This window comes from Ixodes scapularis, unplaced genomic scaffold, assembly GCF_016920785.2.
Source record: "Ixodes scapularis isolate PalLabHiFi unplaced genomic scaffold, ASM1692078v2 PGA_scaffold12__126_contigs__length_90152505, whole genome shotgun sequence".
Lineage (NCBI taxonomy): Eukaryota > Metazoa > Arthropoda > Arachnida > Ixodida > Ixodidae > Ixodes > Ixodes scapularis.
The window spans coordinates 45,543,138-45,615,226 of record NW_024609838.1 but is presented as its reverse complement, the minus strand read 5'-3'; the positions used below and the strand labels follow the sequence as shown (position 1 = coordinate 45,615,226).

The window sequence follows — 72,089 nt, the reverse complement described above, 5'->3', positions numbered from 1 at the left end:
TTAACTGTTAATAGTGTATTAACAGAGGCGGTTGCCAAACCAAAAACAAAAGGAGCTTATTAAGTGGGTGGTGCAGTTTGCTCTCCAAATATTTGTTTCCCCTTTTTCCAGCGAATGTGTATCACGGCTCCCTACAAAAATATTTGTCCACTTTGTACAAAATTTCGATAGAAGATAGTGTATAGAGGCTAAAAATATTTGAAAGAAAATGTATCCACTTTTGTATCCACTGTCCATAGTTTTTTAGCCGCTTTTTTCTGAAGACATATTTCTTTTCTGAACAATTTCGGGGAATGTTTAGGGACGTTGAATCTTGTCATATTTCGAATAGAGTTCTCATTGTTTGGTATTGGCTCGCCCGCAGTGAGTTTTAGACTATGCAAATTGGTGTTTTTTTTATATTTGCCGGAAATCGGGAATTTGTACTATCCGGCGTGTGCTTCGCACTGTTATTATACTCGTATGACTGGTAATGATAGCGACGTCTTATTTATTTTTTCACTTACTTCCCGTACCCGAGTCGGCGTGAAAGTGAATGTATGTTCTCCGTGAAAAGGTTTTGTTAACTTGGTTCCGCTAAGAATCTATTACGAAGTGTGCGATATGACGATGTCCTTCATATTCATTTATTTTTGTGAGAATCGATCTATTTCGTAGAAACATACAGAGCTCCTGAAGTAAATCCTGTATACATGAATGTGGTCCAATAAAATGTGTTCGAACCCCTTACTGTTGTTGACCCTAAAATGCTCCACCAGCGAGGAGTCAATGCGGCGATTGTGTAACTTCAATGCTTTACAATAGAAAAAGAACAAGAAATCTATATACTTCTGCTTTGTGAAGTAAGTTGAAATATTGTTTGACACATCTTGCACGGACTCTATCGTAAAAAATAAAGCAAAAGTGCGTCAGTATTAAAAAAAAAAGAACAAAAAAAAAACAGCGGCTTTGGAGCTCTCGGCTCTCGGGAGCTCCCGAGAGCCGAGAGAGGCGGGGACGAAAGAGAGAGAGAGAAGGGTACCGGAAAAAACCGGAGCAGAAACGCCCAAACCGAAACCGAAACTAACTTGACCGGAAACGGAATCAGATTATACTTAATACCGCCCGTTAGGAGCGCTACCTGTCACTGGTCTATCTGGGCCGCTGGGGCCTATGGCAGTGTCCGCTCGTTACCTTGTGTATATTACTCTATGCTATCCACTCTTCCGTCACTTGAACCACGTGGCTCTGATGCAGCAGATGAAGGCTCTCTGGAATTCAGGCTCTCTAACGCGCAGTTCCCACAGTAGCGCCACGGCCATGGCGGGAAGTCGGCGAGTTTAGTTGGTGTATAGATAGGGCCCTTCGTTTTCTGGTAAAATACCGAGATTTCGCTATATTTACACCCGAGCATCTTTTCCTTTTCAATCGAGTTAAGTCCGATTTTTACCCGCTATCTAAACATAAAGTCCACCATTTTCACGTTTTTTGTTTTCTTTCTTTTTTCGTTGTAAAAAAAGTAAAGCTCATAGAAAAAAAAGGCATTACATGACATATGCAATGCGAGATATATTCGAGTGACACATTCTGGGGAACAAAGTTTTATTTTCGCGAAGGGAATTTTGATTGGAGACTACAAAATGCCACGCTGCCGTTGCTGCGCGTTGCAAATTGAAGCTTTTATGTTGAGAAAGCATTCTCTCAGTCAAGCTACGTTGAATACTGTAGAGGTTTACTATCCGAACAGGAATGCCGGTCGTGCAAATAATTATAAAGTCAACAAAAATTTGTTGAAACTGGAAATGACAAACTGCGCTTGTACATAGTACCAGACTTTAATCCGATTATTCGCGCATTAAAGACTCGTTTGTGTAAAGAAAGCACTCAATGTCCTAAGCCCGCTCAATGCATTTTATTGTAAAATAGTGTTATTAAATTTGAGGTATAACCCAAAAATCTCCAATTCCGTAATAGTATCTAGAAAACACCCAATTCCCCCCCCCCCCCCCTCCCCATCACGAACTTAAAAAATACCTAGCGATACTTGAAAAAAAAAAAGAACGTAAAATTCAAAAACAAAGATTTTTATGTATAAAACAACACGCGACTCTGATTTCATGCTGCTCTCCGGATGTGCGGTCACTTCACGCTAGTTGCGTCTCTGAACTTGCGCGGTGCCCCTCACCCAACAAAGCAAAACGCGGGCTTTTTTTTTTTTTTTTTTTTTTTTTTTTTTGGTGAGCAGTGTGTTTGTGTATAACGCGCGGAATGCAGAAACTACGGCTGGGTTTCAACATTTACTCGATCCGAATTCGGAGTAAAAGTTCCATAACTTGACGTTTCAAAACTTACTCGCGCTTGCCATAGAGTTATTATAATGTACGCTAGAGGTTCAACTGGCGCTAGTGTGCTGCTGCAAATTGAAGCAGACAGCAACCAGTCCGAAATTGACTTCCGGTAATGCATTTCTACGGAAAAAAGCGAGTGCATTTCCACTCTGCACTCGATTATAAGAGCAAATATCACGAATAATTCGTACGTGCGAGGTAGCTTGGAACATTTGTCAGTCACGCAGACGGAATAATTGGTCAGCTACGGCGTTTTTAATTTAAATTCGTGGCATGAAAAGCGGTGCTAAAACCGCTTCGTACGTGTATTCATGTGCACTGTCGGACACTGTTAGCGCGAACACGGCGTCGGCGATTTCTAGCATGGAAGATATACGTGCCAAACGAACGAAAGACATGTGGGACAATATGAGAGACGGTAAGAACCACGCAGTAGCACTGGATAAGTGACTCCTTGTGCATGCAGACGATCGAAATAAATTTAAATAAGTACTGCTAGCTTTATTGTTTCTGCTCATGAATATATATGTACGAAGATGCTTGTTCTGGGTTCAAATCATCACCCGCACGCTCGGAATCTTTGCAGAAGAAGGAAGAAGCCAGAAAACAGGCGCCCGATAAAAACTGCCCGACATAGAAAACAACAAAAATACACACCTTTTGTAGCCCACGTACTTTATTTTTTACGTTCGAATGTTTTTTTTAACCGATCGTAAAGATGCGCACAACAAAGTCATTTTCATATATTGACAGGACGGGCATATTAGCAATATATGAGCGCCACCGGAATGCTAGCTAACCTTGAACACATTCAACATTCCTTTCGAACATTACTTTGCTAAGAATCGCCGCTCGTATTTACATACCTGCCATGGTACAGAGTTTTCGGCCTGAAATACACCGATTTTTGACATCATTCAGTGGTAAAGGAAAATGCTGTAACTAAAGCAATTACACTTTCATAAGGTTAAAAAAGGTACACACTATACGGTACAACCGAAATAACACAAATTATTTATGTTATTTTCGGGCGAAAAGACAAAATGTGCGCGTGTTCCCCCATAGGAATGCACAGGAGCACTGCAAAAGTAGACTGGTTGCTGTCTGCTTCAATCTGCCTCCCGGAAGTCGCATAGACACTAGCGCCAGTTGAACCTCTCGCGTACATTATAATAACTCTAAGGCGCTTGCTAGATGACGTCAGAACTCGCGTTCCAGAAGCGGGTTGTTTACTCGGGAGTAATTACCCACGCTACCCTCCTCGATCGGGAGGTAAAGCCGGATCATATCGAGTAAACCAGTCACGTGATCTGTTCGTCGTCTGCTTCCTGCGCCGACAGCCGTCAAAGCTGGTTTGCTCCGTTGGCTTTGGTGGCAGACGTTCGAAATAACAAAGAGTGAGGTGCAGCCATTTATGTGTGGTTATTGCAATTTGCTATTTTCAACTGAGGTGTTGATTGTACCACATCTAGACCCTGTACCTTCCCTTAGGAAGGTATACTTGTTGTTATTATCAGAATGCGAGCGTAAACAGGAGCGTCTCCGCATCCTCGTCCTCGGCGTTGGAGAGAACTCCTTATTCTTACGCTACAAGATGAAAATGTTTGAATGCAGTAGCTTGTGCTTTGGGGATTTTTTTCTCCCCTGAGTGTATGATATGACGCTTGTAACGCAGTGAATGCATCGACGATTTTACGTATATGATCAGCCAACAACCCCACCACACCTCCCCTCCCCTAAGAAATTGCCTATAGCTGTTTCGAAGTGCTCTCTGCGGTTTTATAATCCCACTCGCGCCAAAGCGAACGTAAGTTACATGTCACTGTTGAGAAAGCCCCATGCGCTCTACCTCGACACCGTGTGGAAGCAATATCCGGAAAGCGTAATCGGTGCTAATTACGATGAGTTAAGGCTGTTAATGGCACTGGACTGGACTTACAGCGATCGCGCGCAGATTAATCAAAACAGAAATGTCGATGTCTAACTGAAGGGAATAGGTAATTTTGATCTCAATATACAGCCCAAAAGGAAGGTCGGCAAAAGAAGCTGGTGGAACTATCTGAGAAAACACCGCGTGGTCACTGTCAGCGAAAAACTTCGAAGCGGTTAACATTATTGTCTCTACGTGGTTTCTCCATGATCAAAAGAGATCGTCTGCTATTTCCCGCTATCGCTGCCATGTTTTCGTTTTGTCGTAGTCCAAGACGAAGCCAATCCGTGTAGTAACCAGATGGCTATCCCGGCCGTTCCAAAATCGAGTCGTGAATCGCTTACTCGCGATGTCACGTGGTATTACCCGCTGACGTAGGAGATAGGTTACTCGGCTAAGATTTGGAACATAGCCGTAAGGTGCGATCTTTTCAATTTGATGCGAACGCAGAAAACAGACGTCTGGGAGTGACGTTCTGTGTTCTTACATATCCCCCCAGGACATATATTTTTTTCTGTCTTCGCCCACTCGCCACCGTGCCACTTGATGCGAATTTGTTGAAAACGCGTATGAAGGAAGTGTGGGCAGGAACGAAGCGATCTGGGTGCGGAGCGGCATAAAGTTACGCAGCATGACAAGTATTCTTTTGCATAGTTACATATGCGATCACCATGTCTGTTTTTTGTTCAAACGAAAGCTTGTCGCAATGAGCGACGCCATTCAGATGTGTTTCCTGCCACAGTCAGAGAAAGAAAGGCACTGTGGATCGCATAGTGCCTGTTCGATTTGTAGCCTTCGTCCTTCCAAAACTATGGGTGCAAACTTGTGTTTTTTACAACAGAGGAGCAAGTGACGCAGCGTTCGTCGCTTTGTAGCACCATTGGCAGAAGTCTTCAGAGCAGCTTCTATCATATTAACGAAAGGAAAGGGTAGCGTCACGATGCCCGCTGGGACAGCGTGATTTACACCTGCCGCGGTAAGCAACACACTAAGGAGAGAGCAATGTATTGCAATAGCGCTGACGGCAGTACTGCATCACAGGTGACGTGACTGCTGTGATGCCAAGCGAGGGCGAAGATATCGACGCCATTGACGCTCATGTTCTGGTCAGTTTCGGTTTGAAAGAGCATGCGGGATTGAAATAATTCAGCCAGAAAGGGGCGCAGAAATTTTTTGTGCCTTTATTTCGCTGTGGGGTTGGAGCATATTAAGGTTGGGCTCCAATTTCGTAAATGCAATAGGCAATCTAAAAATAATAATTAAAAAGTTAATGAAGAGATATCCATTAATTAGCCGCCTAGTTGCCAAATATGCTTTGTTCATAGTGGGCGCCCGGTCAGGCATGGTAATGGCATAACTAAAAGTGACCTAACGCAGCTCTTTTTTTTAAATTTGGTGCAGCTAAAAAAAAACACCCTGCGTATATATATATATATATATATATATATATATATATATATATATCATTTATATTATGTGCGCAAGAGTCCGAGGTATATATATGTACTATCGTGGACACTGTTAGCTATAACACGGCAGCGGCGGCCGTCCCGTACCCCCAGCGCCCCATAGCAGGCGCCGTCCGAAACTCCGCGCATGCGCCGTGTGGCGGACTCGCTCTTCCCCCCTGCGAGCACATCCACGCTTTGTCGTCTGCTAGGCACAGAGCAGACGACGCCACAGCGCTCGCCAATTTTCGCTGAACACGGTTCAGCGAACCACCGCGTAAGAGGTGCCCACGGTTGATTCCCTGACTCCGCAGGCTAAGGATAATCATCGCCACTAAATCTAACATCACGGTGGAATAATTTTTTTTTATAGGACAAACTTGCAGTTATACTCTGTTTCACTTTAGGTCTAAGCGCAGCGGACACTAAGAGACGATAGGACCAACCAAGAAGCGACAAAAGCACACCATTTGCACCTTATTGGGTCCCCTGGTGATGCACTCCGTGATGTTGCACCTTTGCCGCTATTTGATTGGCTCTGTCGTTTTGTAGCGTACGCTGCGGTCAGACTTAAGGTGAAATGGAGTATAACAGTCTATTTCTGTATCACACTTGCTGCGCTCATACTGGTTTGCGAACGCATATTGGTAAAAACGCATTGCGAACGCCTGTTTCTAAAAAAGAGAGAAAAAAAAAACTTAAACAGGTGTAGTGTTCTAATGACTCTTCAATCTGTCCCAATAAAAATCGCCGGTTGAAAATAAGTTTGCGACCAGTTCGCTATGGCGAGGGGACCAGACCAGCAGCACTGTGGCGTCGCCTGCTCTGCGTATAGCAGACGACAAAGCGAGGGTGTGCTCGCAAACGGGAAGAGCCAGTCCACCACACGGCGTATGCGCGGAGTTTCGAACGGCGCCTGCTATGGGGCGCTGGGGGTACGGGACGGCCGCCGCTGCCGTGTTATAGCTAACAGTGTCCACGATAGTACATACATATAGGTATTTCTGCCTCAAATTTTTTAACACGGTATATCGCGATATGCATATACCTCCCGAGCTCTGCTCCAATTTCGCATTACAAAGATTTGTTAACGTCTTTTACTCCCCCCCCCCCTAAATTTAGCAGGATCACTGAATTTATATGTAGCTCATGTGACGTCAAGCCTTGTGACGTCGTTTTTCCATCTAAATCTAGATTGGCAATTGGCTGCCGGTCACGTGTAAAGGGTTTAGCTAAATTTAGCAAGAAAATTTAATTTGTTCGTAGGTCACGTGACGTCGAGTCATGTTACGTCTTTTCCTCGCTTAACTTACCGAAAAAGCTTGCGGCCGGTCACGTATCAATTTTGCCTCAATATTTAGCCCGAAAACTAAATTCGTTTGTAGCCCACGCGACATCATACCGCGTGGCGTTATTTTCCCGCAACATTTAGCGGGGAAATGTGATTTCAGTTCATCGGATAATCGAGCGTATAAACGTTTCAGGCTAAAAATTGCCGTTAAATTAGATAAATTTGAGAGTTCATTTCTGGTGTCGGTACAGTCCCCGTTGTCTTTCAATACATTTCGTAACTTCTCCCGTAAAACCACAGTTCAAAACCCTAACTCTTAATCACGGCACTGCAAGTGGTGCACAGCTTCCGTGATTTTTTGGTTCATGTTTTTAGAGCGCAGCTCTTAGGGGCCCGTTTCCGGCTTGAGCGGCGTCGGCGTTGGCGTCGCCGTCGCCGTCGGCGTAACCGCGAGGTCACGTGACGCCTCCCCGAGGTCACGTGACCCCCTTGAGGTCACGTGACCCGCTCAGGTCACGTGACCCCCCTCAGGTCACATGTCCCCCTCAGGTCACGTGACCCGCCTCAAATCACGTTACCCCTGCCACGTGACCCCCGAGGCCGCGTGACCCCACTGAGGCCATGTGACCCCCTCGGGGACACGTGACCCCCCGAGTTCACGTGACCCCCCTGAAGTCACGCAACTCCCAAGGTCACGTGACCCCCCTGACGTCACGCGAGCCCCCTTAGGTCAAGTGACCTCAAGGAGTCACCTATCCCTCAGTACGCTTCCATCCTCCTCCTCAAGAGCTGCGCTCTAACCGGCGTTACAGGGGATTGTAAACGGCTTTCATTTTTTTTTTCATACTTTGCAGTGACGGGCAAACTGCAACTCTTATAGTCACTACACTGATCATTATGCACAACAACAGGAATTGTGCCAGCATCAATAATGGCTCTCACATTGTGCTTACTTGGCACCACCAGCCAAAGTTCGTTGTATATTAGAACTGTTGCTACAGTCAACTGACGAAACAGACACCTTGACAGACCGTAAATATAGCAGTTTACTGTTTGCAACAACCCCATATTTTCCAGTGCCCACCAAAGAGAAGCCAACATAATGTGTGGAGTGTGACGACAATAAATTTCTATATTTCTACAGAACATATTATACAACAGTCCCTGCGCACGTGCTGACATACAACTTATATTATGCAGATATTGTGAGATTTATTTAGCCGCTGTCATTCGACATTGCATGTTTGCTTATCTTTTTTGGCACAGGAGTCTATAACGGCTATTGCGCACAGTGAACGAATATTATCATGAAGTTCATAGAGGCGCCCGTTTGGTGATTTTGGCAGTTTTTGCCAAATGTGCCTAGCAGAGAGGAAAGGGGGCTTCTGCATTGTGGGATTTAAAAATTTCAAAGTGCAGAAAAGATGCAGTATTCAAGGAAAATGTTTAGTCATACCTTTAATGCGCCAATAAATTAAACGATCTTTGAAATGATGATTGCCAACATTTAAGAAACCCAGAAAACATAGAATAAAACTTAAAAAGTGACACATTTAGACTGCAAACCTGAAACAAATGAAAGATAGGCCATAAATGAATTACTATCATAAAATTTTAAAAATAACATCAGGTATATAAATACGTGCATATCCAAGGATTTACAAAGCTGATAATCACTTTATCGGAAACATATGCGACGACGATCACAACTAAATAGATGACAAAAAGTAAGCAAGTGACAAACAATTTGCCATGTTTCTTTTGTTGCAAGCTAGCCATGCACCTTAGTAACAAGAAAAACATTTAGAACTGCCTTAAAGGATTGAAACGAACTTGTTTCACAATGTCTTGCAAAATGTCAGTAGCAGCGCAGGTCTTTCTGTCAGGTTTTTAGTCAGGGAAAGAGAACGAGGGAGAAAGTGTTTGGCAGCCTTTTGCAAGCCTGCAGTGGGACTCGAGTAATAAACTGCAGGGACGAAGTGGAGTTCGGACGAAGTGGCACTCTTTTGTTATAAAATTAGTTACCTTCAAGGAAAAAGGCTTTGAAAAGGTAACCATAATCCCCTCTTTGAGGCGAAAAAAATAGTCCAAATTTCACCTATATTTCAACAATTATCTTCAAAGAGCTTGTAAGGTGTGTGGTGAAATTCTGCTTATTTGTTTTGCATCAGAGAAAGAAGCAGGCTTTCCTTTTTAATGCATTTTGCCTTGAGTGTAAATATTATAGCGAATTAGTGCAATAGGATCTCCTGGATCTATGGCAATTACTGTCTGTAAGAAAACAAAAAAATTAGTTGTCTATTACGAAGAATTATTTGCTCCAATAGTACAGATGTACTCAGGCTGTCTCAAGCCAGTGTGACCAGTACGACTGGTTTTATCATATGCTCAGTAAATCCAGTTTCACCACACTGAAAACACAGGCCATAAACTGTCACAACAATTGTATTTGCATTGAAAGTTTAAACAATCCTTTAGTGGTTTTGTATAGGGTCATTCTATGCCAAAAACTTGACGATTTCGGTAATATTTTGGATGTGCCTGAAAACTTTAACACGAGTAACTAGCATATTAAGGATTGGTAAATCCAGAGCTCAATAACTTTGTTTTGTTGAAGTCATGCTCTGAAGTGTAGAAAGTTTAATAAAAACAAGTTTATTTTGATCATTTTACCTCGCACGTGCATACCTTGATTTACTTTGTCCTAAAAGGCAAACAGCAAAAAACGCAATTTAGAGTCTGCGAATATTGATTACAAACCTTAATTTACCAATACTTTGATATGCCGTATTCATATTAAAATTGTAGGGCATGTTCAAAATATGTCTGCAATACTATAACACTAAAAATAGTCTGACTGGGCAAGAACTATGAGAAACATTGCGTGGTGCCCTCAAAATATACCTGAGACACTAAACAAGATAAAAAAAGCCTGACTAGACAATAAAAACATTTAGTGTGTGGCGCAACATAAAACCCTGAAGATAACTCATTGTTTCACCTTTCGTCCAAACGCAGCGGGGGCTACAGTCACCTCAGCCAATTCAGCGCCGGGAGGGTGTCACGTTACATTCTTGTTGGGCGGAGCTCAAGGAAACGTGACGCTCTCTCAACGGTGGATTGGCTGGGATGAACAACAGTAACATTCATGGTGCGGTGCAACGCCTTTTGGTCAGATATGCCCGAGGCACCACACTGTAAAGGCTAAAAAAGTCTGACTAGACAAGAACAAACTTGAAGTGTGGGGCACAACATCAAACCTTAAAGGTAAAAAAAATTCCTTTAAAAGCGAATAACAGAAGAAAAACAAACATTCACTATTTGGTGCAGTCCAGATCCGAAAGGAAGTTTTTCATGGTGGTTGTTCATTTGCCGCACAAGAACAGCGTGGTCCTCTTGCAGGTAGGCAGCCTCGGGGTTTGAATGCTGGTGGACATAGTAGCTCAAGGCATCTAAAGAAAATTGAATCAGTAGTTACTAGCTAGAAGTCTATATTCTATATATATATATATATATATATATATATATATATATATACATATATTGCTCACTGCTTAGCATTACATGAAATGTTGGATTGAATTCTGGTAATCTTAAAAATTATATATATATTAGAAGTGGGCATAGATTACACCTTTTAACATGTTTGATCACCACCCTTTAATTATTATTTATTCAATTAGTTGCCTTGATTTTTAGAGATAATAGTTTAAGAAAGCAAAAGAAAATGGCCAAGTATTGGTCATGCTGACAAAGCTGAAGTCCACAGTGTCTGCGCACTGAGATCGCATTGCGGCTAGATTTCAGATGCAAGCCAGTTTAATATTACAGTGCAAACCACTTACAATGATACCACATATAACAATGTACCGCTTACAACTACCAGTTTCTAGAGTTTCACGACTGGAAATGATCAGTTTCTAGTCCAGGTACGACAATCGGTTCTGACGACTGAAATTTTGGGTGTTCTCATTATCGTCTAAGTGGGTTGCACTTTATTATGTAAGCCAGTTTACGACACGAAAGTCCCTGGTAAAGGGGGAGGAGGAGGGTTCTGGGCGACGGCACGAACGATTCTGGGAAGAGAGAGAGAGATACCGCATTACAGTCGATGGTTTAACGATCCAGCATTGCAAGGAAACGTTGCAAGAACCTATTGCAGATTTTTCGCATGACCTAGCCCTATGACACATCCTGTGTAAATACGCATTTTGACTTTGCTGATAGTGCTTTCGAATAAATCCTATAAAATACGAAAACTTCGCGACAGTAACAATTTTGCGGACTCTAATTGATCTGGAAAACCCTGAATATTGGAACTGTCAGTTGGACGAATCCGGCCGGTGTTTGTATTTTCCTGGAATTTTTCGGCAAGTTGTGTTTTTCTCTTCTATTCCGATTCCATCTTTTACTTGTAAAGGACACAAAAAGTGTATTTCGCCAATTATTAGAAAAACAAGGTAGCCTCATCATCATACAAGTTCTTGATGTTGGCAGCAGATTAAAAACAGAACAACAAAGTTTGTTCAGGCATTACAGAATGCACATGACAAACACCATTCGAAAGAGAACGACAACACTGACGGCGAAAGCTGAATGCACCGCACTTCTTGTAAGAGCGAGCAGTTCAAGTGCCGTCAGATTGCACTTGAAGCGTCGAGCAGTACCTATGATGGTCACTGCAAGGCATTTCCTCAACAGACGCACAATGTACCCAAGCCCCAGCAGTGGCACGAAAGCAACGATGCCATCAATGTTGCCATTGTGCTAGAGCCGATGGATTTAGTTGTGCCGCAAGTTCTGAAACTGAACTTTGAAACCAGATACCTACAAAACTGTACACCTCCCCCCCCCCCCCCAAAGAAAAAAAAAAGAGACTGCAGGACAAAACGTGGTGATGCACTGATCATTTCACTCTGCCACAACGCCTTCTATTCAAGAAAGCCGAGTGGCGGTTGGCAACTATCTTTATCTAACTCCTATTGTTGCCGGACTAAGCACTTTTTATGTTGGTTATTACAGAAAAAGAGTTTGCCTATTTCGATCCCCTTCGCCCATGGGCAAAGCACGAGTGGCAGGGATCGGTGACACAGCGTCACGCGACACACAAAACGAGGACAATATAAAAGAAAAAAAAAGTAAACCGGTGACTTACATTCCTTTGCCTGACTTCATGGAGAGGTGGCAGTGCACCTTGGACTGCTGCATTCGGCTGGTGTGCTGTTCATGAAATATAAAAGTGTGAGCATTGGCGAGATGGAATTCACAGCTTTATTTCGGGCAGAATTTACAGAAACTCACTAAGCATTCACAAGTACTTGACATAAAGCAAAATTATAGCCCGTTCAAGGCGAAGTCCATTCAACTTAAAATGTTTGGATTACGACCAACTCCACGCTGGAAAGGGCTATATACTTTATGCGGGGACAACATATCTGCAGCTATGAATTTAGAGGGGCACTAAAGGAGGTTTCTGAAAGTGCTTTTGGGGATAAGTCCTTTTATAGTCTAGGAATCCGATAAATTCCGAAAGTATAATATGTGCAACCTGGCCAAAGGACAGGCGGTGCTCGACAGCTGATCGCAAGTGCTGGCTTCCCGCGTGGGTTGGTGACGTGCATGCTGTTTCTTGGCTGCTTTTGGGTGAAGTGGTACTTAAGACTGTTCTGGAGATGCTTGTTTTTGTTTTTATATAAGGGAGTAAATGCTAGTTATATGTTAGAAGTTTCAGATGAAAAAGCCACTTATTAAGCCCATCACAATAGAAATACACGCAATCTATGTTTTCTTTCTATGCACAGAGCGTAACACTGTTAGCGCCAACAAGCGATCGTCATTTTTTCCAGTTTCTCTCTTTGAAACATAGCGATGTCATCCAAGTTATTGTTATGACGAAAAGAGCTCATTTACTTCTATACTGTAAGCGATAAAATTTCGTGCTCACAAATACATTTTATAAGTAAAATGTGAAAATGCGCCCATGTCATGTTCGCGCCAACAGTGTGGGGATGTGTACACTGCACAATACTGTTACTGCGAACACAACATTAGCGCTTTTTAGTTTTACTTTAAAATGACACCAGTTGGTGGCCATATTTTAACGTGTATGCTAGTGTCCCAAATTAGCATTTCCCACGACACAAGAAGTTTGGATGACAGCCTTCCGACTCTAAGAGAAAAACAGCAAAAACCTGCCATCGCTTGTTCGCACTAAGAAAATCGTGCTCTCTACCTAACTGCTTTCTATGAGAAAACAAACCCTGATATCAATTCAATTCATCAGTCTTTGATGGCTCGGTTTACCGAAATTTCCAGGGCCGGTAGGGCCGCTGGTGGAGCGGGGTGTTGGTCCAGAGGAGGTGCTGCTGCAAGGGTGGGAGCAGGGCGATCCAGAAGGGGGACAGCTTCTGGGCAGGAACAAGCACTTGATCCGGAGGGGGGGGGGGGGGGGGGGCTGATGCGGGGACGGGGACGTTGTGTGATTAAGGGGGAGGACAGTTGCGGGGGCGGGAGCAAGGTGCCGAGGCAGAGGGGGTGCCGCTGCGGGGGTCGGGGAAGCAAGGAATGGAGCTGCCACTGAGACGAGACCAAGGGACAGGGCTGATGCTAGAGCACAGAAAAAAGGTGGAGACGTATTAATTAATTTCTATTATTCAAACCAGGTTCCTGGCTGTGCAGAACCTAAAATATCCTTATAATGCCTGAAAACTTTCTAGCTGAAAGTTTCCCCTCCCCGAATCTTCCATTTTGCTGGGGCCTCCTCTCCCCCATCCCGCTCATACGGCATTTTGTCATGGGTGCCAGCAAATCAAGATCCTTGCTGCGTGCCTGGCTTGAACCCTTGTTTTTTTGTTTGTCCATTAGTGTAGGACTCAACTGTAAGCAAAGTAATAATGCAGAGTAAAAAAATAGCAGCATGCATTTGTTGGCTAGTGGTGATAATTGGACCAGCTGGTAGACAAATATTAAAAGGAAATTTCCCTCAATTCCAAAGATTTTGGGATAACGAGTGATTTCGAATTAAAAAGCCCTAGTAAAACACACTACGTCGTTTGCTTCGCGAAAAGTGGGATTTATATTTTTGAATGTAACTTTAATCACGAGCAGATATCGAAACCGAAACTTCACGCCGTCCGGCAACATTGGCCTCCAGCCACCAAGAACATGGCCATCACGTGGTACGAGATGTCACATGATCCTCGGCCCAACGACGGGCGGGATTGGGGCGGGCGCGTGGCAAGCGCGAGTGTCGTCTGCACCGCACTCTTCGCCAGGTTTTGGTGTCTACGACATTCGACGACGTCTGCACAACTGCGGCATAAGTCTGCGTCTTATGTTGTCCGTTGTGTGGACGATACTCCGAGAGGCAGTAATCACAAACGGTAACGGTGAGACGACGACGGTGGTTGCGACACGGAAGACGGCGGTAACGGCGGGACCACGGCGGGCGGCCGGACGGGTCCCAAGTAGCGCGCTGCGCAGGCGCGTTACGCCAATCACGTGGACACCGCTGAGCGCCAAGAGGTAACGTTGATGACGTCATGCCCTACGCTTTCCCGAGGAAGTAAAACAAGCAAAAGGGGGCCATGGTGAGGACGTTTAGCTCAATGTTGGCTACGCCCATGCCGTAGCCTTGACTGCGCTGTTGGCTGCGCCTGAATTCGCCCACTTGAGTCAGTCAATTTTGGCAACTTGGCGAGTTGCGAAGATAGCCGCTCTGTTTAAGAAACATATAGACAGAACTGCGTCGTAATATTTGACGTGTGGACTCCCTAGGCGATACTGAAGAGGACTGCGTTGTTTTTTGTTTGTTTTTTCAAAACCAAAAATGAAGCGAAGTTTCCCTTTAAGAATAAATTGTGAAGAATATGGAAACAGATGATGCAAACACAACACAGCGCTGTGTTCATCTCCTTCTTTTCCGTGTGATTCACATTCTTTGTTTCTAATAATACTGTTTTTAATGAATTCTTTGTTTGGTATCATTTGTATAGGCGTTCAATGGAACGACCCGCCTGCCATTGCATTCAATTTGGAGGCTGCCCCCCTTTTTCTTTCGGTGTCATCGTTGAGGAAGTGCGGGGTGGGCATCACTATCACTCTTTTCGTGCGCTTGCCCAGGTTCCCATGGGCTGCAAGCTGCCAGCCAAACTGAGTCAGGCCTGCCAGCCCTGCGGGAAATGTCAATTCCACTCTTCTAGACGCAGACACCCACGTTTTGCGTGTACCTGAAAAAAGCTCTAACAAAGGCAAAACACAATAATTGCCTCTTTTTAAATACATATTTTTCTTTTGCTGAGAACATACACAAAAGTCACACGCTATTGCACATTCATTGATGGGGCTTAATTTATGATGAGCATTTTTTTATACAACTTCGATCATTTTGGGGAAAATGTACAATATAATGGGTTGGACATAAAGTGTTGCTATGAGCTATTCTATACATTTGCACTTTGACTGATATCATAAAAGCAATCGAGCTTTACAAATTTGCAACCAATTTAAAGTCGGCATTGTGGTGTAGCCGGCCATGCCTTCATCGCTGCCAACATCTCCAATTCTTTTTTTTTTGTCATTTAATAAATAAAGAAAGAAAGAACAGTTGGCATGTATTTCTGTTATTACAATTGACTATTATTCTTTGACAGAAAGAATAGCTGGACGAGTCGGTACGTTGTTAGTCTTTCAACTCCATCAAATATTCAGGTTCTTTTCGAATTTTTTTATGTTTCTGCCTTTTCTAGTGGCTTTCGCCGCCAGTAAGAAACGTGGCATCCAAACTCACTTTATTTACATCACACAATCGTAAACTTCGAAAGCGTTGTCGCTTCGACATACGCGAAGAGACTACGCGTCTCTACGGCACAGGCATAAGCATTGGCAAGAAATTATGCTGCTCGCACTTGTAACGTTTTTCTCGCTCCCGCTTTACGAAACAAATCGGTGGCGAGCGGCTGTTGGGACCACCCGTCAGAACTAGCATGACCTGTGATTGCTTGAACTGCCATCAGACTGCACTTGAACGCTCGGCAAAAGCGTCGTCAGACGAACGTCGTCGGACGGCGCCCAGAACAGGCTCTCGGCTCTGCCGCACGCGAATCTGTCTCGCTCTGCGGAGCGAGCCATAGGTTTTGAAGAAGGTACTACGCTCTTTTCAAATAACGAAATAACACCGGCCAGAAGCATAGCTTGACAAGCACATTGTACACGACAAAGCTTGACACCGGCGGCGCACTTCGCAGAAACAAAACAAACTTACTCACCGGCGCTTGAAGCAGTGTCCGGAACTCACGGGCGTTAGTAAGACGCAGTGTCGCCCAGCTCTCAGTCATTGCTTGACATACTTGAACATGGTATTCGTAAGGAAGATACCTAAAATGTTTGCTTAAAGGGCTAAAACGTAAAAAAGAAACAGATTTTCGAAGCCTGTGGAGCCTCAACGGCAGCCTGCGGCAACCTGGATGGATGGACGGTAATGGCTACACCCTTCGTAACGGGCGGTAGCTTGCGCCACCTAACCTAAGTCTAGAAAAGACGAAAATGTGACTCCTCCCGCCTTTTTCAGACAAATTTCTCCCCCTAACTATCACCAGGAAGTGTGTAATATCACCAGGATGACCTTGAAAGGATCAGGCAAAAAAAAAAGAAAAAAACTAAAACCATCACCCTTCTGCCTTTTCCCCCCGGCGAAAGAGTCGGCAATTTTCCTCTGGTCAAACCTTGTCGGCGTTACCCCAGCACCGGACCCACTGGGAGACAGGCCTGAGCCATTGACACTTTTGGCCTGAGCCACGCGGGAGAGAGTCCCAATTTTCCTCTGTCCCGCCTGTCCCCAGCTGTGCCAGTTAGTTGTTCATGGTTTAATTTTCCCTAGATAATTTCCACCAATCTTCCAACCGTCTTCTTGTCACTGTAATAAAGCCAATCTTTCAACTGTATCTTTTTCACCATAGAGAATAGAAGGGTAGGAGAGGGCATGACGTCAGCCTCCACAAGCCATGCTCCCTTGACGCCTTGCCTCTTTCTCATTTTCCTCCTTACTCTTCTCCCTTACCAGCCCAACATGACCACATCACGTGACCGCAGCTAGCCTTCGTCTAGCCTTCGATCTGATGAAACCTACCGGATGGAGCGCGCGCAAACCTGCAAGGAATAGTCCTAGAATCAACCATTCATCTCGCACGTGACAAGTCACGCGCACCAATCGCCAGAGGGATCTGCGGTCACGCTGGGCACAAAATCGTTTAAACTTTTTATGACTAGGCTCCACCAATATTGCAACGTGCCCCCTCCTAGTACTTATAACCTCCTTGCTTCTCACTGAGGCTGATCTCTATTGTAGTAGGCTAGATCGCGGACCGCGGCCTCGGCTACTGGGGCTGACTGTCGCCACCGGCGGCCATTGATTGACAACCGCCAATGCATGGGACTCTATGGGAAGAATGATAAAAAGTGCCGTTTCCCCCGTTTCTAAGTTGTTATCGGCACTGAAACGTTTTGGACGCTTTTTGATAAGCCCGTCAAACAGCTTGCGTACAAACATTAAAACTGACAGCCCTCGCAGTTCTTATAAACAAATATTTTGTGGTCGAGAGTGACTCCGCGCTGTAGTGCAGCTCAATGAGGCGAGAGTTACCTAGAGTTACCGCGGAGTCGGTGGCGGTTTCGTTGAGATGGGTTTAGCAAACGACAAGCTCGAAGGTTTTGCTACGCGGAATTCGCTCACTCCCGAAAAGCTGATGTCGATATGGAACTTGTTTGTCATTCATCAACTTCTAGGCTTCACCGAGGACGGTCTCATTGACAGCAAGTTCCTTTGTTTACTCCACTAGGAGAACAAGCTTGCCAGCTCAGCCGTAGGTGCTCCCGTATGTTTGATTGTTTTAATCGGCGTTCGAACGTTTGACAAATACCGATTTGATCTCCAAACACCCGACATAAGGATCGCAGCACACCTTAAAGTACTCGCCTCCGAGCACAGCGTGCATGCTTCAATATTCTTACTTTTGTGCGTTTCTCCCATAGACTTACGTGTATACGCCTCGCAAGTGGGCTTATTTTCGTCTTCTGCGCTTGAGAAAGGAAGTAGCGTTGACGTCAGAACGCCGAGCCCTGATTGGCTGATCGCGACCCCTATCTGAGCGTCGTCTGCTCCTTTGCAACGTCGTCTGCTCGCAACGTCGTCTGCGTCTGTCTTACCTTTCCTGCGACTTTCGGAAGTGCGTCTTTACGAGCGAGCTCGACTTCGCTTTTCAGACAGAGCAGACGAAATAACTCGAGCGGTACTTTGTTTTTGTCTAACAACTAGCAGACGCGCATCAAGGAGGGAAGTCAAAGGACTCACCGGCGTGGTGTCCCGAGGCGCCGAGGTTTGATTGCTAAAAACCGAGAGTGAGGGTGGTTAGTGTCCGCAAGTTCCCTCCCAAATACTTTTTCCCTCCTTTCGTGTGCGGCGAGACTCCTCACTCTTTAACGGCGTCGGAGGGTTGGCGCAGATAACGTTGTCTGCTTTACGTCTGCTAGTCAAAGCGATGGCTGCTTTACCTTTCCTGCGTCTGTCGGAGATTCCCCGGTTTTTTACCGGCGAGAGTCACCGTTGCCTCGGAAAACAAGGAGATGACAAGAGGAAGAGATTGACCTCTTAATCTAAAACTGAGGTCAGCAATCAAAGTATAAGAGGGGAAGGGTTCACAAGGGTCGCGCGGGCATATTCCATTCAGCACACCAGCCGGTCGTGGGCAGACGACGGTCGCCGAGTCGGAGTGCCTGCTAGGTATATCTGCCGTGCTCGCTTGGCCGTTGTTGGTGGAACGCGGACGTTGGAGCTTTTCCCGGGTGTTTGTGGATCCAGCGTTCTTGTTCGTCGTGGTCTGTTTCAAGTACTTTTTACTTTTTTCTTGCTGCTTGAAGTCGGGACGCGCGAAAAGCGCACGTAGAAAAATAAACGTGTGTTGGTCGTCGCGACCGCGACGCTGTCGGCCATGCTGATTTGATCGTGAGAAGTGCGTAAGACAGCTTCGGAGCTGTCATAGGATTTCATCGTAACCTGCGCGAAAACTTACGAAAATTTCGTTTCGTGAATACGAATTTGTTCTCAAGTATTGTCTTAAGCGCGAGACACATGGACGACAGAATCGTCCGATCCGACGTCCGATCCGACAGTCCGAACGCCGCTCCGAATTGCCGCACGCGACAGTTTGAGACACACGCTTCCGACCTTGCATGCGACACGACAATCCGTTCGGCTCCGCCCAGGAGATCCAAGTACTCCAGCGGAGGTCCGCGTTCATAGATCTCTGGTCTTAGATTGACGGTTTAGCTTGCACAAGCTTGTTCTCGCTAGCGCGTGCGTTCTTTGCCGGGGTCATCTTTCTCGAATGGGTCGGCGGGATCCACGCGTCCGGCTTCCCCTCGCCCGTCCCGTTATCGCGTTCGCTTCGTCCCCGCCAGACCCAGTGCGTCATCATGACGTTCGCGCTAGCTGTGCTGTCATTGGCTGGACGCATCCGACAATCCGTCCGCCGTGCGAAAGTATCTGGCGCGTTGGACGCACGTCGGATCGCCGATCCGACGTCTGATGCGACCAAATTTTTCGGATCAGGCAGTCGTACTGCCGGATCGGACGTCGGATCGGATGGGTTTTTCGCGCATGTGTCTCGCGCTTTACGCATATTTTTGGCGTAAGGTCGTTTTGTGAACCTGGCCTCTCGCCTCTGCACTTCCGAAAGTCGCAGGAAAGGTAAGAGAGACGCAGACGACGTTGTGAGCAGACGACGTTGCAGAGGAGCAGACGACGCTCAGATAGGGGGTCGCGATCAGCCAATCAGGGCTCGGCGTTCTGACGTCACCGCTACCCCCTGCGCAAGAAGCAGACGAACTTGCCCTCCGCATTGCCTGGTGTCAAGCAATGGCCGCCGGTGGCGACACCGCCGGGCTCCCGATCCACGATCCAGCCTACTACAATCGAGATCAGTGGTCACTGTCAGAGCCGTATATGGTCACTGAAATTATGGTGCCTGGAGCGCGTCTCCGACTGGTGTGTTTACCGCGGCCAAAAAAGTGGTCCCTCGATTTCCGCCTGATGACGTCATAGAAGTGTCATGCTGTCGCCCGTCGCGACCCTGGCGGCGTCCCACCAGCTGTGGTGTATGTAGCAGATGCCTGTTCTGCTGCAGGTCGCTTTCCACTGTGACAGTTCACAGAAGCTAAAGCAGCGGGAGTTGGGACGCCTAAAGGGACGCCGTGAAGACAGCGACACTCGCGTTCGCTCGAGATTTTCGCCAGCATTTCTACGGCCAACCGCCAGGATCGCGACAGGCAACAGCATGACACTCGCGTCATTTGTTGCCACATCGGGACCACTTTTCATGTATGGGTGGGATAGGACGCTAAACACACCAGTCAAAGACCCGATCCAGGCACCATACTGAAATAAAGCCAAGCCAAACGGAAGCTGATTGCGATAGCGATGGCTTTGCGCAATCTTCAAAAGTTTTTTTTTTAACGAAACCAAGCAAAATATTATTATATTAATAATAATAATGTCACTATAATAATGTTGTAATAAATTACCGAGGATTTAGTTTATCTTACGTTTTATCTAAATTTCAGGTTTTCTTTTGAAGTGTCGAAACCGAAACCGAGACTATCTCAAACAAATGTTCCATCCGTCGTATTCGTTTCCGTCCGTATGTGTGCGTGCGTGCGCCCAGGTTCGTGTGAGCGTGTGGATGCGTCCGCATGCTTGTGTGTGCGTGCTTCTGTGCTTGTGCGTGCGTGCCTGTTCCCGTGTGCATGCGTGTGTGCGCTCGTGTATGTGTGTGTTGGCGCGCGCGCAAGAATTTTTTTTTTGCTTTCTATTGAACTACGCCATCAAAACGACTTATTATTATTATTATTATTATTATTATTATTATTATTATTGAAATATGTCAGCGCGAAGTCCAGTGGTCCTTCATTAACTCTGCAGTAAACACCAGTTTATTCATTAATTAAGTTTTTTTTTGCTGTTGTGATTTGAGACAGATGCCAATGGGCCAGTTCCGCAAATAGGGCGAACATTTGTTGCTCTTCGAAATATCGCGCTTCGAACGTACCTCGAGAAGTCCGACGCCTTGATTGTTTCCATTTCAGCCGTTTGATTACCAATATGATCCGTTCAATTACGGTATGTACAGTTCAAATTCTGCTACAACCATATGAAATAATATATATATATTTTTTTTTAATACGGTATGACGACGATTTGCGCCCGTATAGCAGGCGACATAAAACGTATGTAATTTTCAATAGGAAACTTTTGCATTTTAAGTGGAAAGCTCAAGATTACTGTATTAGACAGAGGAGGGAGTCACACATGAGTGCAAGTCTAACAAAGTGGTAAATTTTGAAAAATGAACGCTCCCTTCCTTTCAGGTGTGTTTCTCCGCAATTCACCACATGAGTGAAACAAAGTCGCATATTAATTAACAAAAAAAAGAAAAGACTGCGAAGAGTTTTAGTGGAACAAGTTTTTAGTAACTGCAACAAATTTAGGCGGTACAAGTGATCAGCCAGCTCTAAATGCACGTGTTTAATCTAAAAAAAAATCAATTATAGAAAGAAAAAAACAAGCGTTCCACTTAAAACCGTTTTATTCGCTAAAACGTTGCCAGGACTTAAACAAAATTTTGGAACGCCAGCCTTATCCGGAACTAAACTGCAACCTTAGTGGAACCAAACTAAGAGTGTATAGATGCCGCACGCTTCGAAGGTGCGTTGAAGATGCTTCCGTATTTTCCGGGAGTGCGCTAGTTCTATAATCCTAAATAATACTAATGGCGCGCTTAAATTATACTTGAAGTGTCAGCGGTTGCTTAGAAAGTACTTGGTGTACGCTAGTAGTTAAATGATCTAAACATACTTGGCAAGTATACTTGGATCATGGAATGGCGTCCACGTGCCATATACTACTACTCTACTTTTTGTAATATTCTATTACACTCCCTGCCTTACAGTATACAGAAGTATGTCGAGTATAATTTTATTATGCTCGTTTTCGCTAAGGGGTAGCTTGCGTTACCTGAGCTTAAAAAATATATTTAAAACAAATGGTTGTCTTTTTTTCGCGTCATTCTTTCCCATACTTAAAATTCTCCTCCCCTTCTCCCCCTTCAACTATCAGCGGGCAGGTAGAGTACTTTCCAAGAAGACCTTTGGGTGATCGAGGAAAAAAAGAAAAAGACAAACACCGCCGCCGCCTCCTCTCCCGGGCGAGGGAGTCGCCGATTTTCCTTTGGTGAACCTCGTCGGTGTTCCTCTTTGAACCAGACCCACTAAGGACAGGTGTGAGACTTGGTTACGGTTAGATATCTATCATGCTGACACAGGACGCTGTTAAAAAATAAAATTCTAAGTGAAATTAAAGGGGCGATGCAACATTTCTTGTACTTTGCGCAAATACCGCTTAGAACGGATCCCTGACGTTAATGACCTATGAAACACGCGTTCGTTTTTCACCCCGCGCAATAGAAGTCCCAGAAAAAAATGAAAGAAAAACGAGCAGCGTTCACCCCCTCAACTCAAAGCCAGAACAAGCGGCCACGTAATCTGGAGCCGATTAATTGCCGCCAATGTTGATCATAGCCACGCGCTGGGGTCGGCAAAGCGCAGGACACGCGCTAACTTTCAGACATAGTTATGGCTCGGCTATTTTCGCTGTTGCAACGGTTGGACACGGGGCCACTACCCGAATGCTTCCCGAGCTAGCAATTATCACGAGCCGAAATCGAGTGCCCACGCAATGCTCGGGTCCAATCTATGAACCGCATTCAAATGTCGTCGTTGGGTTGTACTGCGATCCTCACGTTACATCATCAATTTTTGCAAAGGAGAAATTGAATGAAAATGACCGCCTTTGTCCTTGAAATTACACCGCAACGAAGGAGTTTCTTAGCCAGTGGCGTTGCGTGCGAGTATCCTTGAGTCCCACTAGTGCCAGTAAGCTCGAGTAAAGTGAAGAGCATACCAGTTGAATATCGTTGCACCGCTCCTTTAAAGTCCAGATTATAATTTTCGTTTATAAATAACATGTCACTTTTTACACGCATCATAATCAGCTCTTCGCGAGCTTGTCATAATAAATCAACGAAAGTTTAGATGAAACCCAAAGATACAAACTGTAATATATACCTAGTCAATCCAAGTCTCATTCACGATGGTTTCGATTATCGTTTCGACGGGTGGCGCCGAGTTCTTTGCCTGTTACTGAAGTTTCAGCTGCAGTGGAGAGCTCCCCGGATGTCAAGCTACTAGCATGCTGCATGAGTAGTTACAACATGTGAAATTGCCTTTAGAAATACTTCATGATTTCGTCATGCTGCAGCTCAGCTCTGTAGAGTTAACGGCAGGACAAAAAATGCAGGTCATTTACCTGATCGCCCTGCCGCCTTGTGGTTTAAAAGTGCCAAAGCTCCGTCTGAGTGTCAACTATGGGGAGATGGCGAGCCGACGGTGTCGGCCCTGTCGTTTATTGTTCGCTGCTACCTGACGGCAATCGGCGCGGAATCGTCGGGTAGCAATGCCGGCGAGCTGCACTGCGGTCAATGCGTCTTTAACGTTATAGCGCAACCTAATGTGGTTAAAATGTTTTGAGCCTTCTTTCATGTCGCACAGTTGTCGAAAGACAAGCTGCGTGCTCTACGATTATGGCGCAAAACGGTTTTTGTTTTTCGATGAACGGGTGTCTATGCGGCCTGCTCCGCAGCGCCCACGCGAGGGTGCCGCAAGCGGGCGTTCAGGCGCGGATAATCCGCCGAATCACGCAAACGTGAATAACGAGCTCAGTTTTGTTGGTAGTAATTGAATAGTGAGGGTTCTTAGTTGCGTATTAAACCACTTGGGACTGAGCAATACGAATCTTTCCGCCAAATGTGTAGATAAATCAAAGTGCGCGGTGACATCCGCGTCTTCGTACGGTGCAACTGCATAAAGTGCCGATCGCTGCGAACTCAACGTATACGAATAAATCGCTTAATTGGGGTTTCAAAAAAAAAAAAAAAGAAAGAATAACGTATTATTGTACGAAGTTGCTTCGATCGTAGACGTATACACTGCTCAACGGTCGGCGTGGATATAGTAATTTTGCATTGACACGGCGTGTATACTAAGATACACTTATTGCTAGTGATACAAACACTGACAATGCTAAACAGTGTCGTTTCTAAATCAATTAATTGAATTCTACTTGCAATTTGGTATTCTATCATATAGCTTAAAACCAGCAAAACAAACGTCCAAAAGACAACACTTGACAATTGCATTTCAGAGGAAACAAAACACTCAGCTGTTATGTAAAAGTTATTCATGTCGGGTAGCTCAAAGAAAAATAATTGTGAAATTGCATTGATTTCTAAAAGTAATCTAAATTGCAATGAGTTACTTTTTCTCCAGTTGTAGTTTTAATTGTAATTACCTTATTTCGGACACAGGTAGTTTTTTTGTTTGTTTGCATGTTTCTTTATGTAGACGACAGGTCTGGCAGGCTGGAGCAAAAGGCGCCAATAGTAGTTATAATTAAATTATATTTACAAAGTAATTGACCAAAGTATGCTGCTAGGCAGATTACTTACCTTTCTTCGGTATATATACACTATTTTGAACAGCTCAACTGCCTGTTAAGGAGTTCAATTACCAATTTGACCAGTTCGACCACAAGTCTGAGCAGTTAGCTACCAGTTTGAACAGTTCGACAACAATTTGAAGCTCTGCTATAAGTTTGAAGAACAGTTTGGTTATCAGTGTAACCAGTTCAGTTACCATTTTCAACAGTTCAATTACCAGTAGGACCAGTTCTGCTACCACTTTCACCTGTCTAGCGCTCAGTTTAGCCTGTTTGGCAAGTTCAGCTGTCTGTTTCCCAAGTTTGGCTGCCTGTTTGGCAAGTTTTGCTGCCTATTTCGCAAGTTCGGCTGCCTGTTTCGCAAGTTTTGTTTCCTGTTTGGCCAGTTCGGCAGCCTGTTTGACAAGTTTTGCTGCAAGTCTGACAGGTTTTGTTGCCTGTTTGGCAAGTGCGGCCGCCTGTTTGACAAGTTTGCCTGCCTGTTTGGCAAGTTCGGCTGCCTGCAGGTTTAGGTGCCAGTTTGGCTCGTTAATGTTCCTATTCGGCCAGTTTGTTTTCCTATATCGCCAGTTTAGTCAGTTCGATTTCCATTTTGTCCAGTTCAAATTTGGGTATGCCGGGTTCAAAATCATACTGTTATTTTCAAAAGGGATAAACTCGAGAAGTATGTACATAATAGTATGTAAATGAAAAAGTAAATTATATCGCAGTTTAACATCCAGTCATGTCGGTATTAAAGTATGTTTCATTGGAATATAAACTCAAGTTGCTTATGCTTTCGTGTATTAGCTAACAAAATGTGATAATATTAAATGGTTCATTAAAGGACACCAAGACGTTATGCTCATTCACTTTTTCCGCAAAATTGATTGCAAATGTTGGAGGTGAAATGTTGGCTCCGTAGCTGTGGCCCACCATTGTGTGTGACCACAATTTGTAACTAAATATGACAAACTCCAGTTAGGTAACTAACTAAATTTGGCAAGAGTCTGAGTATATAGGCACTACCCTATTGAAAAAACCCATATAAATGTTATACAGGAAGTGTTACAGGAAGGTGATTCCTGTATACTTTCGTATGGGAAGTGTTACAGGAAGCCCTTTCCTGTATACTTTTGTATGGGAAGTGTTACAGGAAGCCAACTCCTATATGGGTTCTTTGTATAGGAAACCAGTTCCTGTATGGGGAAGGTTACAGGAAGCCCTTTCCTGTAGACTTTAGAATGGGAAGTGTTACAGGAAGCCACTTCCTGTTTATTCCCATATCGGTACTTTGTATAGGAAACCAGTTCCTGTATAGTCTGTGAGGAAACAAATCGACTCCTGTATACACTCAAACAGGAAGTCCTAAAAGATGACTTACATAAAGCCACAACCGGTATAGCCTTATATGGGATGCCAAACTCCATTAGGGCCATTACAAGAAGTAAGATTTTACTCTTTAAAACATGTCTTATACACCATTTCTGTTTTTGTGCTCTAGAACTAAATGTGCCGGTTCTGAAAAAGGCATCTGTGCATGTGCCCAAAGCTGGTCGTAGCCTGCTAAGTTTAGTGGCAGCATGATTCCGCTAAATTTTGTGGATTCTGTGACCACCTCCATCATAGGTCCCTAAGCTACAATATCACGGTACACGAGGAGGGTCACGTGACTTAGAGACCACACAACCCCTCTCCCTTTTTCTGTCCCTTCACCCTCCCTGCACGTGTCCGAAGCCGCACTCCCCCAGACCCCTACCTGCAGCCCCCTCCTCCCTGCCCGCGCCCCCTCGCCCCAGTTCCCTTCACCCTCCCTATGTGTGTCCGAAGCTATCCCCCCAGTTCCTTTGCCCTCCATTCACCCCCCCCCCCCCCCTTCACCCTCTGTTTGTGTCCGTCTCTAGGTTATGTGACCTATGATATCACATGATCATAACTATGATCAAATGATCAAAATTAAACAAAAGCCAGTGCTAGTGCACTTATGTCGCATTCAGTCAAACAACGTATCGCCTAATTTTTTTATGTTTGTAGTGCTTCCAGAGATGCAGAGTTTTAATGGTTTTATCAAGATAGTCGATCCACATGGTTAAAATTTCTCTTCATGCAACTGGAATTTAATAAATGAAGCATTATTAACGACAAGTGTAAAAATCAAAAATAGAATTATAACTTGGAGACAAAAAACTCCACATGTAGTGCTACTCAATAACTATAAAGTTCCCTGAAGGCAAATCATATAACTTGATCATTAGATTGGCAGTGAAAAAAGCTGCAGATCTTCGAAAGTAATTTTGGCATTTTCATTGTCTTTCATAGCTTACAACATAATAGTGTGAAATATGAAAAGATTTGTTATGCTGTTCCTATAGTTTATATTTGCCTCTTATGGCTGTCCAGCTTGCCTTGCCTAGCTACACAGAAGGTTAATAGGCTCAAATTATTCTACCAGTAAGTCAACAACTAGTATGGTCTGTCTATCAGTGACATCGTTTCAGTGAACTCCAACCGACTATATAGTAAGCAATATGACAAAACAACATGCAAGTTTTTCTTTTGCAAGGATGCCTTTTTGTAGATTTTTTTAAGCACCGTTACAGAGTGGAACAGGCTTCCTTCGTAGATGGTAAACCTTGACTGCATTGATAAACTATCATCCAGCTTTCAACCGCTAATTGACAACACAAATTAGTAGATAGGCCCAAGCAACTCACCTGTACCATTCACTTTATGAACATTCTTGTGTCCTTTCTCACCATTGTGTGAATTTTAACCTTGCTTTGGCAATTAAGCGCTTGTGTATTCTGCAATCATTGTTACTGGCCTTTCAGATGGAAAATATTAAGGATATAGGCACTGACTTTTCTGTTTCTGTGCCCACATCCATTGACTATTTCATTTTTGTTTCTTTATCCCCTGCTGTACTATCATTAATTGTGTTTTTGTGCAATGCCTTGGCCTCTTCACAGCCAGGCAGCAAGTACCCCGAATAAATAAATAAACAACTTTGCTAAAACAACACTTTTGTAAAAAAAAAATTTAAAACTAGGCTGGTAAAGTTCCATGCCATTTAATTTATAGCTACTACAAGTCGCAAAGCAACAAACAACTTCGTAAGCATGAGCTACAAAGAACAAAATTCAGGTCATTCACAAAACCGAGCTGACCAAGTCACATATATTTTATTACAGGTGGCAAAACAAACAGAAAATAAATGGGTGAGCCTGAGCTGCAAAAGAACAAAATATCTCACATCATGTTCAAAACAAGTTTAGTTAGACATTGAAACTATGCCTGTCATAAGTGACGAAAAAAAAAGTAACTAACTAATTCAGGTTATTTACAAAACAAATCTCATGAAATTACATACAGCAAGCATATCTGTGATAAGTGACAAAACATCTTGGTGAGCCTGGACCATGAGCAAATATGGTCACTTACTAAACAAAATAAAATAAACACATAAGAAAAATAACATAGCTAACTAAGGAGACCACCAATTTCTCAACTTGTTTTTCAGGCATATTCAGCACTAAGGCCCTGTTATCTATAGTCAGCGACAGATTAAAGACCGATATACGCTTTGTATATTCCATTTTTTTTTTGCACTTTCTATTCTCCCAAGTATCTCTCCCCTTTTCACCTTCATACAGCATGGATCCCCTCACAGTTTGGGAGAGGAGGAAGCCAAGAAGATTATCTTCCCTGTAGAAGATTGAGGTTGTACATCGGCCTTTAAGAGTAAAGTGGAAGCTGTGCCTCCAACGCAAGGTAGCCTTGATAGCACAAGCGTGCCCGTGCAGCCCAAGCATGGCAAAAAGTAACGAGCGTGTGCTGGACGCGGAGTTTCCACTTTACTTTTAACGTGTCGCTGACTATAGCAGGTGTTGGCAGCACCCAGAGAAAACTCTACTGGCCTTTAATCATTCACTCAAATGGAAAGGGTACAACTATTGAAGAGTGTAAAGGTATAGTCCAGATGAACACGTGACTCCGTATTCCAGTGCGCGCATCCAAGTTTTGACAGACGGGACTGCCATCTTCCAGCCGCACCCAGTCGTTTTCAATTTAACTTTTCTTAGGAGAATTGTGAAATATCCTTTGAAAACTGCCTATAATAAAGGCCGCTAGACTTCAGCCACATTGCCAGAGGTGTATAGTCATTTTACGCAGCCGGATGCGACTCAATGACATCATTCCTGTGCACTAAAAACACATGCGCATGACACTCCTCGTTTGAGCAGAAAACATGAACTCATGTCATCTCAATCCCTTTCAATTCTGTTTGGGAGTTTACAAACAAAAGCCTTGTTACCAATATCTACAAACACACACACAGAGGATATCAGAGATAGAGGAAGTGCTTGAACGATGTTGCTTGGAGAGATAAAACACTCTTGCATGTGAGCTGGATAATCACCGTCAACGGTCACTATTTCTTTACAAAGGAGAAGGCATGGCTTCGATGGAGCAGAAAGCTGTACGATTCTATTAATTACATAAAACAGAGTCTGACCCCATAATTACAGTACTGTTACTCTTTTTCTCACGGGTGTACTGCCTGCTTGTGATGATGTTGCCCTCAAAAACAAACCGGAAGTACTCTCCTACTGAGACTGTCTGAGGGTACCCAGCTCAAAGGAGAGCTTCTTGTTCACTGGCTGAAAGGTTGGTAACATTTCTTGCCTGACCCAGCAGAGTTGCACCGTCCACCTCACATGCCGTCTGGACAAGCCGATGCTTAAGCATCTTGTCGCATACAGCTTTCACAGGCGATGAAATGTTTAATGTTATGGGCAACAACTCTACTTCTTGTGCCATTCACACACGCTCCAAAATCTGCAGGGGTACGCCCTTTGCGGCTGTCACACATTTCACAAGCTTTCCGTTTCCCGTCTCAAAAACAAACGCAGAGTGTGCCCACAGCGATCCCAGGTCACGCACTGACTTTGCCAGATGCAGGAGCTGATGCATGTTGAATGTCATCATCTTCGCGTTATACAGTCGTAGCACCTGGTCCACGAACCTCTTGAGGAGTGATTCTAAAATAGAAAGAATTCAATTAAGAATTTGTGGTAGAATGGCACAAAAGCTAGCGCAGATCTTCAAAAAACATTATTTGATGGGTACCAAATTCAAACATTCCAACTGAAAAGGCACGAAATTATTATAAAACTGAAAGTGCTGCTGCTACTATACTCCGTTCAAGGCTAAGCGGACAGGACGGAAGAAGCGAGTTACTTTTTGGGCCCAGTCAACGGTTGGTCTCGCACAGGGGCGGATTTAGAGGCAAGGTCCGGATGTCCTGACCCCCCTCTTGATTTCTGCACTTGTAACTTTTAGGGCGTGAAGCGAGGGAGAGGGTTCCTAAACAAACGGTACGCTGACCAACACCTGACCCCCCCTCAGGAAATTCCTGCACCCACCCCTGGTCTCGCACCACATGGTCATGCTCTCCATGTGCACTCATCCACACACAGCGGGGTCAGGTGATGAAAGGCAGGCGACTGATTGGATCGGCAAGCATGTAGCTTCCGTCCTGCCATGTCAGCTTAGTGGTGCATGCAGTAATGTGGCAAAACTATGCGGAGGGCAAGTTCGTCTGCTTCTTGCGCAGGGGATAGCGGTGACGTCAGAACGCCGAGCCCTGATTGGCTGATCGCGACCACCCTATCTCAGCGTCGTCTGCTCGCAACGTCGTCTGCGTCTGTCCTACCTTTCCTGCGACTTTCGGAAGTGCAGAGGCCAGATTCACGAAACGATCTTACGCCAAAAATGTGCGTAAGACATAACTTAAGAACAAATTCGTATTCACGAAACGAAATTTTCGTAAGTTTTGCGCAGGTTACGACGAAATCCTACGACAGCTCCGAAGGTGTCTTACGCACTCCTTACGATCAAATCAGCATGGCCAACAGCGTCGCGGTCGCGACGACCCACGGACGTTTATTTTTCTACGTGCGCTTCTCACGCGTCCTGACTTCAAGCAGCAAGAAAAAAGTAAAAAGTACTTGAAACAGACCACGACGAATAAGAACGCTGGATCCACAAACACCCGGGAAAAGCTCCAACGGCCACGATTCCACCAAACGCGACCAAGCGAGCACGGCAGTTAGGCCTAGAAGGCACTCCCCGACTCGGCGACCGTCTGCCCACGACCGGCTGGTGTGCTGAATGGAATATGCCCGCGTGACCCTTGTGAACCCTTCCCGTATTATACTTTGATCGCTGACCTCAGTTTTAGATTAAGAGGTCAATTTCTTCCTCTTGTTATCTCCTTGTTTCCCGAGGCAACGGTGACTCTCGCCGGTGAAAAAGCGGTGAATCTCCGACAGACGCAGGAACGGTAAAGCAGCCATCGCTTTGAATAAGCAGACGTAAAGTAGACGACGTTAACTGCGCCAACCCGCCGACGCCGTTAAAGAATGAGGGGTCTTGCCCCGCACGAAAGGAGGGAAGAAGTATTTGGGAGGGAACTTGCGGACACTAACACGCTCACTCTCGATTCTTAGCAAAGAAACCTCGGCGCCTCGGGACACCTCGCCAGTGACTCCTTTGACTTCCCTCCTTGATGCGCGTCTGCTAGTTGTTAGACAGAAACAACGTACCGCTCGAGTTATTTCGTCTGCCCTCTCTGAAAGGCGAAGTCGAGCTCGCTCGTTAAGACCTGCACTTCCGAAAGCCGCAGGAAAGGTAAGACAGACACAGACGACGTTGCGAGCAGACGACGTTGCAAAGGAGCAGACGACGCTGAGATAGGGGGTCACGATCAGCCAATCAGGGCTCGGCGTTCTGACGTCACCGCTACTTCCTTTCCCATGCGCAGAAGACGAAAATGAGCCCACTTGCGAGGCGTATTAGGACATAAAAAACCACGGTCATAAATGTGGTTTATAAGGCCCACGCTCATAACTCCCCAGTCAAATTTTAAAGCATGTTTCTAGATTTAGTTAAAAACCACTTTGGCTGTATTGGCCAGGGTGCTACCGCCCTGAACTTAAATGGCAAGCACATATTCAGTTTTCTGAAACATACCTAACTATAGTTGGTGACAAGTAAAAAGTACAGTGACGTACGCCCCTCCAACAGACTCACACCACTCCCTCAGCCAATTACAGTTTCAGCTCATTAATTCAAACTCGTGTGAGACCAAAGCTTTGTTTAATAATGCGGAGTTCGAACTAAAAGAAGTATTTTTTAATGAAGTGTGAACGCTTCACTTGAAGCGTAGGAGTGCACGTTAACAGAGAAACACTCCCGGATTGCAAAAATTGCATGGCTAATAAAGTATACCCCTTAACCATGAAACGCAAGGAGAAAGCAGCGCCGCATTGCTATGCACTTTCTAAGATGCGAAAAGTAAGCAACGTGCGTGACACCACCGATTCAGAGAAGCTGGAAATTTCGCTGCTTCGGTCGCCACGCGTCACATACTTTCAGGCTTTCCGGTCAGATGGCTGTATATGCAAACATTAGTGCTGTACCAAAGCAAGGTCTACAAGAGAACAAATATTACTTGGTACGGGGAAAAACTGTTCTACCGGCATGGCTGATCATTTCTTGCGATATCCTTGTCGACAGCAGCATCCATATCGCCTCCGCAAGCAGGCACCAATGCTTCCAGTAGCGGTGAGGTAGCAGGTTCTCCAGACAAGGCACACTGTAGTAGAGCAGCCAGTTCCGCCACTCATTGGCTTTCCAATAGCTCCGCTCACAGAGAGAGCGTGGCAGGCGAGTGATGCAGTGAGGTGGCCGGATGGACATCAGGAGCTTGTTTGCAGATTCCAGAGACTGGGGACTTCCTGGAATTAATACAAACAAAAGAGATGTGCCATTAGCACTTAATATGCTTAAGCAATAGCAATGTGACTACTTTTTCATCATTTAAACAGGAGACGATGGAAATAAGGGGGACAGGACATGCGTCTCAGTTGAGACGCGTGTCCTGTCCCCCTTTTTCCATCGTCTCCGGTTTTAAGAATGTGCAACCTAAACCAGCTCGCCTGATTACTAAAGTTATCAGCTACAGTCGAATCTCGTTAATTCAAACTCAAGGGGGACCGAAAATTTGTTTGAATAAAGCAAAGTTTGAATTACCAGGAGTTTCCTCCCATAGAGACGCATAGGATGGGACCTGCATGTTAGTTTGAATTATCCGCAAGTTTGAATTAAGAGAGTTTGAATTAATGAGAGTCGACTGTATTACTTTAGATTTTCATTTACAAGCTACAAGTGATTTGTCAAAGGAGAGATGAACATATGTTTCCCTTGACAAATTAAATTAACGGCAGGTTTTTTAAAGCATTGTGATTAACTGAAGGGATACGCAACAAAGTGAGGTGCTGCACTATTGTATATTTGCCTCATTTATAACATACTTGCCCTCAAAGGTATTGCAAAGTTTGACTTCACTGTCTTTTTTCAAAAATGTGGCCATGAGTATTTGGCATATCGGGCCTCACCAATTATGTGAGTAGTATGGCACTGCAAACTAAACCAGTGACCCATTAACCCACAACTTGTTCTTGAAGGAAACCAAACCAAGCCTTATTAAAAACAACTATAAAGATCAGCCAAACTCGTATGACAGGTTCAAGCTGTAAAGCCTCATGAAAGCTTTAGAGGCGGCACGCTATTCATTTTTCGGAGTAATGCAAAAACAATCAAGACTTTTATTGAAGACAGTTCGAGCGCCGTTTTAATATCCAGCATCGATACAAGTGTGTTACAAGTTTTCGGCTATGGGGACTGTGCAACGCCTAAATGGAGTACCCATGGATGGATGGGGGGATGAATCCGGCTGAGCCCTTTGGATCGGGCGGTAGCTTACGCCACCTAGCCACTTTGTTTTACCATTTAAGCTTAGAATGTTTAAATGGGAAATCTATATTCATTCTGCACTGCAAAGAAAGTGAGGCTATAAAACCCCCTGCCATCCGTTAATAAGACAATACCTAGTTTTCTCTTGCTTTCTGCCACCATTCACTTAATCTTTGCTTGGTAATCACAGATGCTCATTAATTCCTGCAACTCGGTCCTGTTAGCCATTAGCATGAAATCATCCGCATACATCAATCCCGGTAAGGATTGCTGAATTTTTTGGCCTAACTTACTGTACGAAAGGTCGAACCCAGTTCTGCTGTGGCAGCGCCACCAATGGCCACATCGATGTTACAAGGTGTTGTGACGCACCTCCCACTCCCTGCGCTTTCGTATGCATCCGTGACCGTGTCACCGTGTTCCCAAATTTGCTCAATCTCACTCAAGAGTAAAGGTGTCATCCCTTAGCATTCGAAAACCTACACATGTCCAGCGCTGCTCTTCATATGCTTTAAAGGGCAACTTCGCTTCATTTTCGCTACAGAGAAAACACTGGGGACCTTTTAGTATCATCTCAGAAGACCACACATAAAGTATTACGATACAATTCCGTCTAAATCTATTGAAAAAAGGCCAGGAAACTTTGATACGAGCCCTATCACCAAAATCTGCTAACTCTAGCGGATGACGGAGGTGCAATTAACAGCACAGTCAATACGATAGAGTTGGCACACCCAACATTGAGTCACTACCTCAGGGTCATGACCATGTGATGCACATAACATCAGTCATGTCCATGTTTTGTTTGTTTTTACTTCTCCGGGCAAACCGAGCTAGTGACGTCAGCAGCGTCTCCGCCCAATGTTGGCTCAGCGGCGTCCACGCGACCAGCGCCAATCCGGATGCCCGACGCCCCCGAAGCTTCTCAGCATCATCTGCTTCACCTTTGTTGCGATACCGACATTTTGTTTGTGCTATGTAGGCATACTTTGCAACTTATTTGTGTGATATTTAACAGAATTAACCATCTGCTAATGATTACGGGATATCCTTTTGGGAATACTTGGCTATGCTTCCAATTAAGCGTAGTCCGCGCAGCTGACTCCTCCCCTTGTAGAGTATCAGGTGATTGTTTGCACCATGCGATTTGTCAACGTTGCCTGTCGGAGTCGATGTTTCCCTTTCAATTTTGGTCGATATCGACACATGTTAAAAGCAAAATTGCATTAAAAAAATTCAGATTTAACCATAGCAAATGGCCGTTTATTAGTGCTTTCAAGGGTGGGATCAGACATAATCCCAATTTTTCTGCAATTGAGCGGAGTTGCCCTTTAAAGGGACACTTCAACGAAAGTTGAAATATACCCGTCGTGTTCAAAAATAGGTTGAATATGGTCCACAATATCTGTAAATGACAATCGCACATTTTTAGTTTGAACCTGGTGCCTGTATTTTTCGTTATAAATGGCAAATTTGGCATGCGCTTGAAGAGCAGCCAGCGGAGAGCACGTGACATCCCCCGCAATTGTGACGTAGTTCGTCTCCGGACGAGCAAAGCTGCGACGAGGCTGACGTCGAAAGGATGGCCTAGTCGTTCCAGCCACCGAAGCGGCTGCTTTTGTATGAATTTCGAGTGACAGGTTAATCTTCTATAATCTCGTAAAGGGACAATAGCGACTTCTGGGACTCACAAAAGAGGTTCTCGGGGGGACAGGGGAGTTCCTCCTCCTCCTCTACTCTCATGGTGACCGGGGGCGAGACAGTTAACGTCATTACCTGTCAAGGTCCTTAGACTGGCATTACAAACGAGGCGTTAGAGACATCCACCAGGTGCTCTTTGCTAATCGTTTAATTTGTTTCAAAATTCCTTTTCGTGTCTTTTTTTAACAAGATATTGGTGTGTCCAATGAGATACTGGTTTTTTGAACGCATATAGACCAAAAAATAAGCGCCAAAATTTCGTTGCAGTATACCTTTAACGTGATTTGGCTCGCCGGGAGGGAATATGCTGACATGTTAACTCTTTACTCCCATTTGTTTGCGGTGAGAGACATTACTGGAATAGAATTCGACAAATTGCTCGCTGCTCGCCTCAAGAGGGTGAGTATGTCTATGCTGGAGTCTGAAGACATGGGCTGTGTTGGGAGCCACCATTACAGACATGGTGAACACATGGTTCAGACAATAAACACAGCTCGTTTTGGGTTTAGCTTTTTGTGCCTCGTGACAACAATGCCAGTTCAATTTAGAGGGAGTGTGGATATGTACGCTATTCCTGAACAATTCTCAACTTTTCCTTACTGAATACGCACCTCACACCGGCCATCGGTGATTATCGTGAACGCCAGATACTCCCGCTATGAATCCTACTACAGTGGCACTGTCTTGTTGCATGCTTCCTACTGCATGTCCGTGCAGGTTGACCACCCAACATTTGCACAGCAAACTAACATCAATGCACTCATATTCAGGTTTATCAATCTGGCTTCCCTGTATATTTTGGTATAAAAAGGGGAAAGGAGAAGCAAGACCACGCTTTCACTATTGTGCAAGAAGCCGTGAGTCAGATCACTATCTAAGTACTTTGTAGCTAGGGTTCTGCATTTTCCGAGTTTACTTCTAAGCAAAACCGAAGGTTTTTTTTTTAGTTGGTTTTTATCATAAATTTGGAGTTCTTTGCAGCTTGCTTTTATGGTACATAAAGTTTCTTGTGTCTTTTTCAGTGAAGGAAATAAAGGGTAGAAAACAGCGCTTTGTAAATTTAGTAAAAAATCCTCTTCAATGAGAGACACATTAGATTATGGTCATAGGGAGGCTCCCTGATTTTTATAAGGAGCTACACGGCATTCTTTTTTAAAGCCCACAAACAAATGTTTCAATTAAAAATGGCTCCTTTTTGCCCACAACGTGCGAACAGGTTACAGCGACATTGCAGGCCAACTCTTTACGGAAAGTGTAAAGAGCAGCGGCTCTCAATGTCACGCTGGCGCACATCACAGTCTCCGGAACTGTGCCAGGAGGCCTCGGCCTCGTGCTGCAGTGTGTCGTTGCTGTATATGGGTGGCACAGGCGGCTCCTCATTGTTGTGTGATTTGCATACAATGGCTTTGGCAAACCACGGTGATACGGCGCACCCTGAGCTCTATTATGCGACTCGATGCACACTTTACGTGGCAATGCCCTTTCGATGAGTCCTCTGGTGTGCCGCATGCTGGAATAAGCTTCCTAGCTGGAACGTCTCCTAGCAAGGGTAAATGTGGGTAGCGTTTTGTACACATGTGCAGATGCACAGTAGCCATATTACACGTGAGGAGGGTGATTTGCAGCAAACGAGGGGCGAGGAGGAGGGGGAGTGGAGAAGCATGCGTGCAGGAGAACTTCCTGTGAGAAAACAGGGAAGCCTGCAAGGTTGATAGTAGTTACGACCAACAACAGACATCACAAACCCCATAAAGCGTCCATAATACAGCTATTGCTGAAAAAAGAAAGCACAAAACTTGTTAGAAGATTCCGGCAACATATAATTACCGGTCGGCTTCATGACGGCCAGCAGTCTCGAAAATGCTGAATCTTTCGGATAAATTCGAACCGACAAAGTGTTTACAAGCAAATGCTTTCTTTTTTTCTTTTGATTTTATCGGATTTGTTTGAAAACGCAAAACCCTACTTCTAGCTTTGAACCCTCAAAGTAAAAAGATGCCTTGATTAATAGTACTTGTAGGGTGATTGGCTTGAAAGAATTCAGATTTGTCTTAGTTAAAGTCTCTTATAATTTCGTCATTTGCATTACAAACTGTATGTAAATATGAGGCCTACACAGAAATCCCAACTCTTACCAATGTAAAACCTTTCGGCAGAGTTGGAGGAATCCAGCAAGTGCTCCGTCAGCTGCTTGGTCACGCCCAGAAGAACCGAGTGCATATATTCGCATGCCTGGCCGGACACCATGTCGTAGTTCTCCAGATTAATCAATGGAGAAGGTCCCTTGAAGCCGTTCACCGTTGTTTCATAGGTGACCGCATACTTCATGTCCCGCAGCACAAGCTCGTGGGTGCGTTCTTCGATTTGATGTGCCTCTGGAAACCGCATGGCACCTGGTAAGAAATATACCACAAAAGCAAGAGCAAGTAAGCAAGCAGGCTGGGTGAAAGCAAAACTAAAACATGCTGGGCGCAAAGCTCTTAATGTGACATGCATAATAAAATATTTACCTTCCAAGTGTTCTCCAGCAACCATGCACCATGGGCAACCGAAGTACCCGTTGAACTGCACTTGATTTTGTACTGCGGCACGAGCTGGAGCATCGAGGCAACAACAGACAGCATAAACTTTGGATGACACCATTTGTGATTTTGCTTGCCAAATGATGGGATCCATGCTTGACAGATGCTCCACGAAATTGCCCACAAAAAGAGACATGTCCGGGTGCTTCGCTCCGAACCAGATGGCGGCGACACCACTGGCTGAGAAACGGTCCGGAGCAGGCACTTCGTTAATGACAAACTGCAGTGGCCAGACAGAGGCCTTTGAAGACTTGAAAATTGGGCTTCCATCTGTATTGAACGTCATTGTCAAGTCTCCCCACTGCAATGCTCCACTGGCTTTCATTTTTCTGTAAACACTCCCATCGGTTATGTCCGACATCGTGTCTTCGGGATTGCTGTTCAGCCTCTCCAAGTTTCTGTACAGCTCATCTGACGTCTTGCTGACGACTTGACGCACTTGATCCGACACGTCGAGGATTGTAAAGAAGTTCCCTTTACTGCGAAGCTCCGAGATTGTGGTACACTTCTGGCACGTTGTGCAGATACTCGTGGAAGTACCATCCTCCGGTGTCGGAAGGAAGCCTGCGCAAAACTCACAGTAGTAGTAGTGTGTTGAACGCTTCAGTTTAGAGGCCAACAGCTTCCGGAACAGGTACTTCGTTCGGGGAAGCACCTCCATTCCGCATATACGGTTGATCATTACGAGCAGCTTATCTAAGCTGCTCCACGTCAGGTTCTCGGACGTCACAAAAGTCATCACCATGGCTAGAACCTCTGCCTTGCTGATGTTAGATATCGGCAGAATCGCATGCTGCAAGCTTTCGAAGCAGCAGGCCACAATCTCCGCGGCATCGACAGTGGAGTCTTCCTGAAGTGTGTCGTCGAGCAGGCCATCGTCCCAGTTGTCAGGCTGCGTGTCGTTGCTGCCTACCTCGCCGAACTGGGGTCCACCTTCAGACGAACCTACACCGTTTTCCGTTGCTTCCGCAGCTACTGCACCAGTCAGATTTCTTGTGCTCTCGGTTTCGGAATCTGTAGTTGAGGCTTGATGCTCTTCCGCAGTCTCGTCAGGTGTACGGGCCAGCCTACTTCGGAAATGCCTTGTTGACGACGGAACGATGAAAGCTTCATTAGGCTCCAAGTACTTCTTCCTTGACCGTTTCCGCGGTTGGTTTGACATAGCAAACCAAGAACAGCATGGGACTCTGTGCACAACCTCAACTCGGCTAAGAGAGTCACGAAGAACAGCATGCAGACGCTCGACTCAACTCGACTTCAAAGCGTACCTGAGCCAACGTTGTCTCGCGGCATGAATAGCCAACATAATACATTCATTGGGGGATGTGCATTGCTCATAAGTGAATGGTAGACTGATAAGAATTATTAATGACTGTTTAAGTGAAAGCGGTGGTTGTTTAAGTGTTTTCATATTTACATACTGTTTTGGGTTCCTCATTTGGTTCCCATACCTCGATTTTCAATAGTAATTCCCTGGGTGTCATGACTAGAGGGCGCGCTATGTCGTCCATAAGTGAAGTTGATTAGTCCCGGTCCCGCGCGCATACCAGAGCCGTATATGCTTTGATGCAGACGCTCTTCGGCGTACCTCATTGTTTTGAAAGCAGAAGTTCTTCGGTGTACTGTACCTTTTTGTTTTGAGAGCCTAGTAGCAGCGCGGCAGCGCGAGTGATGTTTGCTCATGTGCGCTATGTGGAGGACAACCTCAAGGCGGTCGTGTCCGTGACGCTGATCCGAAACTTCAACCCCAAGAACGTTTCGGATTACGACAAGGCGCACCTGTACGAGACCTACTGGAGGAGTCCCCAGGGAACAGAGGAAGGGTATTATTCAGCCCTAATTCTGCAAATGGAAGGTAAGACACTTTTCAATATGAGTTAAGCTATACGCGCTACGTCGTGCACCTCGATCGGTAATGGATTTAAGCACGACGCGAAACTCCTGAAACACGACTGGTTGGAACAAGTTTCCGTAGTGGTGGTGTAGTATAGGCAATAAAGAAAAAAAAAAGTGGTCCTTTCACATGTTCCTGTCCCCGGTTGGGTCGGGTTCGATCCCCAGTGAAGATTACTTCTTTTTTTTTAATCCTTTTAAATGTTTGTTTTTGTTGAGCATGTAACGATATTTACAACATCTTTTTTTTTTTTTTTTAACAATGAACACACACACACACACAAATAAAAAAAATGTTGACGAAATTTTGCTGAACTAAGAGGACGGGACTTTCTTTCCGGAGGTGCAGTCGGGGACAGCGGGGCTTGGGTTGCCGGCTGGACGGGCATGTGGGTTAATAGTTTTGCAATTAGCAGCCGCACACTGTCGCCGCGAAGCACCGTGAACGCGGGCGGAGGACTGCCTTAAGACGCCCCCCAGTGATACCCTTTTTGTGACACTAAACAAATTCTCAACTTTCCACCCCAATACACGTATGGAGAGAGACTAGTTCTAATTCAAAACATGGAAAATGACAAAATAATTAGCAATTCAGTGCAGCAGGCCTCATGGAAAGATATCAAAATTAATCTACTAAATTTTTTTTTTTTTTTTTTACTTCCCCTGCTATCTGTCAGTTGTTCTACGAAGCTTCGAGATACACACGGGCTGATACGTCCGAAGGATAGTTGCATTGATATTGCAGACTCTTGATGAGCTGTACTCGTGTGATGGACAAGCGCAAATCATCTTCTGCGCTGAAAGGGTTAACCAATGCCTCTTTTGATGTTTAGTGATCATAAAAATGCATTTAATAAATCACTATACTTTTATTATTGAATATGTGGCTTACACGACTTACTCTTTTTGTGCATCGTGACGTTGCCCTGGAAAATAGAGCATACATGAACAACCGATTATGCGGTGGTCTTCGTGCAGCAATAAGCAAAAATTCTGAGCAGCAAATATCCTTCCTGCGTTCATCAGCAGTTGATGATAGAGTTTCAGTAAAAATCTCACAACTTAATTTCTTGTTTTTTTCTAAAACAGAAAGTAAGGAGGATATGATCCAGAACCTCCTGAAGTCAAGAGGCACAGCCCTTCCTGTGATCTTTGAGGACCCAAAGACTGCCATTCAGGTGACCTTCTACCTATATGTCTCAGATTAGTAGTAATATATGCATTTTCCAGGCAACTCACGCAATATCAAGGAAGGAAAAGGCACTTGCCCAGAAGGTTGCGAGAAAAAAAGAAATGAGGGCGATTCTGGGAAAGAGAAGACAGGTGGCACAGAGTGAGACGAGTGATGATGACGACGATCTGCCTCGAAAGCTGCTGACGATTGAGAAGCAGGCGAATGCTCAGCTTGAGAAGGAGCTGGAAAGGGTACGAGGAGAACTAGCGGCTTCAAGGAAGGAGTTGGAAGAAGAGCGGAAATTAAGAACAGCCCTTTCTTGGACGCTTCTTTCGAAGTTTGGTATGTGATAATGCTGATAAGCTTGCTTGTTAGCAATTATATAGAATGATCCCCAAGCCTCTAATTTGTGAATGTTCATACAGACGATGATGGACTCCACATCGCCAAGGCACGCCCACCATAACAGGCAAATGTCAGCTCGCTGGGGTCAGTTCTTTTCCTCCTCTTTATGAGAAATGCACCATTTGTAGCAGCTTCAGTAAATTGCATTCTTTTATGCGTCACGATTATAAAACATCTCTCCTGCTTTCATAACTACTGGTCGACATCTACAGGGCTCTACCGAACATTAGCACGACTCTCGCTGGAAAAAAGACTGCGACTCACAAACCACAAGGTGTGGCAGCTACAAGTGGCAGCCAGCTTGGGCAAGTTCTTGAGCCTTCCTTTCAGAAAGAAATTAGTAATTTTTTATCGTCTCGTCGTGCTTCTTTGGCGCTTTAGGAATTAAGCCTTGTTCACATAGGTTGAATGAGCTTGTCATTAGTAATAACTCCAGCTTTCATATCTTCCTATCGGCATCTTGACAGGGCTCGCCCCAGCATCAGCACGCCTCCCAGTGCTGGAAAGAAGACTGCAACCTACAAACCACAAAAGGCGGCAGCTGCGAGTGACGGCCAGCTTTGGCAAGTTCTTGAGCCTTCCTTTTAGAAAGAAATTATTTCCTTTAGATTTCCTCGTCATGCTTCTTAGGTGTTTTGGGAATGCAACCCTACTCTTTTAGGTTTAGCGAGCTTGTCATCACTAGCATCTTCTGTTTTCATATCTTCCAATCGTATATCGTGACAGGGCTCGACCCAGCGTCAGTATGCCCCCCAGTGCTGGAAGAAAGACCTCGTCCCACAAACCACAAGGGGCGGCAGCTACAAGTAACGGCCAGCTCGGGCAAGTTCTTAAGCCTTCCTTTCAGAAAGAAATTACTTTCTTTAGATTTTCTCGTCATGCTTGTTAGGTGCTTTGGGAATTCAACCATATTCTCTTAGGTTTAACAAGCTTGTCATTACTAACATCTGCTGCTTTAATATCTTCTGATTGGCATCGTGACAGGGCTCGACCCAGCGTCAGCACGCCCCCCAGCGCTGGAAAGAAGACTGCTGCCCACAAACCACAAGGGGCGGCAGCTACAAGTGGAAGCCAGCTCGGGCAAGCTCTTGAGCCTTCCTTTTCTGAGAAATCAACATGGCGATATGTTCTTTCCTATGCTGATCAGCTGCTTGGACGAATGAGGCATAGTTTTCTTGGTGTTATGAGCTTGTCATAGACAACATTTTTCTTCCTTTTATATATACCAGTCAGCCGAGTCCTGGGGTTCCGGAGCAAGTCATGGGCCCCCCTATTGAAGCCTTGGTGAGAACTTGCTATTTATTTCTGATGCCCCTGCAATTAGGTGTCTGTTTTTCTAACCTGCATTTGCATTACAGTCTAAAACATGTTTCTGAAAGGCCTGAATGTAAAGCAAACTTACAGGTATTTCAGTCATTGTACTATCAAAAATGTGTCAAAACACCTTGCTAATTGTGTAGTCCACATTGCAAGCTGATAAATGGCACCTTGTGCCGAGTCAAAGAAGAGAATCTCTTACTGGTGCTCGAAGGAGTTTGCTGAGTAGAAGCAGACCATGCAAAGGCATGTGGCAGGGATGTATTTCTGCAATTTTCCTGTTCGACAGCAGGTGTCACATGACACAAAGTGGCGAGTGTTCAGTGAGGGCTTGGTGGCAGTAGAGAGCATGGTTAAAAATCGCGCACAAAGAGATGAGGATGAACGAGGGAGGAACACAGAACACAGAGAGGCGCGCACTCACAACTCTCGTATAGTAAGTGAAGGAAAGAAAGGTGAAGCACAATTTTTGGGTGTATCTCAAAACGTCCCATTCGCATTTGAACCTTGCATATTTCATCCCATTCTCATTTGGTCCTCGTTTGAACCTTCTCGTAAGATCCGAATCGTTTTTTTCGCAACTGGGCCCATTCTCATTTTGCCCGTTATCTGGAAACGTCCCATTCGCATTTGGACCTTGCGCATTTCGTCCCATTTTCATTTGGTCTGACTTGTTTGAACCTTCTCATAAGATCCAATCGTATTTTTCGCAACTGGACCCATTCTCATTTCGCCCGTTCGCGCTACGACTGAGTGGCACAAGTTTGGCATGCTTTCAACGTCGTTATGCCTTTGCGACTTTGTTGATGAGCCTTACCTCGCTTGGGCCCCCAACATACCATCAGATATATTTTATGTGTAGAGGTACGCACTGAGAATCGTACAATGACACCTGCTTCCCTTCCTCAAAACAAACGACAAAAAATATTAGGAGCATTTAATTTGGAAACTTCATTTGAACAGAAATAGCATACATTATAAAAGTGGTGGCATTGTCCCAAGTCGAGAGACCTTAAAGGGCAACTCCGGTCCATACTTTCGATTTTGGGATTATGACTGTTTTTAGTGCAGTCAGCGTCCCTGAATTGCAAGGGGCAATTTTTTTTCTCGTTATTGTGCATAGTCTTAAAGATATCGACGCCTCAAAGTTCTGTTTGGGGCGCGGCCAACAAAACCGAAACTAGCCACTCGAGGCCCCGGCAACACTGGAAATGAGCCGCAATATGAACGTGACGTCAGGATCCATCTCGTTCAACGAGTACGCAGGCCGAGCGACACCTACCTCTGTTGCGCTAGCCGTCTAAAGATAGGAAGTAAGCTGATTTTGTTTTAATTCTTTATTCGTAGTTATCCAGCATATGTAGCAAGAGTGAGTACGTATACCCAAAAGCTAGCGACTGGAAAACCCATGAACTCGTTCAGTGCCGTACTCGGCGGCCGCCGCCGTGCGTGCGCTATGCCGTACTCGTCGCTTGTTTACCCAAAAGCTAGCGACTGGAAAACGAGTGAACTCGTTTGGTGCCATAATCAGTGGTTGTAACTTGGCGTGCGGTCTTCCGTACTCGTCGCTAGGCCTAAATTGTCGTCAGGGCTCCGTGGATGGAGCGGCGTTGCTCTACGCCGCGCTGCCAGTGACGTACAGTAATGGGGGCACTCTCGCTTTCGCGCTGCGGGTCTGTCCCAGACACGAAGATTTGAGGCTCTCCGGCGTGGGCCGCGGCGTCCGAACGCACGTGTGCTAGGCTGTACACGTCTGTTGTTGTTTTTTTTTCGTTTTTTTTTCCTTGGGTGCGTAAAAGCCGAAATCCAAAGTTCACTCGTCGAACCACGTTCACCCACACCTTTTCCGATTTCCGGTCCGTTGGAAACTTGTGAAAAAGCACTTCCGGGTTGCGCAGCGGGTTGTTGGAGCAGCCCACAGCGCTACAAGTTGTACTCGGCATCTTTCGAGGAATAGCTGGGCAGTCTTGGGCACACCGATTTGCCCGCTAAAACGAGTCTTGGAGTCCTCACAAGCAAATAAACAAAAGGCTATACCGAAGCTACACGGGCTACGGATAAAAGCAACGGCTAAACACGCCAATCACAAGCCGAAGTAGCGGTGGTAACAGCTCAAAAAAGCGCAATGCGCGCAACGCCTGGACCGGAGAAAAAATTGAGAACGATACCAACGTCATGGCCCAATGTTGCTTTAGCGATCGGCAACCCGCTGGCCGCTCGCTAAGGAGCAGGGGCTCGCGGCGGCTCGCATTTTTATTATTGGCATTAGTTGAGAATGGGGCATCCGCGGGACGCAATTTTTTGGCTGGGGTTGTATTTTGTGTCACTAGAGCGATGCCGGTAACTTATTTCATTTTGCGTTTTGGCCGGAGTTGCTCTTTAAACGATGTGACATTTCGGAGTATGATCTGGCTGCGATAAATAGTTGGTCTGTTTTATTGTCAGCTAGTAGCTTTTCACGACGACCTCGACGTACTGCTAAAATCCCTAGCAGAGAGAGTATGCCGGTAGCGTGGCACGCACACACACACACACACAAAATATATCAATGTATTTATTAATATTACCCGAGAAAAGAAAACAATTTCGGTATGGAAAGATTCAAGTGCGACGAGTCCAAGAGAGAAGATCCTTTTGAGAATGGTTGCTTTGAGAAGGGCCAAGTGAGAAGGGCGAAACAAGAACGGGCTCAAATGATAACCACCCCAATTTTTTACAGGGGACACCGGCACCAGGTTGTAAGCAGTTTAGTCGCAGTGAAATGTTCGCAAGAAGGCAACTTCTTGCGAACATTAGACAATAGAGAGGTTCTGCAGGGATGCTGGATGATGTTGAGCAAGGTTCCTGAGCTCAGGACCTCATTTGTTCTTGCTGTCTGCTGAAAATTATCATGCTTGTGCTACGTCAAAATTATTATGGACGATTGTGGCATCTATGCATGGAAGCAAATTTATTGCACGCATGGGGGATCTGTTGGGTCCAACAAAGTTTTCTTTGCTGGCAAGTCATCTTGGTTGCAGCTGTTTTCATAGTGAGCAGTTTTTCGCAGCATTCTGGGCACACAGCAGAAAACCATTCTGGGGACCATGGCAAGGACCAGGACAAAAATATTGAGGCGGACCTCGGGGAGGATCTTGTTGAGTGCGCCGACTGGGACATCGATTGGGACATTGATGAAGATGTTGGAGGCGACGCCGGAGGCCACTTCGCAGAGGACGGCGGAGATGGAAACGAAATTGATGAAAACATTCGAGGTGGCGCCGCAGATGGAGACGCCGTCGGCGAGAACGACAGCTCTTCTATTCCACTTTTCCAAGTGCAGGAAGGACAAGTAAGTATTTTTCTTGAGTCAGTTGTGCATTTTTTATTAAAATGATAAATGAAACCCCTTGTACTTCTACATTATTTTTATTGGGCAGTCTATGCAGTTGTATTGATTGATTTTATGGAATATATACAAGGACTGAAATAGTTTTTAGACAGCATATCATGTATCTGTGCAGTCTGCTTTCATTCACAGCTTTTGAAGTTTCCTCCTCTGTGCATTTTTTAAAAGCTTAACAAGAAATGTGGGGATCTCAATAGTGGTTTGAATTTAACTGCTCTCTGTGATTTAAAAGTGCATGCATCACAGGCTGTGCAACAATGTTCTAATCTTTTCAGATTCATGTGGGGTCAAATATCTTTCTACTGAAAAAAAAATTGAATTCGTATTTGATGCAAAAACCGACTCGATGTGCGTTAAGGACGCAGCAAGGACCATCTGGTCTACAGCAGAGCTCCTCGAGCGCAGCGTCAGTGGGAAACCTTGTAAGAGGTACCTGAAACTGGGTGCCTTGGGCAAGAAGAGAATGACCCCTGAGAAGAAAGGGGCTGTTTTGAGTAAGTGGTTTCATAGCTCAATTTTCTAAGCTGCTCGCAAGTGTTTCTAGTGTAGAAATTGAAAGCTCTATGCTCATTGTCACCTCCATATAAAAGCATGTTTCACACTAAATTCACATGTGCCGTGAAGTCGTCAAAGCTTGGCTAAGGGGTTTCTCCTCCAATTTTTTTCATGGTCTCTGATTTTCCTTGTACTTGGTTCAACACACCGATAGACACGGTTGAACTCAAATAAAATTTTGTCTCGAAGTCATTCAATTTTCATGCATGGGGTTGCACCGTTTTATTTTTTCAAACTGAAAGCCACTACGGACAACACTGAAAAAGTGATGTCAGTAAGAGGCATAGGTTCGGTGTTTGGGCGGTTAATCTCGTTCGCAACTGATTACACTAAGCTCCACGGTGTGAAACAAATGCTATTGAATCCCATTCCAATCTTGACTACCCCGCAGGGGGCACCTGTGAAAACAGGTGTTTGGAGAGTGGCGTCTCCACGGACCCCGAGCTCCGCAGGGGGCGCCTGCACCTTAGGTTCTAGGTGCTTGGTAAGTAGCGTCACCACGGACCCCAGCCACTTTGGCGACACCACAGACCCTGAGAAAAGTGGCTAAGACCCACCCACGTCTGGCTGTGCGTGGCGAGCCCGTGTCCGGGGAAAAGGGCATCCTGGTGGTTGAGCTGAGCCCGGGGTAGGTTTGGACCCTTCAGGGCCCCCCGGGCGAGGCAACACACCACTTTGGCCCCTGCTTCCTGTAGACGGGTGTCCTGGCTTGGCCCGACCAGGATGATTCAGTCAGTCGCCACATCTTCTACTATCCCCTCTTATCTTTCTCTTTTCTCTGCTCTTCTTTCTTTCATATTCACCATCTTTGGTGGCAAGGGCTAACCTTGGGTGGCGATAGACCCCTTGTCTGGACCCGCACTAGGTTATAGTGTCTTGGTAGCACTGATAGCGTAATGTCGTCAGCAAAACCTTTATTGCTATGGCGCATTACCTATCCCCATGTTGGGCTCCGTGGTGGGTGGTGCGCTACAGACACCGAACGCCTCCCCATTTCTCATGGGTTCCAAGCAAAACCAAAAAGCCTGATCGGGCCCTGAAAAGGGTCCGGACCGAAGTACACGTTATGAAAGCATTTACACCTGTGGAGAAGTTTCCTCGATTTCTTGTTATGCATTCTGAAATGGAAAAACCCTTATCCAAGTTATCCCCTTTCCTGGTTTCAAAGACACTTGAATCTGTGATCGGAAAGAATTTTAAAGCAAAAAAAATGCCATCTGGAGATCTCCTCGTTGAAGTTGTGACCTCTCAACAATGCTCAGACCTGCTGGCACTCAACTTGGTTTCCGACTACAGGGTTACTGTATCATCCCACCGCACTTTGAACACTATTAAAGGCGTAATATCAGAAGATGACCCTCTAGAATCCCCCGAGGAGGAAATTGTCGATGGCCTTCGTGACCAAGGAGTCATAGCTGCAAAGCGAACTTCGTTTCGCCGGGACGGTCAGGAGATTAGGACAAAGCATGTCATTCTGACTTTTGAGCTGAGAGCGCTCCCAGAATCGATCAAAGCGGGGTATCTAAACTGTAAAGTACGGCCGTATGTGCCAAACCCTCAGCGTTGCTTCCACTGCCAGAGGTATGGCCATAGCGCCCTGAGCTGCCGTGGAAAGACAACGTGCGCCAAGTGTGGCAAAAATTATCGCCCTACAGAGAATTGCTCGAATCCACCTTCCTGCATCAACTGCAAAGAACCTCACCCGGCTTATTCCTAATCTTGCAAAAAATGGAAAGAAGAAAAAGAAATTATATCACTCAAAGTGAAAGAGAACATTTCGTTCCCCGAAGCCAGGAAGCGATTCTCCTTCCTGCAGAAGGGGCCTTACTCTTTGGTGGCACGTGCAGGGGGTGCGCCATCAAAGTCTTCGGTAGGAACCCAGGTCGGTCCTAATGACCTGGGGATTCCACCACCTCCCCCTGCCTCACAAAGATTCGGTCCACGACTCCGTTTGTCGTTGGAACCGAAGACATCACAGGGGCCTCCAGATGGTGCAGAGGCGAGGGATGCCTCTGTGCTAATGGAGGGGAGACAAGAGGAGAGGCGGCAACAGCAGCCTCGGGGAGGAGGCATTGGTGCCTCCTCCATTCCAAAGGACGGGCCGTCGAACGATGTGCCTGCCTTGGTTACTCGGACCCCTCCCAGGAAGAAGGAGGGTGTGTTTTGTGTTAAGGCGCTAGGAGAGGCCTCGACATCTAAGGAGGTACCCGTACCAGCTGCTCCCTCAGCCGTTCAGCCTGAGGAGGAGCGGATGGAACTTGGTGAACCTCCTCCCCCTCGTTCAGTCCCACCTGATGACACCAGGCTTAAAAAGTCTTCCCAGAAAAAGCTCAATCCACGAGTAACTGCACCCAAACCGCCCCAGGGCACCTAGAGCAGGTTTCCTTTTTTGTTTTGTTTTACTTTAAATCGTTTTTAACATGAACACATATAGTTTTATACAGTGGAACTGTAGAAGTCTCCTGCAAAATATTGATGACATACATTTCTTTCTAGATGAGCTACAGCCCATTGCTGTGTGCTTGCAGGAGACGTATCTTAACAATACCCATACAAATGTTTTTAATCATCACCGCGTTTTTAGAAAGGATCGGGATTCAGACCACTCTTCTGGTGGTGTTGCCATTGTTGTACGGAGTGGCATAGCATGTGTGAAAGTTCCTCTGCGTACATCACTAGAAGCAGTTGCGGTACGTGTTCTTACCGATCGTCTCATTACCGTTGTGTCCTTGTATTTATCACCTCATCGTCAACTGCATCTTCATGAACTTCAAGGATTGGTTCAGCAACTCCCAACGCCTTTTTTAATTTGTGGTGATTTTAATGCTCACAGTCCCATGTGGGGCAGTAAGCGCCTTGACTCTCGTGGCGCTGTTGTAGAAAGATTTTTACTCTCGTCAGACATATGTCTTTTAAATAAGAAAGAACCAACATTTTATAGTTCCACTCATAATTGCTTCACATCCATTGACCTCTCCATTTCATCACCATCAATACTTCCCCGTTTTTCTTGGAAGGTTTTAGACAACCCTTTTAGGAGTGATCATTTCCCAGTTGTAATCGAAAGCCTCGTTCCTCTGCCGACTATTTTAAAACGAATTCCTAGGTGGAAACTGGACAAAGCCGACTGGGCACTCTTTAAACTTGATGCAGTGCTTGATCCGTCAGTTCTAGCAAATTTGTCACCTGAAGAAGCGACAGTGTATGTTACGGAGCAAATCATAAGTGCCGCCCAAGACGCCATTCCTCGCACCTCTGAAAATTTACCCAAGAGGTGTAGGCCTTGGTGGAATGAAGACTGTGCTACCACAAGGAAAAAGCAGCATAGGGCATGGGATACCTTTCGGAGGTACCCTACTTCTTCAAATAGGATAGCATTTAAAAGACTAAAAGCAAAGGCCCGATGCACTAGGAGGAAAGCTAAGTGGAAGTCCTGGACCAAGTACATTTCGTCCCTAAATAGTTTTGTCTCGGAGAAGGAAGTTTGGGATAGGTACAAAAAAATCAAAGGGGACTACCGTTGCTTTGTTATTCCTCTATTTAGCTCCCCTTCTACTTCGCTGAAAGATGTTGCTAATGTGCTTGGAGAGCACTTTGAGAATGTTTCCAGCTCCCGAAATTATCGTATGGAATTTAAACGTTTTAAAGCAAGTGCTGAGTGTCACCGTATGCCCATGTCCGGTTGTAGCTCTGAGCCATACAACACTCCTTTCACAATGCAAGAACTAGAGGTAGCTCTGGGCTCCAAAAAGAGATCGGCTCCAGGCCCTGATGGAATCCACTATGAAATGCTCCGTCAGTTGTCTCGTGAATCGCTGAACACATTACTAGGTTTTTTCAACTATCTGTGGGAAGCAGCTTACTTTCCTCAAATCTGGAAACAGGCGCATGTAATTCCTTTGCTGAAAGCTTGGAAGGACCCTTCGGACCCACGTAGTTACCGTCCAATCGCGTTAACGAGTTGCCTTGGCAAAACCTTCGAACGCCTTATTAATAGGCGGTTAATATATATTTTGGAGCATAACCACTTCTTTGCTAATAACCAATGTGGCTTTCGAGAAGGGCGGTCTACTTTGGACCACATAGTCCGTCTGGAAACAACCATACGTGAAGCTTTCGTAAATAGGCAACATTGTGTATCCGTTTTCTTCGACCTGGAGAAAGCATATGATACGACATGGCGGTATGGTATCCTTCATGATTTGTATGCCTCTGGTGTACGTGGTCGCATGTTGCGGTGTATAAGCAGTTTTCTCACAGGACGCTCCTTTCAAGTTCGACTTGGCACCACACTATCCGACCAGTATATCCAGCAAAAAGGTGTTCCGCAAGGAGGTGTACTGAGTGTCTCCTTGTTTGCCGTAAAGATAAACTCGTTGTCAAAGGTAATTCCACCTTCTGTTTCATACTCCCTCTACGTGGATGATATTCACATCTCTGCCTCTTCTTGTAATTTGTCTAGCTGTGAGCGGCAACTGCAGCTTACCATCAACAGAATTAGTAAGTGGGCTGACGAAAATGGGTTTAAGTTTTCAGCTGATAAGACTATCTGCGTGCCATTTTCTCTGCGTCGGGGGCTGTTTCTAGATCCAGAACTGATGCTAAACAGGGTTCCTGTTAATGTAAAAACAGAGCATAAATTTTTGGGCATAACGTTTGATAAAAAGTTAAACTTCGTTTCCCACCTGAAGGACCTGAGAAAGAAGTGCCTTAAATCAGCTAATATTCTTAAAGTCTTAGCGCACAAGTCATGGGGATCCGACAGAATATGTCTGCTACGCCTGTACAACTCCCTTATCCGGTCACGTCTGGGCTATGGTGCTATAGTTTACGACTCAGCAAGGCCTTCTGCACTGAAAATGTTGGATCCTGTGCATCATCTCGGTTTAAGGCTCGCTACAGGTGCCTTCCGCACATCGCCCATTCCTAGCTTGTACGCTGAATCTAATCAGATGTCACTTAGGCACAGACGACGTTATCTTGCTGTGACTTATGCTTCCAGAATTTTGTCCTATCCAAATCACCCAACGTACGGTGCCTTGCAACATTCTCGGTTTGCTCGTCTTTTCGAACATAAGCCCAGGGTTGTACCACCTTTAAGTCTTCGCCTTGAGGACATTTGTACATCTCTTGACCTCATCCTTGACGAGACCGACCTTTTGCAGAAGGGTGAAAATGAAGCTCCGTGGAGTACGTTGCCCGTCTTTTGCGATTGGTATTTTACTAGATTTAATAAACATAACGTCCCCGCAGTGGTGATTCAGCAAGAATTTCTTGAGGTGCAGAAGAAGTATGGTAACCACTCCCAATTTTATACCGATGGTGCCAAATCATTGCATTTTGTAGGGTCAGCAGTATACTCTGAAGGATTCAGTAAGGTTCAGCGTCTCAAGGAATGTGCAAGTATTTACACGGCAGAGCTCTATGCAGTGTTGATGGCCTTGGAATATATCCTCATCAGCAAGACAATGAAATCTATTTTATTCGTGGACTCTCAAAGTGTGCTCACCACACTTTGCTCAATAAAGGGAAGTAAAAATAGACTGGCACAACTTGTCCGATCTAAGGTACAATCTGGTCTGCGGCTTGGCCTAGACATAAAATTCTGCTGGGTACCTAGCCATGTGGGGATCCTAGGTAATGAAAGAGCAGACGAATTGGCCACGAGCTCTAAGCACCTACTGCCAACCACCTCACAGATTCCATTTCAAGACATGAAGCCCTTGGTAAAATCATCAGTTTTCCAGCTATGGCAATCAGAGTGGAGTCTGGAATGCGAAAACAAACTTCACAGGATTAAACCAGCTCTTGGTATGTGGGAGAGTGCATCCCACAAAACCCGCCGCCTTGAAGTTTTTTTGTGTCGTCTTAGAATTGGACATTCCTTCCTCACCCACAAACATCTGCTCAGGGGCGAAGCCCCACCCCTGTGTGATGAATGTGGGGAGCGTTTAACAATTTTACACATTTTGTGGCTGTGCCCAGGGCTTGAGCAAGAACGACGTACACATTTCCCCGAGTTTTTTTCACACCAGATTCCTTTTCACCCAGCGCTGCTAATTGGGGAGACTCCTATAGTACCATTTGATCGTGTCATATATTACTTAAGAAAAACCGGCTTCCTACTGGAGTTGTAATTTTAACTCTGACTTTTAACCTTGTCATATGAACCTCTTTTCGATAATTCATATAAAACAGTCCTGAGTATGTCCCAACTAAACAAGCTTGGCGCAGTATGGCCATAGTAGCTTTGCGCCATAAAGCCCGCAATCAACAACCAATCTTGACTAGTAAGCAGCACCAAACAAAATCTGCGACGTGCTCTATTTCTAGACTGCCCTCTAGGCCTGCATGTCAGTGTGTCTGTAATGTCACGCTTCTGGACAGCACAGGAAATTTTGAATGTTTTGTTTTAGCACCATTTTTGTTCACTGTTTTCTCTATTATTATTCCGAGTCTCGAAAAGGGCAAGGACCGTGTATTCAGGAAATGTAGTTAGTTCGGGTAGACCAAAAATTCGTGGGGTACCCCTTAAAGCACCCTAGTTCTAGGGTATTATAGGGAGGGGCATATCAGCGAATTACAAATTTCTACAGAAACAAAGAACAAGACAACGACGACGACAACAAGAACAAAAATGACATGCTGTCAGAACTAAGATAGTAGAAGCAACCAAAAACACAGGAAAGCTATGCTGCATGCGCATACGATAATGGAATTCCTGAAAATCACACGTTCTGTGATAGAGACTAGCATCTCCGGAAGATTGTTGCAGTCCACAATAGACAATTTGCTATTTTCCCAAGCACCCCGGCCCACGCGCAAGTAATTGTGGGAGAGACTGTCCCTCGCCTGGCCGCTCTGCCTTGAGATCCCATTGCCGTGTCGCTTGCCTCCTCTTAATCCTCTGTTTTTCGATTTCATTACCTGTTTTTATGTGTTCAAGTGTATTTTTTATTGCTTCTCAGTGTTTCTATTCTCTTCTGCGAGCGATATTTCTTGTACATATATAGTATTTGTGTGTTTATTTTTCCTTTTTCGACGGGGGTGCCGACGGACAACACGCCGCTTCGCGCGTCGTTCCCCGGGTGAGTACTACCGTTGCTACCGATTTTTATCGCACTGTTAGCTGTTCATTTTGGTTCAATTTGACCCGCGTGCAGTCGAGACGAGCTGTTTATGAACACCCGCGCACATGTCATAGGGATACGCAGAGCTCTGAATCAACAATCGCAACGCGAGAGCCGAGTGTGCAGTGATATGGCCGCCCGCGCTCGCTCCGTTGACTCGCACTGTAGCGTATGCCTTCGAGTGCCGCTTACTTGACCAAGATACAGCACGCCGCTTTGTCGCCGTGAATAATTTTTATAAATGCCTGCAAAACCGTAACACCGTTCGATGGCATATCCAACGCTGCGGCGCCAGACAACTGCACGCAGCAGAGCGCAGTTGTCAGCACTTGCAAAAGGATATTTGCAACTGACAACCACTTAGCAGATAGATTACGAAGGCATACTATAAGCGCATATAAGCCACGACGTTGGGCCACCGGCGCTTGCGAAAGGCTCGCGTAGCAACACGCAGTTGTCAGGCGCCGCAGCGTTGCACATGCCTCAGTTTCGCAAACATTGGGACAAATGATTCGCTGCGACAAAGTGGCGTGCTGTATGTTGGTCAAGTAAGCGGCACTCGAAGGCATACGCTACAGTGCGAGTCAACGGAGCGAGCGCGGGCGGCCAAATCACAGCGCACTCGGCTCTCGCGTCGCGATTGTTGATTCAGAGCTCTGCGTATCCCTATGACATGTGCGCGGGTGTTCATAAACGGCTCGTCTCGACTGCACGCGGGTCGAATTGAACCAAAATGAACAGCTAACAGCGCAATAAAAATCGATAGCAACGGTAGTACACACCCGAGGAACGACGCGCGAAGCGGCGTGTTGTCCTCTCGGCACTCCCGTCGAAAAAGACAGAATGAAGACACGAATACTATATATATACAAGAAATACTGCGCGCAGAAGAGAATGGAAACACTTAAAAACAAAAAACAAAAATACACTGGAATAGATAAAAATAAGTAATGGAATCGAAACGCAGAGGATTAAGAAGAGGAAAGCAACAAGGCAATGCGATCTCAAGGCAGAGCGGCCAGGCGAGGGACAGCCTCTCCCACAATTCCTCGTGCGCGGGCCGGGGCACTTGGGGGATTTCGCAAAAGGTGTATTGTGAGAAGTAGGAGTGAGTTGTTAAATGCATTAGTTGAACCGGATAGGCGCTGAAAGTAGTAGGAGTTGACATGGCGACTGCGCAGGAGTTTGAAGGAATAAACTTCTGATAGTGGAATGATTGTGATAAGAATTGTTGATTAAGCAAAGAGTAAAAGTAGATATATCTAGGTTTGTTTTATTGCAAATAGATTTCTGAAATTGTAATTTGACAAGATGTAGCAGGGTGCTCGATTTTGGACTGCTTCATTTCGTTTCACAGTGAAACGTATACAGTGTAGACCGCATGTGACGTATGTTGCGGGAGTCGCGAAAATCCGCACTATAAGCGGTACCGCGCTATAACCAAAACATCAATTTTTCAGGCCAAAATACATGACATGAGACAACTTACCTTTGTAAAACAATTTATTTTATGTTAGATGAAAAATAAAGCTTAGTTTGAGGAAAGTCTTTATTTCACCAGACTAGTACACTTCTCTCTCAAGTGTGTCACGCATTTTGAAAGAAATGAGCGACTTTTGCCTGGCGCAGCCTTTTAACGGCGTCGCGGGTTGCGGACGGGCGTTGCGAGCGTTCAGGATTGCTAACCCTAATCACTTTTCTCCGGCGATGAAAACGCGTGAAAATTCGCATCCTTTATACGGTATGCGCCAGTAATACCTTCAACTTGAGCACAGGCATGAAATGCTCCAAATAAGAAATCCGGGCGATGTTCGAAAAGCACAAATGCTTAGAAGCACCACTGTAGTCGAAGTAAACAAACACGACGACACGGGCGTTTCTGCCGTCTTGAGAGCGCCGTCACGATATCGCCGCACGAGTATGTGGATCTTCCCTTCTAGTACGTGCTGGGTTATCATAGCGACACAACGAAAATTCACAGTCAAGGATAGGGCTTTTACGCGGTACGATGAGCTTCTACCAAAACTGACGCCATGTTTGCGGATAGAAGCAGCCGGCCCGCGACCGGCATGCAACGCGCGCGAACACTTCTCCTCGACCTGCGATTGGTCTGTCGTTGCGGTTGTTTCCAATGCAGCGGAGGTACGCACGCACGTGAACGACACGTGCGTGCGTCCCTCCGTCGCTATGGCAACTAAAGCCTTTCTCTTCGCTTCTTCGAGCAACCTCCTTGCCCCGCGAGTGCCGTTTGCGGCTCGCGCCGTTATCTAGTGTCGCACAGGGAAGCGTGCTAGCTGCGTCGGCGCGGTCGGGGGGCTGTTGCAGAAACCGCACTATAACCGGTATTTCCCTTCATGCGCCTGCATTTTAAGCGGTATGTAATTACATGGAGTTCTATGGGAGGCGAACCGGTGGTTTAAAAAAGCCGTGTTATACCCGGTCCTGCACTATGAGCGGTTACGTTGTAAGTGGTCGATACTGTACTACTAAACTGTTATACAGCGCAGTGTCAATCAGCTTTTAGAATTCCAATTGTTTTCAGATATGTACAGGAAGTACATCCAGGACAATCCCTCCGTGAAGGAGATAGCCGTCCTGGCCGACCCAAATCTCTCTCCCGACAAGAGAGTGGCTGCTGCCACAGCGATGAGGGAAGCTCGTCTCAAGAACATGAACAAGTACATTGCTGAAATGTGTAACGACCAGCAGAAGAAGTAAGTTGGGTGTATTATAGTGCCAGCATTCATTTGCGTATTAATTTCCCTATAAAGTGTGGAAAGAAATGCCATATATGTTCTACGTTAGAATCCTGACTTATGTATTATTGAGGATAATTTGACTTACAAATAGGATTTTATGATCACCTGCTCTGTTTGTAAACCTTTGGGTGCAGTGCAAGCAAACATATGTTAGCACAGCATATCTGTTCCCGGTGTACACGTTTTCCTGGCTGTTATGTTCATGAGCACCAGTCTTGTTGAGCTCCCATAGGAATATCTCCATTAATTTTCCGTCTTTTGAATTCGCGTTCCAAAAGTTTCTTCCGAGTATCTGCCTACACAACCAGGCAACACGTTGGGTTGTGGAGTAGCCAAGTTTGGCCTGAGATGAAACGACAGAAATCTGTTATAACATGCAAAATGTATATTTTGATTCTTTCTCTTTCTCATGAGTATGATGAAAGTTGTATTCTAGTCTCCCTGCATTTTTAATCTTTCTACCTCTCTATAAATGGTAAAAATGCAGTACTTCAGGACAAAATATTCTAGATGCAATTATGACTGTATTAGCGGCGATGAAAACTGAAGGTAGTTGGTTGTTTTTTTTATTTTGGTCATAAGCTGTTATAACTCAGCTGTATGAGTAGCTATTAGTGTTTTGGCAACCTTTATTATTGCGTTGATATTAATGCACTAGAACCCAGATAACAGTGAAAAGATGACAGGGTCCGTCTGTCGACAAACCAATGGAGAGGGAAGCGTATTGGGTAGAGAGGAGGAGAGTAGTGAAGGACAAAGGCGAGAGGGAGGCGACATCACGGGGTTGAAGCCTGTGAGTGCGAGCGGCGCGGGGAATGAGAACGGGTGACGTCAAGGCGCAGCATGCCGAGTGGTGGGGCTCCAGTTGCTGGGGCGAGTCTGAACTGTGCGGAGCGAGTATGCCTTCGTTTGGAAAAAAATTAAAGGAAGACCCATTGGTGGATTCTTAGGAAATCCGTTAGCATTACCTTTCGGAAACTCCACACGTGACCCTTTTTGGGAAGTGCTAACACTGACCCTGTAACGAAGCCATAAAGAGGCAGCAAAAAATAGAGGAAGCCAAAGAGTAAGCCAGGACAGAAAAGTGATGAGGTCATCGTTAGCATTTCCCAAAGGGGGTTATGTGTGGAGCTTCCCAAGCGTCATGCAACACATTTCCTATTAATTAAGTACACATTTTCAGGGCTATGCATACAAGAGCAAGTCAGACATGCTAAATTACCAATCCGGTTTCTATTCTGCTTTTGAGCTTGCAGGGACAAACTTGCCCGAGCACTTTTCGTGGAGGAGGGTGAGGTAAGATCATTAAGACTTTAATGGGCAATTTCTCGTGAAGGGTTGAAAGAACGTTAGTTTTAGACACTGTCATAAAGCAGGATGGGGGGTCAAACTTGGGTTTATTTAGATATGCTGCATGCCTTAAAGTGCTTTAAAGGGCCCCTCCAACAATATTTAAGCATCTGCTTTTTTTGCGCTTTCCGCCTTTTTAGCGGCTTGGGAGATGCTGGGAACAAAAACGAAACCACAAAATAATAGTGTTTCGTATGGTGGCGCTGTGTGGTGCTAAATGCAAGCGACTGTTGACGTGGAGTAACCTGTTTCAGTGACCAGAGTCATCAAACGTTTCTCTCTGGGCATGGAACAATATTTTTGATTGTGTTCCCCGTCCTTATTCTGTATAAAAGTTGTTTATGTTGAGTTTTGAGAGCATTGAACTAAATAGAGTTTCAAAACTTGTGTAAACAACGAGAACAGAACATAGTTGACTTGCCCCCGTGAGGAGCAGTGCCATGATCCCACCATTGGAGGTTCTTGATACGTAATGGAGTCTGTTTTCTTGCTTGATTTTGTCATTTTAATATTTTCATAACTTCTGGAATAATGGGAATTTTGTAATGAAAATTGTTCCTTCATGTTACAAAATCGTCAAAGGGTCGGTCTCACCGCAAGTTTTAACCAGTAAAAAGATTGTTGGAGGGGCCCTCTAAATATTACGCCTGAAAAGAGATTTCTTTTTCCTAAAAGTTTTGGAGTCGAAACTGGCATATCTTTGGGCTTAAAGGTATGTCGCCATGTTTTAGAAAATCCTTTTAGATTTTGATCTTCAAACATGTACATTATGTGTGCCTTGTGAGGGGCAGTTTCGTAAAGCCTTTAGGTGTGTTATCCAACTAAAAATAAAACTAATAATACTTTTTAATTAAATGACCCCAAATATCCGTGTTATAACAACCGTAACGCGATTCGGGCAGAGGCACGGGAAATGGCTTGGTCGTAATGTAGATGTATGAGCAGACTGTCCGGTGAGCTAGAACCTTTAGATTGTCGTAAGTGTGCTATAGCCAAAGTACCAAAACTTCTGTCATTTTGGGTGGTGGTGTTTCAATTCAAGCATCATAACATCAATACTTATTTGTAATTTTCAAATATCCTAGTTGGTTGCACAATCTAATGTGTAGGGAAGATCTGTACCAAATTTGCTTTGAAAAATGTTTATTTATAATAATGTTACGGGCGTTCTCACAGCGAGAAACCTTAGAAAATCAAGTTTTGAGGAAAGCAAAACTCGTCCTAATTTTTCGAAGCTGTTATTTCTACCATGTCCAGAAATACAATTGCTCTACTGGCGTGAATGCGCGAATCCTTTCTATGTTAATTGCATAGCCCCTTTAAACCATCTCATCCTGTCCTCAAAATGTTTCTAATTACAGGAGCCCTTCAGTGGTGCTTCAACCTCGGGGAGCTAAGAGAAGATTCAGTGAGTGCTATCACAACACTTTCTTCTAATACTAATCTTAAAACGTCCCTAATGGATGATGCAAGTGGCACCTCTTGAGGCAAATGAGCTTGCTTTCTAGTCTCTTGGTGAATTTGGATAGTCAATGTTCAGCAAGCTATTACCGGGCACTAGGCAATAGCATTTGCACGATCAAAATCCTGCAAGCGCGCGCTGTTCGAGTGGGCGTTCTTTGGCCAGCTCAGGTAAATTTCTGGCACTTTTTTTCACCCAAGCACCAAACAAATGTTGCTGGTGGGTACCAGGCAATATCCGGTGTGATTGTAGCCAGATTACAAGAATAGATCAATGACGGAATTAAACTAAAAAGGCCTCGAGCTGTTTGTGGGCACATTAAGCAAAAATAAATAAATAAATAAATAAAGTATCAAACTAATCTGTAGTCATTCGGCAGTTACTGATCAAGTCAAATGAAGCCATTTTGAGTTGAGGCACACAACATAAGCAAAAATGCTTTAAGAATGAGGGCATGGGCGACACTGCCGATAACCACCTCCCATCTTGCATAGTCGATGCCATGACTATCACCCGTTTTTTTTTTAGCAGAATGCTTTTATAGTAGTTAACCTCACTTTTTCCGAGTGCCACGTGCTCAGCTTCATCGTCACAGTTTTACGTTGGCTACTTTAGTCCAACTGGTCACTCCTTGCAGTCTACCAACAAATAGTTTTGCCCTCCTAGACACCCCTTATCTTTAATTTATTTGAGACGGGTACCTTTACAGTTTGGCGAATCAGTTAAATACATATCAACAGCATTCTGATTAAGACAGTTTGCTACACAGTGTGAAAAACAACTACCAATTTTTTCTGTTTCTTACTGGTTCAGTCAGATGTGAGTGTGACGAAATGGAAGAGGGCCGAGTCTGTCTTCCAAACTGCGTGTACTTTCTTTTCTGGGTTGAGGCCAAAAATCGAATGGTACAGTAAACGTTTTGTTTCGAGATACAGCGACCTGGCAATCCGCACAAAAAAAAATACCGGAGGTTCTCCTTGCGGGGAAGAGGCGAAACAATCTGCCCGTCTAGCATTTTGAAGGCCACAGTGTGTCACCGACAGATTTCTGCCTGTGCTGCCAGTAAAATTTTGCCAGTGATTGGCCGCCAAAACTTGCCATTTTTGATGAGTCGGACTCAACACCAGCTCTTATTTTTCTTAAAGGTCGACGTACGGTTCGCACATTTAAAGCAATAGCTTTGTGGACGACACTTTGCGGAGATATTGAGCTCGTGGGCTGTCGTCGCAGCTATCAACAGCACACACACAAGCTTCCCCCCGTCCTTCCCGCATGAAGGACTGCCACTCACTTTTACCCTCGCCTCTCTCTTTTTAGACGGAGGTCTCCCACGAATAGAAAGGAGTTTACCCGTGCACATCCACAGGCTTTCCACACGGTGTGCATGCAAACTGTGCTAAAATTAACTGTTGGACTATCATAAAAAACTGACGCACGAAGGACGAAGCACAAAAAAGAGAAGGACACAGGACAAGCGCTTGTCCTGTGTTCTCTGTCTCGTCTTTCGTGGTTTAGTGTTTATATAGGTTTCGGGGGAGAGCTGTTCGCGGAGGTAAGATGCCGCGGGGGGTGACTGCGTCGCCGCTTCAAAGGCGCTTACTCCGCCGAGGCCGTTGTCGAGTGCAGGCAGCTTGGCTAGCTTGGCCACTCTGCGAAAAGTGTCGAGTGGGACACGGATGAACTTGCGGGCAGCCAACGACTCTTGATAGCAGATGCCCCCTTCATATCTATACTTCAATTCTTTCATCCGCATGTTCTTCCCGTAGAAACGACCGTGTCACGGGTGACCAGGTTCACGCAAAACAACGGCCATAATTTCTTCTACAGACCGCTACTATGAGAACACCATCGCACATGCAATAAAGTATCGATGCAAACCGACACTTATGTGCACGTGCGATGGTGCACAGTGCACACGCCCGTGCCATCACGCGGTATGTGGAAATATTGCTCTTGCACTACAATAAAAGAAACATTGTACACCACCGTTTTCACAGTTTCTGCCAGCATTTCACCAGCATTGCACGAATATCACACAGCTATCACCACTGTCATTTCTACCTTCATTCTGGCCAAAAGGTGCCAATTTTTTTGTATATCCCTCTTTCCTAGCTATATCCTTTCCACGTCTCCCATCCATAATGTAACTCCCCCTGGCAGTTTAGGAGAGGGGATTGCTTAGAGATTAACTCCCCTGCAGAATATCAAGGTCGAGCATCAGTCTTTAAGGGGAGGGGTCATATGTAATATTTTATGGGACTGACAGATAGGAAAAAGACATGTCACTGCCTTGATTGGAGCTATTGCTGCCTACGCTGTCCATTTACATGGCCTCTGCTTGAGCCCCAAAACTTTATTTACATTCGGTCTAAGGTAGCAATACATCCGTTGTCGTATTCAAGTTTATCCATGGAGAGGGATATTACCATATCTTCTCTGACATCTATAGCATCTAGAGTGTGGGGGAATGCACATATGTGCATGTGCCCATGCTCCTGACTAGCAGTGCCACTGGCTGTGGTGGAGGAGGCACCTGATCTTCCCTTTGTTAACTTTTCAGGTGTTCAGGTCAACGGTCATGTGCTCAACTCTTTTTCCTGTTTTCTCTTTGTCTTGGGCTTGAAATAAAACAGGTCTGTATGTTTTGTGTTGTTTCTTTTAAAGTGATAGCTTTACGGGTGACACTTTGCAGAGCTTGTGGGCACGCAAGCTTTCTTCCCTTCCTTCCCACGTGGAGGGCTCCCGCTCATATGTGCCCTTGCATGTGCGCACCCTCCTCCTTCTTAGAGGTTATGCACGGGGATTTCTTTCGTGGTGCACAAGCTTGCGAGGGCACCGTTTGAGGAGGATCCGTTGCATTGAAGGCGCCTACTCTGCCGAGGCCGCTGTTGCATGCAGGCAGCTGGGCTAGCTTGCCTGCTCTGCGGAAAGTGCTGAGTAGGAAAGATGAACTTGCGGACAGACGTCGACCCCCAATTCTTTAATCCGCACCCCCTTTTTGTAAAAAGGCTCGGGATGCACCTAAGCACTTAGTTGTGAATGTGAACGTAGAAAGGTCCCGGATGTAGGCGACGGCGCTGCGGTCGTACGGACTGGAGGATCCGACCGGTTTCGAGTGTTCCCAAGGCCTTCGGCGAGCAGCTTTGGCTTGCGGTTTGGCTTTTTGGCGGTATGGCAGCGTAAAGAGGCTCCTGTTCTGACCTGATCTTTACCCCATGTTTGCTGTCGTTTGTGGCCAATGAAATCTCATGCCGAATAAGTGTTTAATCGCGCAGCGAATGCAATGCGAGCCGCCCTGGCCGCCCGCTTCACGCAGCCTATCCAGAACATGCTTTAGTGGCGCCCTCTTGAGCCGTCGACACGGAGTGCGGCAGCCCTGAGAGCTCGCTGAGCTCACTGCCCCTCCTCTAGTTCACAGCCACTCAAGCAACCAAGGACGTCTTGAAGGAGGTTATTTTTTTGCTTGTTTTTGTAATTTTAACTTGCCTATAACTTTTAAAATAAAACGAAATTCGAGAAAAGAAATGTTTTGCTAAGTTACTACGTTCAGTGCACTCAGGTTCGGTGCAAATTAAAAACCAGTAAAAAAAGTCCTGGCAGGGCCCCTTGAATGCACGTTGCAACAGATCATTTAGAGGTCTAGCGTGCTCATGTAGGCCTTAAGGTCTCATTATATAGATGGGATCCTGTATGCGGATACAGATCCTATGTAGCTATACGAAATCGTGTATGCGGGTCCAGATCCTATATAGCTATACGGGATCCTGTATGCGGGTCCAGATCCTATATAGCTATACAGGATCCCGTATGCGGGTCCAGATCCTATATAGCTATACGGGATCCCGTATGCGGGTCCAGATCCTATATAGCTATACGGGATCCTGTATGTGGATTTGGGTCCCGTATATGTATATAGGATCCTGTATCCAATAGCATCGTATAAAATTTATACAGGACCCATATGAGATATGTATGCAGGTTTTTTCAATAGGGAAGACGGGCCGGGGAGGAGGAAGCAGGCGGAACGCTAAAGAGAGAAGGAGGTTTTCCCCTCTCTTCTCCAGCGTTCCGTCTGCTTCCTCCTCCCCGACCCGTCTTACCCTCGCCCTTCGTTCTTAGGTTGCAACGGACTACAGTGACTCGTAGAACAACTTGTATAACATTGTTATTTTGCTGAGTATTCTGCAAAACAAGTTCGTCAGACCACTTTCCAAGCCTGCGCATCTATTTTCGTTCACTTCAACGGCAACAATTACTGTAGAATTTACTTACCTGATGCATCACACTGCAGTGATCCACCTCCGCCTCCGACTGTACGTTGCAAATCTTAATTTGTTTTTCATCTGTATAAAAGCAGATATTAATTTACTGACAGGATGACAGTGCTGGTGGGCCCAAATCTAATTATGTATTTGCAATCTGAACTGCTGATAATGTAGTTGCAGGTAGTGACTATCTCAATTTAGTGGAGCAAGTCAATTGATTGTTCAGGAGAGGCTCTGCCCAGTACTGTTATTCACATGCTTCAGGCCCTTCTACCGTTAAGAAAATAGTGTTTCACCCTCTTTGCACACAGGAGCAGAGGGATCAAAAGTCGCTTTTTTAGGGGCAGGACAACACTGTCATACTACTATAGCCACGCTTTTAACTCAACAAATGGTTGATGACAGAACAGGAAGACATCATTTCATGACTTCTTTATGCAGCGTAGCACGATACAGTCATTGCTTACCTGACAGGCGAGTAGTTGTAATAACGAGTTGGTAAGGTTGCCAGTATCCCACATGAATAAATACTATCTTAAAGGCGTGATTTCGAAAGGTAGTGTTCATTTATTTAGTGCATAAAGCAGCCTGGCTGTGGCAACATCATAAGCAACAATACCACCTTAATGGTAGTGACCACATCCCTTGTGTCACCTTACTAAAAGTACTGCAAGAAAGAGCTGACATTACCTCTACAGGTGGTTTGCATCGTCATAAATCAAGTTAAAGCGATTTGCTAATGGTCTGAAAATCCTAAAACAAGTGAAAGTGATTTACTGGTGGAGTGAAATTACGAAACATTTTGAGGGCATGCATTGCTGAAATCTCACCCTATTAGCATCTGTAGCGTACATTTTGTTTGGGAATATGCATGCTTCCTGCTATTATTACAACAAAGAAATGGGGTTCAAAGTTTTGACTAACATAGCTTTTGAGCATAGGGCTAGATTGACGTTGTGAAGGAATATTGTGCTTTATTTATACTGCATTGCATGTCATTTTGAATATGTTGTGCGGCTATCTTTTTCTTTATTACAGCTACAGTATGTCCTAGCTTATAAACAAATCAAGACCTTGATGCTACTCGTCGCTCTAACCTTTAATTTGCTATCCTAGGTGCTGCAGTGGCTGCTCCACCTGGTGAGGCCGTGGCCTCCTCTTGGCCACTTCTCTTTGCTGTCCAAGATGGTGAGGTACGTATCTGGGCCTACAAGACATTTTGTCTATTGTTTTCACTTCATTGACTTGTTCAGGAGAACAGACTAATGGCAGAAAAAACAAGGACACAAACAGGCAGGCACACAAAAAGGCAAACACAGGTACTGACAAGTACTGACTTAAAGGTGCACTAAAGATGTTTCTCAGATTGTCTGTTCTTGGTGATAACTCATTCGAAAGGCTCTAATCATCCTAAATATCCCAAAAATTATGCTCGTTCCATTCCTATTTTCCTTCTAAAAATAGAAATAAAAGAACATACCTAAATCTTGCCATAGGACGAGCAGGTGAACTATCTTTGAAAAAGTGTACATGCGGATGACAGTGACATCAGTGCTATCTGATAGCCGTGTCCCACAAATTACAGTTTAGCAGTGCCAATAATACCTATCCAGGGGTTAGTAAGCTAGCCCGCTTCACTAGTGTAGACTTGCAAAGAAGACAGAGTATGGATGGATGGTAAGGGCTATACCCTTTGTAACGGGCGGCAGCTTGTGCCACCTAGCCTTACATTTCGTCATACCTTCTTTTTTTTTAAATTGTACAAATTTTGTTCTAACACAACCCCACCCCCCTTTTTAAAGTGATTATATTGCTTATTTATATCATTTCGTTTATCCTTCCCCAGATCTTATCCACCAATCTTCCAATCTCCTCTTAGTTACCGCAATTCTTTCTCTATCCATTTGTCCATCCATGTCCGGAAAACCCAGTGCCCCCTCCAAATCCGTAGTTATCCGCTCAAGAGGGTGGGACGAAGCCCCGTGCGCCTTAAAATTACATGTTCTATAGTTTCCCTTTCGCGTTTACATACGTCGCACAGAGCGTCCACTTCCTGGAATTTAGCCCTTTACGTTCTCGTTCGTAGCACCCCCGTCCTAACTTCAAACAACAAAGAGCTCCCCACTGAATTATCATACAGCTGTTCCTTCTTTATTTTTTTTGTTTTTATGCCCTGTATATTGTTAAAGCCGATTTCCCCTGCATTCTCTCTTCCCACAATTTCCTCTCTGTTTCCTTTACTCCCTTTTCTACTGATATGCTCTGATCGGCTCCATCTCGTTGAATGTACTTAAATATCAGCTTGCGGGTTCGGTTTGTCCACTTAGTGTTTAGACTTTTTATATATAGCTACTTGTACACTTTCGCTGCCCACCGTGTCTCCTTAATTTCACCTAGTCTTATTTCAGATTTAACTTTACTTATCGCCTCTCTACTCGAAAGATGCCCAACCCATGTCCCACTCTACTCCCTCATTTGTAGTATTCCCATGTGCCCCCAATGCCAACCCACCCACACTCCTTTGCTGTATCTCTAAACCTGCCTGGATTTCTGACCTCATACACAATACCGTATTCCCAAATCATAGTCCTGGCACCATGACTCCCTTCCTTACACCCCTAACGACTTCACATCTATTATAGTTCCATAGTGCCCTGTGTTTCATGACAGCTGAATCTCGTTTCCCCTTCTTTATTACAATATCTTCATGGTCTTTTAGACACTGTCTTCCTTCACTTAACCATATTCCCAGATATTTGTACTTTTCTATGTGTTCTATCAATGTGTCCTTTATCTCAAGGGGTTCCCCCTTCTCGTCTTTATAACCGACTGCGATTATACCCGACTTGTCCCTACTTAATTTTAGTCTTAAATTGTCCCCTTCTCTGCTGCAAATCCTGATGAGTTCCCGTATTGTGTCACGACTTTCTGATATTAGTTCAATGTCGTCTGATACATTAACCGTGGCAATATTTGATTTACTTTATGTCCTTCCTTCATGTCAGATCAAAACCTATGTTGCACTGTTCTAACCTTTTCGCATCTCACTGAGGTATATCATAAAGAGCAGGGGAGACAATGGCCAAACCTGTCTGAGATATCTTTTTATTGCTGCTGGTCTTGTAGTTTCGGCTTCCCATGTTATAATCACCCGTATTCTCCGTATAAACCCATTCTAGAAACTTAACCATGGTTCCCTCTAGCCCATATCCCTTCAATTGGTTCCAGAGTTTTTCCTGATTCACATTGTCATATGCCCCTTTGATGTTTAAAAATGCTACCCATAATGGCCTTTGACTTGTCATTGCTATATCTATGTACTGAGTGATTATGAATAAATTTTCATCCAGTCGTCTACCTTTCCTGAAACCATTTTGAAGCTCCCCCAGAATCTGTTTTCTCTTTGCCCATTCTTCCATTCTTCTTTTTACAATTTGCATAGCTAGTCTGTATATTTCTGAAGTTACTGTGATGGGTCGGTATGATTTGACACTGTCTTTTTCTCCCTTGCCCTTATATAATAATCTCATCCTGCTCAATTTCCAGTCCACTGGGTACCTCCCTCCCATAAGTATCTGGTCAATCACCTGCCTTAGTTTCAATTTGCTTGTTTTGCCTAGAACTTTTATCAATCTCATTGGTATGCCGTCTGGACCTGTTTCAGTGTCAGCCAGAACCTTTCCTTTTACTTTTTCCCATTCCTCTGTGATCCTTTCCTCTTCCTCACTATGATCCTCCGCGTGTGTTGTGTAGACGCTACCATTCCCTACGACCTGATTTGATTCTAACTCCGAAAATACTGCTTCGATTGTATGTCTAATGTATTCTCCTGCCTCACCCCTTCCACCTTTGTCCATTCTTGTGTTAGTGCCTGCTGGTACACCTCGGTCCTTTTTCCCTGTGCACTGATGTGTTCCCAGAATCATTTTGCCGCATTCCTATTCTTTTGGCTTATCTCTATCATCCACTGGACGGACCCCTGCTCTCCCAATTTTGGCCTGTATTAATGCTAATGTCTCCTGCTTTCTTTCCTGAAATTCCTCCCATTTTGTCGCTACTTCGGCTAGTGTGGCCCCCTTTTTCTTTGCCCATCTGTGTTCTTTAGATGCCGCTTGGCGTCTCGATATTGCTGCCTTAACCTCTTTATCCCACCAGCTTTTGGGCTTGCGTATTATTTTTCTTCCTCCTTGTTTGATTCAATATTTCTCTAACTCTCTTTTGAAAACACTTAGTCTTCATATGTCCATTCTCTTTCCGGATGCTTGGATACAATGTTCTCGATCTGCTTAGATGCCTCTTGTAACTGTTTAACATTTAAGTTATTCCTACCCTCTTGTTTTTGATTTTGCATTTCTGGTTTTATTGTGCCAAATCTGATTTTGATTCTCTTATGGTCGCTCCCCAGACCTTAGGCCTACATACCTCCTAATCTGTTGTATATTTTACGCGACATTAAACAGTAGTCAATAGTCGAGTGCGAGTTCTTTCTTCCCCATGCTATTTTTCCATCACATTTCACCTGAGCGTTTACCCATTAACCCATTAACATTAACCCATTAACCTTTGCAGAACGCGTCTAACATCCTCCCTGTTGTATCTGTATGTCCATCAAAGTCTTCCGAATATGCATTCACGTCCCCCAAGATAATTATTTCCTTGCTAGTGCAATTTCCCTAACGTCTCCTGATATACATTTCAAGTGTTCTGCATTTTCCTCCCCTGCATCACTCCCTGTGTTTAGATAAACAAAACCCAGTATTGTGTCCAAACGCCCAATATTGCCTTTGACCCAGATGTGTTCCCTGCAGCCCTCTCGTTCCCTTTCCCATTCCTGAACCTTAACTAACACCCCTAATCCCCCTCCCTTGTGTTCCTCATTGGCCCGGTTGCATCCCATCCAATGATATCCCGGTATGTATGGTGGTTCTTCCATATGCCTGAGATGTGTTTCTGCTAATCCATACACTGCAAAGTTGTCGCTTTCTAATCGCTCCTCAATCTTTTCCCCCTTTATTCTGTTCCTGCCCTCCTGCATGTTTATGAACGCTGTTTCTTTTTCCTAGTCCAGCAAGGCTTCCTCTCACACTCCCAAACCCTCCCCCCTGCACCTACATTTTGGCCCTCATTTACACCGGCGCCCTCAGGGCTCCGGGGCTCCGCAAAAAATGTATGATGTGACATCCAATCCTATTGCCTACCGTGCTCCCAGTGGTTCCACTGTAGTGGATGCCCATTGTAAAAAGGGTCGGAACGAGCTTCGTGCCCCGCCCTGTTTACTTTCATTACTCTATACTCAAATCGTCGGCTCAACCCCCTTATCACCCGGTTAGCTTCCACCACCCGCTTCTCTATCTGCAAAGACTGTCCCCAGACCTCTGGGATGGTGCATATTTGCACATGCACAGTCTCAGAGACGTCCCTCAGCTTACGTAACCCCAACTCTATCTGCCTGGCGAGGTTCTGGCTCCGTCCCTTTAACACATCATTTAGTCCTGCGTGTACTACCCACTAGGTTCTCTCCCCCCGTTTTCCCACACCTCCACCTTCGCTTTGGCCATAGCGTCTACCGTGCACTTTCCTGACTGAGCCACTACATTTACCCTCCCATCCCTTTTCACCCTGTCCAGCAGCCCCTCCTTAACGCTTGTTATGTTTGAGTCTCCTACCACCAGCACCCTCTTAACCCCCGACTGCCTGTCTTCACCCCCTCCAGCTCTCTGTGCTTTCTCTGCCTCAAGTTCTCCTGCCTTTCTCAAGCCCTGCTGTACTGCAGTACTATACAGCTGTGCAGGCTCCTTTCCTACACAGTCAATCACCTCGTCACTATTTAACTGGCCCCCTTTGTCTGCCCCCCCCTCGCCGTCTTCTCTGCCCCCTCACGCTTTTTCTTATTAACTACTCCTGTCAGTTGCTACACCATCTCCTCATACTTCTTCTTATGCTATTCCAACTCCGCCTTCCACTCTTCCCCTAAGCTCCCCTACCTGTCGCTCAACTTCGGCTCTCTGTTCCTGTTATCGTCTCAGCTCTCCCGCCACGCTCCCTACCTTACTTTCCCATTCCCTGGTCATCTCCACCATATCCGCTTCGGCCCTCTTATTCATATCTCCGACCTGCGCCTCGAGCTGAACCCGCTTCTCCCGCTCTACCCGTATCTCCCACTTCAACTCCTGAACCGTATCCGCCCATTCCCTTCCTATTCTCCCAAAACCAAGTTCTACCTTCTCCCAACTCCGACAGGTAAAGTTGCTCTCTTCGGCTCCTGCTACAGTTTTGAGCTCCAACTCCATCATGCAGCACCAACGGCCACACTCCTCAGATTCTACATCGGGTCCCCCTTTTACATTAGCCTGCGCATTTTTTTTCCTTCGCATATTCACCATTGCCTACGGACACACAGCGCGACCCCACGAAAAATATCGCACCAAAACCGAAAAAGCCTGGGTAACGTCTCTGTCCACAAAACCAACTAGCCCTCCAAAAGTTTCAAACGTGCAGGTGGTTTGGTCTTGTGACCCTAAAAAGCCTGCTGTAACCCAACTATCCTATCGCTACTTTAAAACCTGCTTTCTGCTACCTCATAAAACCACCAGAGTTAGAGCAAAAATGCTTTACAGCAGGGTGGTAAACCTGGAGGATCAACCCCAATGGGGTGTGCCCGCGCAACACCACCAATGAAGCAGATCCAACAAGCAAGCCTATCCTATCGCTACTTTAGAAAGTGCTTTCTAGTACCCATAAACACACTCGCAACTGAACTAAATACGCCAAATATTGCTTAGCTTCGCAGGAGCTCTGAAAAACACGTCCTCTTTGTCAGCTGATAAGCAGCTGACTGGTGAGACATATTGATGCCTATTTCGGAACACAGAAAGGGAAGGTAGTGAGCTTTGGTAATAGCACACTCATTCGTGTTTTCTTTTTCATGTCTTGTCATAAAATAAAGCCAAAGGTTTTTTTTTTCACATTGCTTGGCTGCTTGAGGTTGCAAATATTTGTACAATACATGGGAGTGCACAGCAGTATACTTCCTTCATACTTGGCGATGTCGAATTTAAAAATTGTCAAATGATTAATTAAAGTCAAGCTTTCATGAAACAATTTTTTTATATCATTATTAGTATTTGATGTGTACAGCAATAATGGACCTCCTTTCTTAATGCATATTCCAAAGCTGAAATTACTTCTCTTAAAGGGGCGCTCGGGAGCTTTCTAAGACGGCCTATTTATGGCCGTAACACATTCTATGTGCTCTAAGCATCCCAAATATTTAAGTTTAAATCATGTGCAGCTTAGTTCACTAATAAAAATATGATAAAAGATAGTGAATCTCAGACATACAAATGGCGGCACTGAATCCGGCCGAATGTAGGTGAGGAACGAACGGGGCTCATCAGACAATCAAAAGCGATAGCTTCACGTCCGGACAAGCAGCCAACCAGCCCTGCTCGTCTGCACAAGAGGCCCTCGCTTGCAATTGACTGACAAGTGTCTTTTGCCGTTCCATCCTATTCGCCTTGATTCGGTTCAACCGCATTCGCTACCTTTGATCACATTTTTAATAGTGAAATAGGCCACACATAATTGTAAGTTTTCGACTTGTTGGATGTTAGAGTACATAGGTTGAGTTAGGAACATAAATAGGCCATCCTGGAATACTAGAGAGTGCCCCTTTAATTTATTTCATTTTTTACATATATCTACAGTTCAGCATTTCAGTGAAACAAAGCAGGAACATGTTTGCAGACGAAAGCGGAGTCCATTTGTGTTGCCTGTATTTCTCCACTTTTTGTGCATTTTCTTGACAGTGTTACTCACTGCAGATTCATCTTGGACCTGGCATCAAAATGCGAGAGGCAGCATTTACACATGCCGTGGAAAAGGCTGCCACTCCTGGCCGCTCTCTCAGAATGGTCAGCCGATCACTATGGGAGCCTGCTGAGCTCTTCGACAAGGGTGTGTCAGGGCAAGCCTGCAGGCGTCTCCTCTAGGAGGGTGTGGTGGAAAAACAGCCCCTACCGCACCAGGTGGGTATTTCTGATCAACCTGGAAGGGCACAGCACCTGTTGCGGCTGCTGTGCTTAGCTCTGAACAAAAAAAAAATTTGGTTATGGGGATATTTATACAGCGTGTAGTTGGTCTGCCATTAAAGTTGCGACAAGTCACACGCTGTAGATGAGCAGCGTGTGACTCGTCGCAACTTTAATGGCGGACATAATGTTTGTATAGTGTGAGTTATGATTTACTATGATTTGAGATTTTTATGAACCTATTGTTGATTTTGCCTTGTGCAGCACACATGTACAGTGAGAGGCACTAAGAGGTCAGACAAGGTGAATGTGGACAGAGCAGGAGAAATGCCACTTGGGGTGCAGCGCTTTCTTTGCTCACTGGGAGCGAGGCCACGATGTTCGATCTGCAGTCAAACCTGATATTATCGAACCCGGTTAATTTAAGGGCACATGGTAAGGTAAAATTGAAAAAAAAAAATCGATTTTAGTTTTTTTCGCAATTTGAAAAGTTTAGTTCTTTCTGCACATTTTCCACTGTCCCAGTGTATTTGGAAAGCTATATTTCGGGCTGAAAATCACTTCTTCCGAAAGCAAGTAGCAGGTGACCACGCCTCCTTTTGGAATACACTCCCTGTTTATCGATGAATTCTCCAACAAAACAAAATCAACACAAGACCTAAAAGCTTGTCCAGTAACAGA

The 72,089-nt window shown here is 45.1% G+C and overlaps 1 long non-coding RNA gene and 1 pseudogene across 1 annotated transcript; both read left to right on the top strand.

Moving 5' to 3' along the window:
- Positions 1-39,351: 39,351 nt before the first annotated feature.
- Positions 39,352-57,618, top strand: LOC120846198 (annotated as a pseudogene).
- Positions 57,619-59,010: 1,392 nt separating this feature from the next.
- Positions 59,011-61,758, top strand: LOC121832906. The gene is made up of 2 exons (XR_006077518.1): positions 59,011-59,059; positions 61,674-61,758. It is a non-coding gene; the product is annotated as an uncharacterized LOC121832906 (long non-coding RNA).
- Positions 61,759-72,089: the final 10,331 nt, after the last annotated feature.